We start from the raw sequence: 60,948 nt of genomic DNA, 5'->3' as shown, positions 1-60,948 counted from the left end.
CTATAAACGGTTTTTAAAAAAAATTTTTTAAGTAAGCTCTATGCCCAGCGTGGAACCCAACAGCAGGGCTTAAACTCACAACCCTGAGATCAAGACCTAAGCTGAGATGGAGAGTTAAGGACGCTTAACTGACAGACAGCCACCCCTCACTGTAAACCTTTCAAGATTATATGTGGTAAATTCTATTTTAATGAAATAATCCATTCTGGGTTTAAGAAAAAATTTCAAAACCTTTATTCAATTTCGATATAGTTACACTGAAAAAAAAAAATACTAGAGATTTCCAAAACTGAAAATCAGTATGTACAAAACTCATTGTCAATACCAATAAATTTTAAAATAAGCTGTCAAGATTGATTTGTACAGGAGTAGCAGCATTCATACAGCAAAGACCCTAACCTCCCCCCCATATCAAATGATTAAGAAATTACTACACTTTGAGGAAAAAAAAAAAACAATTGAATGGGTGAAATATAATCACTGATGACTAATCACATTTTAATGCATGATTAATTTTTTTTAAGATTTTATTTATTTATTCATGAGAGACACACACACAGAGAGGCAGAGACATAGGCAGAAAGAGAAGCAGCTTCCCCGCAGGGAGCCTGATGCAGGACTTGATCCCAGGACTCCAGGACTCCGGGATCTGACCTGAGCCAAAGGCAGATGCTCAACCACTGAGCCACCCAGGCGTTCCAAGGCATGATTAATTTTAAGAGATGTGAGATTTAAAGAGAGCATTATAGTTCCTTCACTATTCCTGTTGTGTGCCCATAGACAGGGAAAATATGATCAAAACTCAACAAAAATACAAAGTTGGGAATACAGAGTGAATAGGTCAGAAAAATTTAAGTGAGACTGGGTAATCAATCTTCTTGTTGCTGTAACCTCTGCTACTTTCTCTTAATATTAAGGTAAAACTGTACAAATGATTATGTGACACAAAAAGGCAAGTTTTCTTTGAGTCCGTTTGCACTTTGGATCAATAATATATGCAGCGTGTGCGATGAAAGGGAATTCCCTTCATGTCTTCCCTGTGATCACGGGCGTAGTCCCACAGGTAATAATCCAGAAGAATGGAATTGATCTCTCTGCTGTTTTTTTCACCCTTTTCTTCAATAAGCTCCAGAAGACAATCCCGGATCAGTTCAACACACCAAAGTGAGCATCCTCTGATTTCCACTTCTTGCCTATCCCCATACGAGAACATTTCTCCTGCAAGGGGGAAAAAAACAGAGCAAGAAGTACTGAGCACCAATGATACAAGATCTACTCAGATTTTATTTATTTTTGGTAATTTAAACCACTTCTAAACTGAGGCATTAATTCAAATTGCAAGGTCCACAAGGGCAGGGACTGTGTCTGGCTTGTGTCAATATTCCTGGGACCTGGCACAGCACCTTGCACACACCAGCTCCCTAATAAATATTTGCTGAATGAACACGGGGTAACCATAAATTTAAAAATATGACAAGATTATTAAATTCTTGAAAACAAAGGATTTAAAATTGGGTTTGATGTCAGAAAAAAATATTCCAAACGTTGGAGAACTCCAAGGGGGCCAGGTAAACAGTATCCCCCTCCCTCTCTTGAAAACTGAGCATTGTCTTAGGTACATACTCAGTGCATCAAGGAGAGCCTAGGAAATCAACTTTGTTGACCTGAGCAAAGAGAAGACTACCACTGTTCTTTGGATTCAGGATCCTTCACTCAGGCTCTTCTTGATTACATAGCCGAGCTCCACAGGACTGGCAGTATCTTCAGTGCCCATCTCTGGGGTATATCTGAACCATGCAAGATGGGCACTGGCTGTGCTTTGCCACTCAGACCAGAACTGGGCTCATCAACTCAACTGCCTATGAGGATCAAGGGGACAAAGTGAATGCAGCAGCCACAGGCAAGCTGTCGTGAGCTATAGAACGTGTGCTACCCTGTCTAAAGGTAGATCCAGAGCAACCCAGGTGGCTCAGCAGTTTACCACCACCTTCAGCCCAGGGCCTGATCCTGGAGACCCGGGATCGAGTCCCACGTCGAGCTCCCTGCATGGAGCCTACTTCTCCCTCTGCCTGTGTCTCTCATAAATAAATAAAATCTTTAAAAATAAAAAAATAAAGGTAGATCCAGTGTTCCTGTATTTCTCTCCTTTCACAATAGAAGTCAGAAGGTTTGATTTTTGAGGCACCTGGCTGGCTCTGTTAGTAGGGTATGCAACTCCTGACCTCAAGATCCATAGGGTTGTTGAGTTCAAGCCCCAAGTTGGGCATGGTGCCTACTTTAAAAAAGTCTGATTTCATGTGAAATCTAATTTTTAAAAAATCTCGATTGTCAAGGGTTAGTAACTAAAAGTGCTCAGAACATTGGTTAGACCAAACAACATGGCTTCAGGTTATATTTGGCCTCTGGTCACTTATCTGCACCCTCCCACAGAACTTCAAAGTACCTAAGAGGCCCTGTGACCCACTGAAAATCAGGATAACGCCCCAGCCCCACTAGGTTCTACTCTGTCACCTGGGATCTTAAATAGTGTTACTTATATCCCCTCCATCCAATAAGTGACTGTACTGTTGAAGTGTGTCGCCCAAAAAGTCACATTCAAGTCCTAACTTCTGGTACATGTGAATGTGGCCTAACTTGTAAATAGGATCTTTGCAGATTTAATCAAGTTATAGTACGGTCCTACTGGGTTAGGGTAGGCCTTAAATATCATGACTGGTGCCAGCCCTAGAATCACAGTGAAGAATCTAAATTTAGCCCACCTGCATTGTCAGTACTTATAATTAGGTAAAAAAAATAGGCCTTTGGTAATGAGATGGCTTAAAGATAAAATGGATAGAAAAAACATCTAAATTCACACTAACATAAAGTATTTATTTATTGTATTTACTGTATTTATTAAAAAAAAAAAAAAAGATAAAATGGACAGAAATCTGGGTAGGCCTTCCAAGGGCTGTCCTGGAGATATACAGAAGAGGAGGGAGGAAAAGAAGTTAAGTGTAGCCTATTCTCAAATTTGGAAGAAATATCAATGAAGGGCAGTTAAGGAAGATTCTACCTCATGTAGTTAAGCTACCTGGTTCTAGATTTCACTTAAGATTGTCTTTGAAAATTAGTGTGCTGTATTTGCGTGTGCTCCTTTATGTTTAGAGTTTGCTTCTCCTCTAGTTTGCTAGTAAAGTATTTTCTGAAAAAAAAATCTAACTTTGCTTAAATAAACTTTAAGAGGCAAAGAAATGAGTTCATGTTGTCAGCCTAGCTAAGGATGAAAGAGTATCCTTTAAGAAGCTGGACATAACAGAGGCAGTAACAACAGCTACAGCTAGACATCTGGAAAAGAGCCTCTGGAGTTGGAATAGACAGCAGAAGAAAATTCACACAACTCCGTACAGCTATGCTGATGCTCCCTTACCAGGGGTTTCCTCACAGTAGCAGAGATAGTTGGGTGCTAGCAACATTCAGGAGGAGGAGATGGACAAATCATGAAAAACTGGAAAAAGCTGGGTGGAGGATATAGCATATGAGCTAAGCCCTTGTGGATGTGTAGAATTTGAATTAGAAAAAAGAAAATCTGAGTGAGGGAAACCAGGCAAGACAATGTTTAAGATAGGAACCAGCAATGTATACACTGGCCAGAAAAAGATCAGCTGCATATGGCTACATGGAAAAAAGTCCTGAATGCTTAAATGTTTAAGGTATCCAACAATTAATGATCCAGGACATGAGCATTATGACATAAAACAGCTTGTTAGTTTTCAAATGAAGAAACAGAGGGACAAAATGGACTGCCCAAAGCATAAAACACTGGTAGAAGCAATCACACAATAATGGTATCTTTATATTGTGTTATTCTTTGAGTGACTGAAACCTATTTCACAAGAGAAAATTATTCAGTCATAAAAACTACTGGCTTTTAAAAATAAAGAAAAAAGGGGTTGGGCAGCCCTAGTGGCTCAGCGGTTTAGCACCGCCTTCAGCCCAGGGTGTGGTCCTGGAGACCTGGAATCCAGTCCCACGTCCGGCTTCCTGCATGGAGTCTGCTTCTCCCTCTGCCTGTGTCTCTCTGCCCCTCTCTCTCTCTGTGTGTCTCTCATGAATAAATAAATAAAATCTTAAAAAAAAGAAAAAAGGGGCACTTGCATGGCTCAGATCGTGATCCCAGGGTCCTGGGATCAAGTCCTGTATTGGTCTCCCTGCAAGGAGCTTGCTTTTCCCTTTGCCTGTGTCTCTGCCTCTCTCTGTGTCTCATGAATAAATAAATAAAATCTTTAATAAATAAAAATAAAAAATTAAAAAGTAGCTGGAAATACTATACCCAGAGAAATTAACATAAAAATTATAGAATTTATACATAATTATATATAATTATATTTACTTATATATTCATATATAATATATAATTTATAAGTAAATTTATAATATATAACATAATCAATATATTTAATATAACAAATTTATAATATTTAATATAATTTATAATATTTATGATTATATAATTTTTTCTTATACAAAGACATGTTTAAAAAATAAAGCTAATCAGGGATCCCTGGGTGGCGCAGTGGTTTGGCGCCTGCCTTTGGCCCAGGGCGCGATCCTGGAGACCCAGGATCGAATCCCACGTCAGGCTCCCGGTGCATGGAGCCTGCTTCTCCCTCTGCCTGTGTCTCTGCCTCTCTCTCTCTCTCACTGTGTGCCTATCATAAATTTAAAAAAATAAAAAATAAAAAAATAAAGCTAATCACTAAATTGTACTCCTGAAACCAATATCACACTCTATGTCAACTAACTAGAATTCAAGGAAAAATTTTTTTTAAAAAGCAAATTTTCACACAAACACAATTATCTACACTCTCCTATTATAAAAAAGTTCCCACTCCTGGGAATCAATCAAATCCAACAACGGTAAATAAAGAAGCCTAGAAAAATGAGTGACCCATGCCAGATAACATAGTGGCAGACCTCGGAGCCTCCTGATTTGAAATCCACTCCATGTTCCCTTTTTTATTTTACAACATAGTATGCCCCTCACCTCCTCACTAGCACTCTTTAAATACTACATCTGGGCAGCCCCGGTGGCGCAGTGGTTTAGCGCCGCCTGCAGCCCAAGGCGTGATCCTGGAGACCGGGGATCGAGTCCCAGTTGGGCTCCCTGCATGGAGCCCGCTTCTCCCTCTGCCTATGTCTCTGCCTGTCTCTCTGAATGAATAAATAAATAAATAAATAAATCTTAAAAAAAAAAAAAAAAGTACTACACCTGATGAGCCTTGCATCTGTCGCCTGCTTGTCACTCACCTTTGGGGGAATAGAAATTTTAGTTTCATTTTATTATGAAGCTCAGAAATTAGAATGTCTAAGGAGGGTCATTTCCTACATTCCACAGTGTAAATAAAAACAAAAAGCATTTTGTTTGCCTCCTGCATTTTTCTTCACAAGTGCTTTTAACAACAAACAGTGGTGGTTTTTTGTTTTGTTTTGTTTTTTAAGGAAAGGAGAACTGTGAAAGAAACGAGACAGACTCAAACACAATTCACAGTATGACAAAGAATGTCTTAATTAAACTAGCAAACCTCTAAGAAGCTTTTCTAGTAGTTCCTTGGAGTATTTCAGGGCTCCCAGGTGAGCAAGAACCTGAGGTAATCTATAGTCAGCAAACATGGTGATACTGGAGATGTCTGTAAAGCAGCCGTCTCCTTTCCCCTCTAACACACTCCACGTATCTGCCACGAGGATTTGGGCCCGTTTGTAAAAAGAAATTCTTTTCCCCTGATGAATGAAAAGAATATAAATGTTACCTGAGTATCCAAAAGCTTCATGTATGCTATTAAAAAAAATAAAAGGCACAGGTTGAAAACATTTCTCAAGGGTGCAATAATTTTAACTGTTAGTAAGAATTTATGCACCTTTTATAGGAAAAAAAAAAGAGAGTCTAATAAATATTAAATTATCTCTTTCACTCCAAATTTACTTCCTATATTTTTCAAGGCACATAAAATACAATTGTGGTAACTGTGGTATTATTTACTGTTCTTTTTCAATGACATTATTTCATATACATATATTTCATATACATATTTCTGTATCACTGTAATGCATCCACTTATTCTTTTTAATGGCTAGACAGTATCTCTTTAGGAAGCTTCTTAAATTTTTCTGATTGCAACATAATTCACGTTAATTGTATAAAATATAGAAAAGTATAAAGAAAATAATCATCCTTAAACTCATCTCTGAAGAGAATCACAACATTCATTTTTTTAACTGCAGTCTTTCAGTTAATATGAGAAATGTATTTCAAAGATAAAGACATAGGGCAGCCCAGGTAGCTCAGCATTTAGCGCCGCCTTCAGCCCAGGGTGTGATCCTGGAGACCTGGGATCAAGTCCCACGTCGGACTCCCTGCATGGAGCCTGCTTCTCCCTCTGCCTGTGTCTCTGCCTCTCTCTCTGTGTGTTCTCATGAATAAATAAAATCTTTAAAAAAAATTATAATACCCTTGCAAAAAACAAAACAAAGAATAAGATTCAAAAAAAAAAAAAAAAAAAAAGAATAAGATTCAAGTGAGGAGTCCAAAAATAAATTCAAGTCATCTATAAAACATTTTAACAAAAAAAAAAAAAAAAATTTTTTTAACAAGCTGATACGGTTTTAGTCATCAAATGATTTTAGTAATAAAATTCTTAATTTCTAAAATATTAATTTATATCACTGATATTACCAACAAATCCAAAATAAAAATTCCCTACATTTTCCATAATAGTGCTTGGTGATGGGACGCCTGGGTGGCCCAGCAGTTGAGCGTCTGCCTTCAGCTTAGGGCCTGATCCCAGAATCCAGGATCGAGTCCCTTATCCGGCTCCCTGCATGGAGCCTGCTTCTCCCTCTGCCTGTGTCTCTGCCTCTGTGTGTGTGTATCTCATGAATAAATAAATCTTTAAAAAATATATTGTTTAGTGATAAAATATGTTCAAAATAGTTACCTTTATAAAATAATTATCAATGAAAATAATCCATGACCATGAGTTGATTTTCTTCAACAAATTTATCACGAACAAAATAGAAAGGTCAAGAATTACAAATGCTTAAGAGTAACAAAATGTTTCTTTTTTAAAATACTTTATTTATTTATTCATGAGAGACTCAGAGAGAGAGGCAGAGGGAGAATCAGGCTCCCTGTGGGGAACCCGATGCAGGACTCGTTCCCAGGACCCTGGGATCTTGACCTGAGCCAAAGGCAGACCCTCAACCACTGAGCCACGAGGTGCCCAAAATGTTTTTGTTTTTTTAGAGATTTTATTTTTTGAGAGAGAGAGAGACAGAGACAGAGATAGCGAGAGAAAGCTCAAGTAGGGAGGCAAGGGAGAAGCAAGCTATCTGCTAAGCCATCCAGTGCCCCCATAAAATAAGACTGATTATAGTATCAAAAAAGTTCATGATTTTTATGCACATTTATCAGTATGACAGAATAAAGACAACCTGAGGGAAACCAATTTTTTTTTAAGACTTATTTATTCATGAGAGACACAGGCAGAGGGCTCCTCAGTGGGGAGCCTGATATAGGACTCGATCCTGAATCCCAGGATCACGCCCTGAGCCAAAGGCAGTCGCTCAACCACTGAGCCACCCAAGTATCCCAAAGCCAATTTCTTCATTGGGACTTTTACATTGCTACTATATGCTCTAAATCAGAGTTGCTTTGGAAATATATCTGAATTTTAAAGCTTCCTGATTCTGGAATACCAGGTTGGGAAATCACTGATCTAAAATCTGTCTGAATTAAAATTTTCTAATTTGGGTAGCCCCGGTGGCTCAGCCGTTTAGTGCCGCCTTGGGCCCAGAGTGTGATCCTGGGAGTCCTGCATCATGCTCCTGCATGGAGCCTGCTTCTCCCTTTGCCTGTGTCTCTGCCTCTCTCTCTCTCTGCATCTCTATAAATAAATAAATAAAATCTTTAAAAAAAATAAAATAAATTGACTAATCAAAACATTAAGTGAGCACCCACTATGTGCTCAAGTGCTATGTTAGGAATCACAGAAAATATGCTGCTTTTGTTAACACTAATGATAATCTTTTGAAAAAAATAAAAAATATAATATTCCTTTAAGAAAGTGTCAGAATCCAGGCAGCCCGGGTGGCTCAGCGGTTTAGGCCACCTTCAGTCCAGGGCCTGACCCTGGAGACCTGGGATCCAGTCCCACATCAGGGTCCCGGCATGGAGCCAGCTTCTCCCTCTGCCAGTCTCTGCCTCTCTCTCTCTCTCCCTCTCCCTCTCTGTCTCTGTCTCTCATGAATAAATAAAATCTTTAAAAAAAAAAGTGTCAGAATCCTTAAGCATGATTTTTGTTATGTTTTGGAGATTTTTTTGTTTTTTTAGGGGTGTTTGTGTGGCTTAGTCCGTTAACTGTCTGTCTTCAGCTCAGGTCATAATCCCAGTGTCCTGGAATCGAGTCCTACATCAGGCTCCCTGCTCATTTGGGAGTCTGCTTCTCCCTCTGCCTCTCCCCTGGCTTGTGTTCTCTCTCTCTCAAATAAGTAAATATTTTCTTAAATGTGTTTTAGAAATGAGTACTGATGGGAGATAGTTCAGATACTAACATTCATTTAAGGGGATCCCTGGGTGGCTCAGCAGTTTAGCGCCTGCCTTTGGCCCAGGGCGTGATCCTGGAGTCCCGGGATCAAGTCCCATGTCCGGCTCCTGGCATGGAGCCTGCTTCTCCTTCTGCCTGTGTCTCTGCCTCTTTATCATAAATAAATAAATAAATAAATCTAAAAAAAAAAAACATATATCAGCCTTAGTACTGGGTGTTATGCTATATGTTGGCAAATTGAAGTCCAATAAAAAAATATACAAAAAAAGAAGCTAATTAAATATATATATATATATAAAATGAATCTCTATTCTGGCACGGTTTTTAAAAATTGAACCTTTCAGCACAAAGCAAATCAAAAGCACTGTGCTGTAATAAAATAGAAACTCAGCAAATTGCTTACTAAATTGGTATTATAATCTACAAAAAAGTTTGCTCTTTCTTCCATAAAAACATAGAACCCAGAACAACTTCAAAGCAAACAAACTACATGATCTCATGAATTTATTCCACCTTGACGTCGTCTTAAATTTACTCTCAGCCCTTCTTCTGCTACAACCAATGTTGATTCTGGAATACATGGATTCTTAGCCACATGAATGGCAGTTTGATTTTTTTATACGCTAGTACACTTAGATGGCCTGAATGTAAACCAAGGAATTTGACTCACAATTTCTTTTAAAAAGGCTGAAATGACATACTTCAAAGACAAAGATAAATCTCAAAGTAACCTCTCGCATTAGGAAAATGATTGGTCAGAACAAAATGAAGTTCAGTAGTGGCCTAGGGCCTCTTTTCTAGGAAACGACTCTGCCCCACCCACAGACCCTGTGGTCACACTTAATTGGTCATAATCCCTGCGAATACAATCAGTATTTGCCCAGGAATTTTAGGACAGTAGCTGAGAGGGTGTCTACTCCATCACCTCTCTCTGGTGGTTGAAGCCATAAGATGCAAACAAAATTCACAAACCTTTTCTACTTCATGGAGAAAGCTAGTCTGTGGTCACAAAAAGTATGGAGCAAGAGAAGAAAAGAGGAGAGACTGAATCCTGATGGCATTCAGTCCCTGATGCTACACGTTCCAATCCTCAAATTCTTCATTTTGCTTAAGCTTTCTCTGATTTTGTGTTTGTCGCTTGCAATTAAAAGAATCTTGCTCTATGTTGGGAAATTGAATTTAAGTAAAATTTAAAATAATAATAAATAAATAAAAGAATCATAACATACATAACCAGGTATCTCTCACTTTGCAGAACTGAAAAACTAGCTATTTATTACCTGACTAAATGGCCTAAAATAAACCAGTTAACCTGTTTCGACTTTGGTTTCTGATCTGTGAACAGGACTATACTGATCCTCGTCCTTAGGCCCCACAGAGCTCTTCTGTGGATTGGATGAGAGTGTACATGCAAACACCTTGTAAATCATAAAGAGTGATTTAAACAGTATTATTGGTTATTTTTGTTTGTTGAATTGTTATTTCAAAAGGGTGGCTTTAGGGATGACTGGGTGGCTCAGCGGTTGAGCTTCTGCCTTTGGCTCAGGACATGATTCTGGGATCTGGGATTCATTCAGTCCCGCATCGGGCTCCCAGCGAGGAGCCTGCTTCTCCTTCCCTGTCTTTCATGAATAAATAAATAAATAAATAAATAAATAAATAAATAAATAAATAAACAAACAAACTTAAAACAAAAACAAAAAAGTGGCTTTAAAATTTCAGTATGATTAAGCATTAGTAACCTATTCAATAGATTTATACTATGTGATTCCTCTGAAGTTGCTTTCAATTCTGTCACAGTTAAGATACACAATGATAATGAATTCTAAAAGAAATTTGACAAAAATCAGAACCCAGGTGTACACTGGGAAGGTATACCAAATGCTTACCATTTTAAAAGTATATCTGTTTAAAGAGAAAGAAAATTAACACTGTTCAAGTATTCTGTGTGTGAAAAAGAAGACACACAGTACGTACATACATTAGAGCCTCAAAAAAAAACCTTTACTAGACAGAATTTAGAAATACATTCTGATTTTCATCCAATGAAGTAAACATTCCTGAAATTCTAAAAGGATCTCATTATCCTTGAGTAGCAACATCATACTGAAGGTTCAGTGCTTTGTAGGTCTGAAAGATTTTAAAAGGACAAAGGAAAAAGAACAGAAGAGTAAAGGAAGTACAATAATTAGAAAACGTAAGATAATGTCTTTGAAACACTAACAACTTTGTTATTGTTCCTTGTCCACAAGGAATGAACTTCAACACTTAAGTTTTTATTCTCAAAAGGAGTTCTGGAAGTAAAAGAGTTAACCGTCAGAAGATACTAAGAATTCTAAAATCCTCAACGGAAGCAGCTCACCTCAAACTGAGTCACGTCTCTGTAGGAAGGAAAGCTTTCAACTACCAGGTGCATTAACTTCTGTGCACTTTTTTCACTTTTCCGGACACAGTTAAGAAAAGAGCCTTGGAACTTCTCAAGCAGAATTTTCCCGGTTTCATTAAGAATCCGATGCCTCTCTTCTATCAAAGGCATGGGAACGTCCGTGTCAGAACGGAATATATGCTTCACCTGGTCCAGGGTCGCGGTGGCATAGTAGGAAGCACTAGTTATAGGAATCCCTTGGGGAAAAAAGAAAATGCAAAGGAACACTGTCATAGCTTTATACTCATCAGACCCTTGCTTTTACAACATACAGCAATATGACAGCAAATCAGTGTTACAGGAATGCACTAAAAAGATTTTAAAAAATCAGAAGCATACCCCTCATTTTCTATTTTCTCATCGGTCTTTATTCACCCGTTTCTAACAACTATATTACATCAGATGCATTTTGACTGCATAAAATGTGTTATATTTGTCCATTTGTTCTTCAGATGTCATCAAAGTGGCGTTCTTTAGAAAAAAACTGACTTCAGGAAAGCCTGGGTGGCTTAGTGGTTGAGCATCTGCCTTTGGCTCAGGTCGTGATCCCGGGTCCCAGCACGGGGCTCCCCGCAGGAAGCCTGGTTTTCCCTCTGCCTAGGTCTCTGCCTCTCTGTGTCTCTCATGAATGAATGAATGAATGAATGAATGAATGAATGAATGAATGAATAATAAATAAATAAATAAAATATTTTTTAAAGAGATAAAGAAAACTGAGTTTAGCCCCTAACTGCTATGATGCTAGGATCATCTCTCAGTGACCGAGGCCTTAAGGCCAGCCCCTTCTCTCACTTTCAAGCAGAGAAGCACCTCTTTATGTTAAGCAAGGAAGAACTTCCAGCTCGCCTCACTGACCCGTAGGCCCCCGAGCCGACTGGTTCCCGGGGACCCTCCCGGCGCATGGAAGCCTCACGGGCCGCTGGCCGGTCGGAGCGGGAAGGGGCACCAACCTTCGTCCAGGGCTCTGTTGACCGCGGCGCACAAGGACCAGTACCCGCTGTACGTCCTGCCCTTGTACCCCACCAGACATTTGTGCTCGTCGTGCTCCGACCAGAAGGAGAAGTTGAGCGTGTCCGTCACGAACACCCAGCTGACCGCGGCCTCGTCGGCCGCCCTCGGATTCAGCTCGTGAAGAGCCTTCCAGGCTCCCGGGCTCAGCTCGGGGCCCGAGGCCTTGGCAAGCAGCAGCTCGGCCACACTGCGCACGCCTCCGCCGTCAATGGACACATCCCGACTCTTCCCCGCGACGAATTCCGCGGACTCCCTGGGGCCGAGGGGCCCGTCCATCCCGCCACTCCCCTTGGGACCGGTGGACGGCGCTTCCCCGCGTGGGAGGGCCGCCCTCGCTCCCCTCTCTGAGCGAGGCCAGGGCGCGGGTCCCTCGGCACATCCCCCTCCCCGCCGGGGCCGCACGGAAACCCGACAACGCGACCAGCTTCCGGGCTCCCTCCCTAGGCCGCGGGGCCGCTCGTGGGGCTAAGGCCCGAGGCACTTCCGGGAGCGCGGCCCCGCCCACTCCAGCCCGGGCGCGCGCCGAGGGCCCATTTCCGGTTCCGAAGGTCCGGAAACTGGCTGGAGGGTCCGGCGGGAGCCAGCTGGCAGCGGCGCTCCCTGCGGCCCCGGCGTGCGGCTCCGCCATTTTGTGGACGTTTCCGCCTCCCCCCGGGCGCTGGTAGTGCGGCTGGCCGCCGTGGCCCGAGCCGCGGAGACTCCAGGCGCTTTGTGCGGCGCTGCCCTTCCCGGTCTCCCGCCCCTCCCTCTCCGCAGCGGGCGAAACGCGGGCCAGGCGCTGCCGGCGACGCTCGGCGTCCGGATTCCTGGGCCGGGACGAGCCTCCCGGCGCCGGTTCTAGGGGGGAAGGGGGCAGGGAGCTGAACCGCCCCCGCCGGACCACGACAGTAGTCGGCTGGCGGGTCCCCCCAACACCATCTCCCAGCCTGGACCCTTCTGGTGCCAAATTCCAGGCCCACTGGGAGGCCGTATGGACGTTTCAGATAAGCTGAGACGTTCGGAGAAACGGATGAGAAAACAAATGTATTGAGAAGTTAATGTCGTGTGCCTGGAATCGTGCTCTCCTAGTGAACCTCACAGAATCTGTACTCCTTTTTGCGGGAGAAGCTGTATGGATCCGTGGTTCGCCCCTGGTGACAGCCGTGGGATTCAAGCCCTTCTTGATTAATCCCAAGTCTGGGGCACTTTCTATGGACCATGCTCACCGATGCCGACCATGCTGGTCAAGTGGTGACTTTGTTAGTGGCTCCAATGAGGAGACATTATAAGAGGAAATAAGTATCATCTTTCAGCCCCAAACTTAAAAAAAAAAAAAAAAAAGACTTTTTAAAAGAATGAGTAGAGAGGCACCCTATCCATTAGTGATGATCCAAATTTGCCTAGTGATGAAATTTTAGTGTAGAGGCAATGTATTTTTGCTCTCCTTCAGAAGCTTAAATCTCTATGGGTAATATGAAATGTTCCTACCCTTTTGAAAATCAACTATTAAAATAACAGTAGTCATCTCCAGTTATTGACAGTAACGAATCTTGGAATTGGAGAATTTGGGGAAGATTCAGAATTTTTACGTTTGACAACTGTGTCCCCAGAGAAGAATATCTTCCTATCTCCAGTTTCATTTTGCTAAGAAAAGAAACTTTAAGGACTTCACTGTGATTTGTTTTTCCAGAAGTCACTAGTACATTAATACACTTGTTGAATAAATGTAAATCTGTTGACTTGGGATTTCTCCTGTCTACCCCAGGAGCTCTAAGTCTTGGGAGTTAAATTGATTAGCAAGAGAGGGCCTGGGTGGCTCAGTCAGTTAAGAGTCTGACTTTGGCTCAAGTCATGATCTTGAGGCCTTGGGATAGAGCCTCAACCTTTTCACCGCACCCCCCCACACACATACACACACACCCTGATGTGGTTCCCTACTCACTCGGAGGTCTGCTTGTCCCTCTTCCTCTCCCTCTACCCTTCTGCACCCGCTCCACCCTGCTCATGCCCTCTCTTTTCCCTCAAATAAAATCTTTAAAAAGGTTGATTAGCAAGAAAATCTGGCAATCTACAAAAGAATTCAGGAGGGTATATAATAGAGGCCATTTTCTCTGAGGCTTCTTGACAGAAAACAAAAACCAACAACTTAGATTCCTAATATGTTAAGGATATTGAGTTAGACACTAAGAGTAGTGTAAATAATAAAATATGCTTCCTTCTCTCCACTTATTACTGAGATAAAGCATAAATTGTGTGTGGTAGATGGCTTTATTTCTTTAATATGTGTACAAGATGTTAGGAATACAAAAAGGGAATTATGTACTCGGTGTTCGCTCCCTCCTTCTTCCTTCCCGGTAGAATCCTGATGTCATTCAGGGATCCCTTTTACCCATAGCTGATGTAGCTCAGCATTATGAGCTCCAGGAATGGTCTGGACTGATCTAAGATCACTATCTTGCAAGGGCTGGGTTAGGATCAAATATGTTCCCCCACTTCACCTCAGTGAATTGCAAGATAGGCTTGAAGGATGCTTCCAGAAAAGCATTTCCAGGAGAACCTCCAGAAGTGATTCATACTCCCTGTGGACATGATTGAGCTTGGATATGAGGTGTGAAATTGCTACCATCCTTTTGATGGCAACCTGCGTATGAGGTCAACACATGGATAAGGCCAAAAGAATAGCAAAGAAATGGAGCTGGAATAGATTATGTCAACTCTCGAGTCTGTCCCATTTTTGGATCTCGTTATGTGAGCTAATAAACTTCCTTACAATTTAAAGCAATTTTGAGTTGGGTTTTCTGTAACTTGCTATGAAGTTCTGTCTTACACAGGTAGCAAATACAGATATGGTCTCTTATGATCTAGTGAGGAATGCAAATGTCTGGTTAGTAGTATATTTCAAGCAACAGTAAACTATAGTGACTAATTACAAAGGGGATTGTTTGTCTCATATAATAAATCCAGAACTGATATGGCTGTTTGAGAATGTCAGCAAGGAACTAGGCTCCTTGGCTTTGTCACCAGGGATACCTAGAATATGACTTTTGTCTTTATGGTTGGAGGATGTGCTCTATCCTTATGGGCATTGTGTCCACAAAAAGAAGAATGAAAATAAAAGGGGCAAAGAGCCCAAGGAACATGCCTGCTGAGTTTTTTTCTTTTGAAAATCTTTGCCAGAAGCTCTACTCTGCAGGCATAGGCTTTTGAAGAGAAGATCAAGATGACCTCTAAATAGTCCCTGAACTTGCATTTTCAGGGTTAACAAAGGGAGAAGGCATGATAAATGATGTGTCCCTATCACCTTTCCCCCTCCTACACAATTTCCAAGCTAGATTATTCCAGTCATCAAGAAAGCCATCATTCTGAATAGCTAAATTAAATGTCATGCATTGGCAACAATCACTGCTCCATCTGTTATTTTCTCTCATGATAGACTATGGCAGAAACTTAAAGAAATGGTGGGGTAAGAGGTATTCTTGAGGAAAAGTTGCAAAAGTTGTCATGTGCAATGGATGGACAGTAGACATTGCTAGGAGACTAATTTTTCAGATATGTGGAAGGAAAGCAGAGAAGTAAAATGGATTTTTGAAGACAGGACATCTCAATTATTTTCATTTCCCCTGACTCTCCTGAAGTGATCAACAGACAAAAGATCCAAGAAGGCTTAGGAGAAAAGAGATACAGTTCACTAGTGCAGTAATTTTCCTCTGTTCCTTTCCTCCTTGCTTTATCCATTTATAGCATTTAAATGGACCACTTCCTTGAAATTTACTCTAGGCTCCTGGGGCATTATATTATCCTGGTTTTCTTAGCAGCATTCAAAGCTTTTTCTCTTCCTACTCTCTTACTGTGTGTAAAATGTTCCATCTACAGGCTTTGGGTTAGGGATAGAATGGACTCTTTCTGGTGAAAACTCTGACTCTTAAATAGTTTATGCTTTGAAATATTTAGTTATAATGGAATAAATATATAATCTCCAACATAAATCATTAACATGATTATTTCAGTTCAAATTCAATTAGAATTTTTGAACCATAGTTTGCCTTTAACTAGAGAAATTAGTATTTCCTACTCAGGGGGAAGAACCAAACATCATAAAAAAAAAAAAAAAAAAACAAAAAACAAAAAACAGTGCAAAACTTCCAGTTTGATGAACACTTAGAGGTTTGAGGAGAATGACATGCTCAGAAGAGCATGGAAACTTTTTGCCCCTTTTCATATAATTTGCCCTATATGTCTATCTGGTTGTTCCTGGATTTTATCCTTTAATAATAAATGAGTAATCTATTGTTTTCCTTGCTATCTAGAAAACACAACAGAGGGGTGCATGGGTGGCTCAATTGGTTCAGCATCTGCCTTCGGCTCAGGCTGTCATCTCAGGGTCCTGGTATCCAGCCCTGTGTCTCCCTCCTCCCTGCTCAGCAGAGTCTGCTTCTCCCTTTCCCTCTGCCCCTCCCCCTGCTTGTGTTCTCTCTCTTTCTCTCAAAGAGCATAAACAGGAGGAGCAGCAAAGAGAGGGAGAAGCATGCTCCCCCTGGAGCAGGAAGCCGGACACAAGGCTCCATCCCAGGACCCTGGGATCATGACCTGAGCCAAAGGCGGATGCCTAACTGACTGAGCCATCCAAGCATCCCTCAAATAAATAAAACGTTAAAACAGACACACACACCAGAGTTGTGCAACAAACTACACAGCCCTTGAGAGATTTTCTGAGTTCTACTGATGTTCGCTTACAAGTCATGCACAAGACTAAAAGGTCATCAAAGAGGTGATTTTTTTTTTTATGGTTTTATTTATTTATTCATGAGAGACGCAGAGAGAGAGAGGCAGAGGGAGAAGCAGGCTCCTCACAGGGAGCCTGATGTGTGACTTGATCCTGGATCCTGGGATCAGGCCCTGAGCCAAAGGCAGATGCTCAATCGCTGAGCCACCCAGGTGTCCTCGAAGAGGTGATTTAAATGATGTTGAAAATCATCAGTTCCTGACAGATTCTCTTCACCACAATCCAAACTTGGTGTATGCACTGCTTTACAAATGAGATCTCTTTGAACAATCTTGAACTGTCCACTTCTGGATTTAATGCAAAATATTGATCCAGTAATCACCTTCTTTAGTTCCAGGTTGCTAGAAGCTGAACCTGAGCTGATAGTGGAATGGATCCTAGAAATGATCAGGCAAGGAATCGTTGCACCAACAAGCTGAAGAAATTTCTAGAACTGAAATTCAAATATGTAGAAGAGGGGCAGCAGGTCTTTGAGTTATTTTATTTCCGGGAAACAGAAGTAGATTGCCTGACATATCCTCTATTAAGGAGGATCACACAAATGTGTTTCCCTTGCACACTTTGATTTGGAGAATTGGTGCCAGTTGGCAATAGATCATTCAGCTAGACTATAGTGCAAAAAGTGAGGGAGGGGTCACAACAATAATAAATGTAAAAACCTGCTTTTAAAACAAGTACAGGGGCACCTGGCTGGCTCAGTCAGTAGAGCACATGACTCACTTGATCTCGGGCTTATGAGTTTGAGCCCCACATTAGGTATAGAGATTACTTAAAAATAAAACCTTAGGGTGGAGGATGGGAAGATGGGGTAACTGGGTGATGCGCACTAAGGAGGGCACTTGATGGGATGAGCACTGAGTGTTATACTATATGTTAGCAAATTGAATTTAAATTTAAAAGAAAATAAGAAAAAATTAAAAAAATAAAATATTATAGAAACAATTAAAAAACTAAAACCTTAAAAAAAGTACAAAAAGCAATGAGATACAAAGGACTAACTATCTGGAAGAAGGGCAGAGATTTATCTGAGGCAGGGATTAAGTGCTGATGCTTTCTTTGAGAGGTGCCATCTGAGGACTTGGACAGTGAAGGAAAGGAAGAAAGAAGGTTCAGATGGAAAGTAATACAAGGGGACATGATAGTGTGCTAGCAGCAGCTTTGTGGTGAACGTGGAACAGACACAGCTAGTCACGGTGTAGGAGTGTTGTCATAGCCCACATTACACTGGACAGACTCTAGAAGAAACTTCCTCAGAGCAGTTTGAGAGGAAATTCTCCTTGCTCTGTCTCTGTGTCTCTCCCTCTTTTTAGATATTTTAGGGTTTTAATGTTCTTCACATATTTAACATGAAACACTGACAGTGTGTAAACAATAGAGGAAAAGAATCTTCAGCAAAGATCTTCCAGAATTCATAATATCATTCTGGTCAAACACTATAAAGAGAATCATCAAATAACAGAGGATAAGGAAGTTTGGCAGAGAATTTTAGTTCGATAGCTTTTTTTTTTTTTTTTTTAAGATTTATTTACTTATTCATGAGAGATAGAGAGAGGCAGAGACATAGGAAGAGGGAGAAGCAGGCTCCATGCAGGGAGCCCAATGTGGGACTCGGTCCTGGGTCTCCAGGATCAAGCCCTGCGCCAAAGGCAGGCGCTAAACCACTGAGCCACCCAGGGATCCCAGTTCAATAGCTTAACTAAAAAATAACCAACCATAGGGCCTTCTCTTCTTCTACCTGAAGAGAAAGGAAAGCAAAAGTGAATCGGAGAACTAAATCTTTTTGTGAAGTAGCTTAGAAGGTGGAGGGGAGGATGGGGTGGGGTCGGTAACTCTTGCTAATATAATGTTATAACACACAGAGTCAAGAATTCTGACAACTGTATTACTAGAAATATAAATGCATAAAGATATAAACTATTTGGTATATATTTTTAAAGATTTTATTTATTCATGAGAGAGATAGAGAGGCAGAGGGAGAAGCAGGCTCCCTGCTCCTTGTGGGACTCCATCCCAGGACCCCGGGATCACAACCAGAGCCAATGGCAGATGCTCAACCACTGAGTCACCCAGGTGCTCCTAAACCAGTTGGTATTAAAACCGCATCTTGGGCAGCCCCGGTGGCGCAGCGGTTTAGCGCCGCCTGCAGCCCGGGGTGTGATCCTGGAGACCCAGGATTGAGTCCCACATCGGGCTTCCTGCATGGAGCCTGCTTCTCCCTCTGCCTGTGTCTCTGCCTCTCTCTAGCTCTCTCTGAATGAATAAATAAATAAATCTTAAAAAAAAAAAAAAAAAAAAACGGATCTTGGGGATCCCTGGGTGGCGCAGCGGTTTAGTGCTGGCCTTCAGCCCAGGGTGTGATCCTGAAGACTGGGGATTGAGTCCCACATCTGGCTCCCTGCATGGAGCTTACTTCTCCCTCTGCTCGTGTCTGTGTCTCTCATGAATAAATAAAATTTTAAAAATCTAAAAAACAAAAAACAAAAAACACCAAAACAGATCTTGCTATATAAACATACAGTATGGGGATCCCTGGGTGGCGCAGCGGTTTGGCGCCTGCCTTTGGCCCAGGGCGTGATCCTGGAGACCCGGGATCGAATCCCACATCGGGGTCCTGGTGCATGGAGCCTGCTTCTCCCTCTGCCTATGTCTCTGCCTCTCTCTCTCTGTGTGACTATCATAAATAAAAATTAAAATAAAAAAATAAATAAATAAACATACAGTATGTCACTTTTATCTCTATGAAAATGACAGGATAAAGAAAGATCCCAAGTTTGTCCTTTAGCCTGGAACCCCTAAACACTCACCACATGGGCAGTGTGGACCTGAATTAACAGGTGCAGAACCCAGAAGATTCCACTGCTGTCATTTTGGAAAGGATCAAGATTCAGCACCCAGAGGACCTTATGCACCCTCCATGCTGTGTGTTTGTGTATCTCTAAAAGCAATTAACTGCATTGCATAATTATGTCCACAGACAAGTTTGAATACTGAGATTTAGCTAGAAAAGGTAGCAACAAAGATACATTCAAAAAAAAAAAAAAAAAAAAAAGGAAAGACAATGTAAGGTAGAATTTGTTAGAAAAGCAAAAGGAAGATTTTAAAAAATGTTTCCAGTTCAAGTCAGAATTAAGGTGTCTATTGGAGTGCCTGCTTGGCTCAACTGGAAGAACATGTGACTCTTGATCTTGAGGTTGTAAATTTGAGCCCCATGTTGGGTGTAGAGATTACTTTAAAAATAAAAAATCTTGGGATGCCTGGGTGGCTCAGGTTGTGATCCCAGAATCCCGGGATCAAATCCTGCGTCGGATCCCAAGGAGCCTGCTTTTCCCTCTGCCTATGTCTCTGCCTCTCTCTCTGTGTCTCTCATGAATAAATAAAATCTTTAAATAATAAAATAATTTTTAAAATCTAGGGGCATGTTGGTGGCTCAGTTGGTTAACTGTCCAACTCTTCATTTGAGCTCAGGTCATGATTTCAGGGTCATGAGATCAAGCCCTGCATAGGCTCCCTGCTGGGCATGGAGCCTAATTAAGATTCTTTCTCTGCCTCTCCCTGCCTGCTCTCTCTTAAAATATTAAAAATCTTAAAAAAAAGAAGAAGAATTAAAGTGCCTGTTAAGTTCCACCAGCTTTGCAGAGATATGAATGTTTTGCTGTTCTTCAAAAAAAATGATAATCTATAATAAAATGTTCAAGAAAAATACCATGTTTATTGTTTTTGTAGCCATTCCCAAGTTACTTTAAATTTTGTACATTATTCAAGGGCAGAGTATATATTGGTTGTGTTCACAGCTCATGCATCTCCAAAGAATGTTTCATGAATGCTGCCAGATTCTAAACATCTTCTATTCTGTCAGCATTATACAGAGAGGCCAGATGACTCCCACAGACCCACTCACTTTCAAGGAGATCATATTGAGTTCAAGAGTTTAACAAGCAACCTTTTTTTCTAAAGCATCATCCCCTTTGGCATTGCCAATGCAGAATGAAATATTTAACTTGCTTCTATTCTGGGATCCATATACATGGAATCCTTGAGAATTATCAATACTATCATAAATCATTTGTGCTTCTCCAATGGCTGCACTGTCCTGTTCTTAATCTACTTCAGGACCAAGCCCATGTCACAGATGCTGAAACTCAGAGGTGTGTCATATGAGGAGTGGTTTGGGGCCTGTACTTTGTATTCCAGGACCAAGGAATACTCTGAAGGCAAACCCCAGGAGGTCATCCCCAGTGATCACCAATGTGGTCCCTGCAGAGCCAGCATTCTTCTGAGCACCAGCAAAAATCACACCAAACTAGGAAACATCCATTGGCTTGGATAGGAAGCTTGAGGGCAGGCAGCAAACCACCACTGGTCTCTTACGTCAGAGATAAAGGCAAACTCCACTTTATGCATGGTCTTGTCAGTGCAGAATGCACAGAGGAGGTATCTGGGCTGAGGTTCCAAGGGCTTGGATTGGAATTCTTGCATAACTCCCAAGTTTAGGGTAGACAATATTCACTTCCCAAAGTTCTAGGCTTCTGCTGCCTCAGCTAACTAAGCTCCTGTCATCTTGTATGTAGCATACCTTCTTGCTTTCAGGCCAATCAGGTTTAAGAGGACCAGCAGGGAATTGGCCTTGACATACCTCTCTGCACAAAAATCACCTTGTGGTTGTCTGGAACAGCTGACAATTTCTGCACAAGATTCTCTGTGTTAATAATTTTAGTAAAAGCTGGCAGTCTGGGGATCCCGGGATGGCACAGCAGTTTAGTGCCTGCCTTTGGTCTGGTCATGATCCTGGAGTCTGAGGATCGAGTCCCACATCAGGCTCCCTGCATGGAGCCTGCTTCTGCCTCTGCCTCTCTCTCTCTCTCTGTGTCTCTCATGAATAAATAAACAATTAAAAAAAAAAAAAAAAGCTGGCAGCCTGTGGCTCATTTCTAGAATACTAGTGCCAACTTGTATTGTAGTCAAATACTTCTTATTCTATCTCTAAAAACATGGAATGTTTTATTTTTTTATTTCTTTTTTTTAAAGATTTTATTTATTTATTCATGAGATATATATATATATATAGAGAGAGAGAGAAGTGGAGACACAGGCAGAAGGAGAAGCAGGATCCATGCAGGGAGCCCAACGTGGGACTTGATCCCGGGACTCCAGGATCATGCCCTGGGCCGAAGGCAGGCGCTAAACCGCTGAGCCACCCAGGGATCCCTTATTTTTTTATTTCTTTTAATATTTTGTTTATTTATTCATGAGAGACACAGAGAGAAAGAGAGAGGCAGAGACACAGGCAGAGGGAGAGGCAGGCTCCATGCAGGGAGCCCGATGTGGGACTCGATCCTAGGTCTCCAGGATCATGCCCTTGGCTGAAGGTGGCGCTAAACACTGAGCCACCCGGGCTGCCCATGGAATGTTTTTAGACAGGTTGGCAGCCAGAGCAGAACTGACTGCCTGCCTGGGACAGTCCACCGGGCGTCCGAGGTGGGCAGGCTTGTGGGCTGGAGGGAACTGATCACTCTGAGCATGACTCTCTCCTTGCTCTAACTCCCTTCGGTCAGTTTTCCCCTCCAGAACTGACTCCTCATTCATTCCAAATTGCATCATCCAGCCCCTTTGATAGCTGCTCCAGAAGTCAGTTCTCTCCTCTGTGAGGTGTGGCATTTTATTCAAGTCTGAAAGTGGAGGCAAAAGCCAGAAACTTGAAGCATGTTGCTGGTTCCCTAGGATAATCAGGGGCAGCCTTCAGATAGGGCCTGGCAGTCCCCCAGAAAATGACTGATTTATGCCCCAGATGGCATAATGGTGAAGGCCCAAGTGACATTTGTTGGCAGCAATTGCAGCTGAGGTGGAGCACGTAGTTGCCACCTATACTTTTTGTTGTCCTCCCTGAAATTAGCAATGCTGCCTGTACAAAATAAGCTTCTTTGATGGAAGGGTTGCATGTGACAGCAACTGACTGGCTTATTAATTTAATCAAGAACAACTTTTTGAAAAGGAGAAAGCTCTCTGGATAGAAGAAGGGAAGGCTGGGAACCAAACTTAGAAATTGGGAAGTTCTAGAAACTGCCCAAAGGTTTCTTCTACTAGTGCTGCTAAAACTTGACCATCATCATTGTAACTTGCCTGCAATCATTCTGCTCAGGATTCAAATTCCCAGGACAAATTCCCGGGTTGGGCAAGCCAAGGGCAGATGCCTACTCTCTTGGTGTGATAAGGACTTTTCAAGGACCGGGATTTCTATCTTGTCAAGTCTACATACAGCTGTGAGAGAAAACTCCAAAGCAAAGCCCAGTACTATTACAAAGGGCAAAGTGAAAGCTGCATTAACAAAAAGGTCCATTATAATTCACCCCTATTACTATTTTGTTCATATACATATACTTTAAAAAAATACTGCCTGACAGAATGCAGTTATTCTCCATAAAATGAAAAATTCTCACCCCTTCCTCAGGAGATAACTTTATGTCTCATTACTTACTGCATCAAAATCTAAGTCAGGGATGTCTGGATGATGTAGATTTCTGCTCTAGCTGCAGCTCAATTGTCTTAGGTCTTGTCCCTAAAAGCAGAGCCCTAGCCAGGGATTCTTGTTCAAGTAATCCACTAGAGGAATGCTCTCAGGTGAAAGGAAGCCAGGGAAGCAGGACAGGCAGGCAGTGAATCAAGCCATGATTTTGTCACAACTGGAGATGTGTCAGATGGATCCCAGAATTCTGGAATCCGAACTGTACACAGAATTGGTGACAATTTGAAACACAGGTATGAATAAATAATCTACATAAAGAGCCACCTGATCTACCCAAGTGAAGGCCCCAACCCAACTGGGGCCACCTCCACTTAGAACTTATGATTTGATTATATATATCTCACCTTTCTTGCTTTTATGGGGACTTCCAGAGCTCTCAAATACCCATATGCTCCTTCTCATATGCTCCCATTCTCAGAGATGGCAGAAAAAAACACATAAATATGCCAAGTTAAATGCAAGTTTGTCTTTTCCAGTTTTAAATGGTCTAATATTAGGGAAATAATTATTGTTAAAGGTCAGACCCCCTATAAGGGCTGTTTTTTCTAAATGGTCTTTCACTACCACCTTTCCAAGACCAGGGAGGTTACTGCACTGCAGGGCTATCTACCTTACAGCCTCTGGCATGCAGTAACCTTCCCCTTCCCCATGGTGAGTCCAAGGCAAGCCCATTAGTACTCCTACTCAACTGGTGTCGTTTTTTTTTTTTTTGTTTAAGATTTTATTTATTCGTGACAGACACAGAGAGAGAGAGGTAGAGACACAGGCAGAGGGACAGGCTCCATGCAGGGAGTCCGACGTGGGACTCAATCGCCAGGTCTCCAGGATCATACCCTGGGCTGAAGGCGGCGCCAAACCACTAGGCCATCAGGGCTGCCCAACTGGTGTCGCTCTTATGCCGAATGGAATTCAAAGGAAATCCTGTGGAGTAAGCATGTGTGTGTGCCATGTGTAAAAACCTCAGGTCTCTGTACCAAAACACGATACAATTTCTGCCATGCTTTACTAGACCATGTGGTCATAGGGATACTTTGCACAGGGTTCCAAATAGAAGTGAGGCTTAAGCCTTCTCTGCTTTTAGCTTCCTGTTTAATCTACCCGGAGTCCCTGCTCTCACTAATCCTGTACTTGTCCAGCCTCAAGATCCCTAGGGAGGTCTCTTGAGGGACCTCACTGGTACCTGCTCTTCTCCGCTGTTCCTAATCTCTTTACTATCAAGATAACTTCTCCCCCTTTTGCTCTGATAAGCCAGCTGTCTTTATGTACCAACCCCCCTGCAATGCTGTGTCTGCTGACACACCATTTATTTCTCTCACAAGTGTGGGGGTTACAGGTCTGAGTTTAGGGAAGCAGGGGGAGAGGCACTGAGTGGGAGGACAGGTTCTGGACATATGAAGTCGCTAGGAAGGCTAAGGTTTGAGGTCACAGGATGGCTGGTGTATCCGTTAACCACAACCCTGTTGCTAGTGTCTGCTGCTCAGCTGACAACAGAACACAAGCCTATAAAAATTTACATCTTAGGGGATCCCTGGGTGGCTCAGCAGTTTGGCGCCTGCCTTTGGCCCAGGGCGTGATCCTGGAGACCCGGGATCCAGTCCCATGTCGGGGTCCTGGCATGGAGCCTGCTTCTCCCTCCTCCTGTGTCTCTGCCTCTTTCTCTATGTCTATCACAAATAAAAAATTTGCATCTTAGATTTCCAATATCCTCAACTCAGATCAGCTCCCCATTTTAAATATTGACAAATGTAAAATACTTCATTTTCTACTATTCCTTTTCCCCCTCAGGTCAGATTTCTTCCCTGACCATATGTGTTGAGGCTTGGTTTGGGCAAATGATGGCTACCTGTCTAGACCAGCTGTCTTTTTAAAAAATTTTCTGAGGAGCACCGGACTGAGAATTTTGGGTCAACAGGCAGTAATTCTCCTAGTTTACAATGTTTCAAACAGGCTTGTGGATGCGTATACATATATGTACACACAATTGGTTTCTGCTTTTCTAAACACCTCTCACAACACTGGTTTTATTGTTACTGGATTGTTTCTCCACATGAACTATTCCTAACCACTGTATCTTTAGGGCCTATCACTGTACCTGTATACCTGGGCACCGAAGAATGCCTGAGTTAAAGAAAACGTAGGGTAACATACTTGTATATCTTACTACACATTCCCATATTTTATATTAGTCATTAATTCAAGCTTGGGAGCCTTGGTAGATCCGTTGGTTGAGCACGCACCCCTTGATTTCAGCTCAGGTCAGGACCTTGGGGTTGGGAGATCAAGCCCTGTGTGGGGCTCCTCACTCAGTGCAGCCTGCTTGTCCTACCCCTGCTCCTCTCCCCACCCTGGCTCATGCATGCTCTCAAGTAAATAAAATCTTAAAAAAACGAACATGAGTTTGTTAAATATGCAGATTCCTGGTACCTCCTTCTACAGATTGTGATTTCAGTGAAACTGAGATGTGGTCCGGATATTTTCATGTTTAACCAGCACCACTGATTTTAAAGGTGGTCCTAGAAATAGTTTGAGAAACACTGATAAAGCTTTCCTTAAGTTCGGTGGCTCCACGAAATAACAGTCCATTTCACCTCAAGCCTGCCAGCAATGGGCAAATCTTGGTAGTAAGTGGGAGACACAAAGTATACTTATGATATACATTTAGCCACAATCCAATCCTTTTCCAAAAAATTGATGGTATTAAACACAAAACCTCCAAACTTTATAAACATCTTCATTGGCCAAAAGAGAAAATGTAATGATTCTTTATCCAGTAGCAATCTTAAGCAAATCACCTTTGTTTTTAGAAAAGTAAGTCCATTTTAAGTACTAACACTGTGAAAAAAACAAGATTGAGAAAAATTACTGTATTCATTTTCTTGTCTCTATGTATTCCAGAAGAATCAGTGATCAGATTTAAGAGTAAACTACTAGATTATTCGAAGAAATTACTTTAAGTTTCATTTTTTAAAGATTTGAGAGCAAGCACAAGTGAGCACGGATGGAGAATCTGAAAGCAGCTTATGTGGAGTATGGAGCTTGACATGGTGTTCTTCTCATGACCCTGAGATCATAACCTGAGCCAAAACCCAGAGTTGGAGAATGCTTAATAAGCTAAGCCAAATCAGGTGCCCCTAGTCTCATTTAAAAGGCAAACTTAAAATGTGAATTGGTTTTTAAAATCATTCCTAAAAAAATTGGTGCAACCTGGTTTCCAACATGTCTGTTGACATTTTGGTAGTAACTTTATAAGCTCAAAATATTTTAGAAACTGCATTTAAATTTTTGAAGCTTCTATAGATCAAAATATGTACTAATTTCTTATAAAATTGGTTCAACGTTCCATTTTTTGGGTTCCATTTTAATTTAGTGAATTACTTTTCAGTACCAGATAGTCTCCAATCTTTTTTAATTTTTGGTAGTTTATGCTCAAGGTCTGAATTTGTTAGAGAAGGCAAAAATGAAAACCCTTCCAGTTAATAATCCATGTACTTAGAGGACTAACTTTTGAGTATCAATGACTTGAAAATCAGCCAATGCTCTCTGCCAATTACAATAATGGTTCAACTAAAACATTACTTTTCTCTAGGAGACTCATTTCAACAGAATAGGCTATCCTACCCTAAAACCACCCCAACTCACCCATACAAAATACCCAAGGGGTGTGTGTGTGTGCTTAAGTAACATTCATGGGGCGAGGAGAATGTCATTCTCCTTTTGGGAAATTATACTAGTAGCATTCAGTTTAAAGTGCTGTTGTGACACATTTATTTCACTTATCAAGAAAACACTCAATTCCTCTAAACTTTCACTGAAATTCTGCCTTTAGAGGTTTGCATGCATATGCTACTTATATATATTCCAGGAAAACTACCTACACTTCATCTTCAAGTCCTTTCTCCTAAACTTAAAAGAACCGTACTGTGCAGTTGTTGCATTTATCTGTCATTCTTTTCAAAGATTAAAATAGACTAGAGCTATCTTAAAAATTAAGAAACCCAAAATTTCTCAGATGTGAGAACATTACTTATTAAAAAATTGGATAATGACGCTGTGTTCATCATGCTAAACTCCTTACTTTAACAATTGGGATTTTATATTTACCACCCTTACCAGATTTCACTTATAAATTCTAGAAACACACTTCACACGAAAAAAATACAACTTAAGATTACTGTATTTCCTTACAAGAGGAACGTTTGAACAAATTTTACAGGTAGTCAATCAACCCTTGTTCAAATTGGGCACACATCAAATCTAGCATTATGGGAGTTTTATTTATTTGGAAGTGAACTTTTAACTATCCATACAAATGCCAAAATACTACACAAAACATCCACAGGAACTTTTTTTCATCGTTTTTTTGAATTTTTCACAAACATTTCCTACATAATCCAACATACAACAGAGAAATGGTACATCTTTTTCCTTCAATTTGCATACAATGGAAAAACAAGAATATATATATATTTTACAAAGTTTAACTAAGACGCTAGCAGGCTGACAGTTTGTCTATAAGTGAGAAATTATCTAATAAAAAATAATAAGGATTTATTTAGCATCAGTCACTTCCATAACCAAGTATTATTCTGATTAATAAAACTTACTGCCATTAGACTTGTGGCATATACTTATACTATTACTCAATTTGTAGTATTGCTCCCCACCCTTGGTTCTCCTTCACAATTACTAACATAGAAAACTGTTGCAGAGTAGGGGCAAGCATTTGCAAACAAAAAAAAAATCCCCAGCTTATTATAAGCGTAGATGTGTATGACGGAATTTCTTCCCAAACAATGGACTTTCAAATCATTAATAAATCACCAGAATGGAATTTGCCAAGATATTATGCCTATGTCCAAGAAGAGATGCATTTATTTATATCCAACAGAGGAGCTGAAAATCAAACTTAGTGTTTAGTTTGGGGTGGGTTGGGGAATCCAGCCATTTGAAAAATGACTGCCTTAAAAAAAATGACCACCAAAAATAGGTTCACTAAATTTATTTTAAAAATCATAAAACGTTTCTTACAAAAGAGCATTACATTCTGCACACTGCTCTGAATAGATGCCAGGGACATATGGACTATTGTTACTTTTCCTCCCTGTCCCACCCCCCCCAAAATGTTACAGTGACCACAAAGCAAAGTGTTCACAATAATTACATGGGGGGAATTTTTCTTTTAAACCACCAACAATGAACAAAAATTAAAATTCACTCACTCTGCTGCTGTTTCAAAATTTCAATGTTAGTTTTTGCACGCCCTTCCCCCCCCCACCCTGTTTGTAAGGAACTAAAACATTACATCTGGTGAACAGCAAAGATTTCACTACACCTCAAATGCAGAACACCTATGAAGCAGAGGAATGTTGGCTTTTTAAACAGAAGCAGATAAAAAAAAAAAGATGCAGGACTCCTTCAGTTCTTCACTAGTCTTAGAAAAACTTTCCAGAATACTGCTTCACACTATAAAAAAGAAAAAATATCTTGCATTAGAATCCTTCAACATCTGCATACTGCTTCACACTATAAAAGAAAAGAAAAAAAAGTACGAATTAGAATTTTTGTTCGTAACATCTTAATCAACATTAAGACAATTTCAATGCTAAATTAAAATGATAAATATGTCCATTACAATTAGAAATAAGAATTAAAAACATTAGCAATTATAAAATTAGAGCAATGTAAACTTCAAGAAAAATGAGTAGTAAATCAGACATTAGTAGAGCAGAATTAGGAAAATGAAATTAAAAGTTGTTAATATTTGGTAGAAAAGACGAAGAAATGCCAGTAAGGTGTGAAATGCTGCATTTTACAGCACCAATCATTTGTCCTGTAGAGGCATGGCCTGTGCCATATGGCAGACTGTGATTTGTTGTCGATTTAGTTATCTAAAAACAACAAAATCACTAGTCTTCCACACAGAACTAGACCAACATCCACTGAATCTTCTATATTTTCTACAGGCTCTGTATAATTTATAACAAGTGGTTTTGGCAGCAGTTTTCACCAGAGAAATGAGAAGTTTGCTTGGTTAAGGCTTCTTCCAGCAAGATTAGTATTGAATGTCTTCGTTTTTAGTAAGAAAGCAGAAGAAAATTAAAGCAAAGCTATTAGAATGTTTAGAAGTTAGGTCCCCAAAAGGTTGAGACACCATGGCTTCTAAAAGAAAAACCAATTGAGAAGAAAAGCTTTTTAAAGTTTTAGTATGGGTATGTTAACATAAAGCTAAACTCAAACTGACCTGTTCTGCAGCAAATACTGTGCATTCTGTATCTGGTCCTGTGTTCCTGTAATGGTAATGATCCGATCTTCAGACCCTTCTAGAGGTTCATCAATTTTGATCGAAGCTCCTGACTCATGACGGATTTGCTTAATCCGCTGACCACCTTTGCCAATAATAGATCCAGCCAACTGAAAAGATTTTAAAAACAAGTGTTTATGACATACTTTAAAAATAACTATTACTGGTATTTTCAATGAGTATCAGGAGTATTGACATTTCAATTCATTCTAGGATTACTTATTTAAAAAACCTCTCACCAGTCAAATTTTGAATTATAACGTATTTACAGTGCACATCAGCATTTCCTTTAACAAAAAAGGGGCTTCAGACCCTCTGCTTTTAAAAATAGTACAAGACTCAAACCAGAGAAAGATCTCACTGAAGTCCATAAACAAATTTAATCCTAGGATACAATAGCTTTATTAAAACCTTTTATTAAAAACCAAGAAATGTAAAGAAGAGGATTTATTAAATGTTCCTTGTAACATTACAAGAACATAAAAATTGAACGAATACTTACATCTTTGGGAATAGTTACTTGTGTAGTAATAATAGGTCCACCAAGATCACCATATGAGCCACGACCCCCTGCATAGGAATAATCTGATTTAAATAATGAGCATGAAGTTCATTTAGAAAGCATGAAATAATGTTTTGATTTTATAAAGGAAAAGACTTACCATATCCGGAGCCACCCTAAAAATGGAAAGAAAAAATAAAAAATTACTTTGCCTTCAAAACTATTCTTCAGGTTAATATTCCCAAAATCTTAGTTTAGGAAACTAAAGTCCTCCCATATTCTCCCTAGTATGTTTCAGAAGACAATCCTTGGGGAAGGAAACCCTTCAGGTACATAGCATAGAAACAAAACGTTGTAGGAGGGGAACTAAAACATGGACAAGTAGGCAAGCATTTAAAATTATTACTGATATGAATACAAACACCCATGATACTCAACCTGTGGTTCATAAGCCATCTGCCATTCTGATGGGCTCCATGTATCTATTGCAGAGTCCCAAGTTTCATCAGCACTGAAACCAACCTGTGTCAGAGACAGAACTATTAACATAATCTATACTGTGTTTCAGCTACAGAACTACCACTTTCATATGCCCAACTTCTATTTCACATCACTAAACATGTATTGTTGGCAACAAATCACATATTCTCACAAACAAAAATGGCTCAATAAAGTCTTAATGTTCCAATAAACAACTGAAATGATTTAACTAGTCATTAATCATCTTCAACAAGATGTCAACTACATGATTTAAAAAACAAAACAAAAAAAAAGAGTTCTTACTTACCATGCCATCGTAGCGGTCTCCAGGTCTTCCTCTTCTGTCATAGGCCATGAGATCCCTGGAAACACATAGCAATTGTTGTAATCTCAGCTTATTTACATGTCACACATACCAAACAAACATCTACCATATCTACCCATAAAGTGAAAAGTCTTATAGATTAAGAATGTGTGGATGGAGAAGAAACTTACCCTCCTCTAGGTGGTGGTGGAGGAGGAAGAGGAAGATTCCGAGCTCTACTACCACCCCGGCCACCTCTTCCAGGAGGTGGAGGAGGAGGTCCTCGGCGAGGGCTCATATCGTCATAATCTCTTCTGGATGGAGGCATAGGACGCCCACCCCGACCAGGAGGCATTCTGTCAAAACCACCTCTCCCCCGCATGGGAAATCCCACAGGGCGTCCACGGCGGTCATCAAACATCATTGTAAAGCCACCATAATCGTAGGTTTCATCATAAAAATTGGGATCATAAGGCTGTGCACGTCCTTTGATGGGAGACTAAAACAAAAATATAGCAATGTTACAGATCGAAGGAAAAGAGCCTTGTTTCATATCAACAAGCTGAACATTTCAAATCCTTTATTTTTCCTGAGAGGTATTGGTGGCAGGGAAAGGAATCTAGGCAAAAGTTAATAGTAGGAAGGAAAGGATTTTTAAAAAAGCAGTATTTTTGGTGTGTTTTAGCTGCCTGCTTTTCTCACTCCATCTCAAGAGACTACAACCCCATTCACACATTCCAAAAAGGGGTCTGTAAAGAACAAAGTAACCATCTCAAAGGCTGAGGGGACCAACATGTTATCTAAGCCTGTAATTCACACTAAAGCATATCAGTCTGGAAGCTGTGCAATGTAGTACTATAGAGAATTATAGAAGCTTCATTTGAAGGACCAAAGGTATTAAAAATTCTCACCAATGATCAAAAGACCCTCTCTCAAAGAATTTTTAAATGAGTAAGGACAAATAACTATTTGCCTCAACATTGCATAAACAGCTTAGAATAAAATAAAACATTAGTTACATGAAATTAAATGTAAAAAAAGTATTCCGAAGATACCTCTGATATAAGATCAAGGATGATCTTGATGCACTCTACCACCCTATCAGGTTTTCCTCCAATAAGAACAACTCTGTCAGTGGAATGAGGACAGCATTCCTGGAAAAGCTTGATTGTTGTCTGTGTGTTCTAAGTTTACAAAAAAACAAGAAATATTAGTTAATCAGAAGAAAAAAAAGATTTCCTGGGTTCAGATAAATTTACCTTCACAATCAGGACCCCTCCCCCCCCCCAATATAAAAACCCTGTTAGTAACTCTAGGACTTTGCCATGGTATTGGCAGAAGAACTTGCCCCAGCATGTCCAGGCCTTTGTTATACTTTAAAAGCAAATTAGATAAAAACAGAAGTAATGGGGAATTTTGAGGAAACTCCAAAGGGGGGGGGGGGGGACGAGAAGCCTACTGACCCAGCTCTATACAGAGTACTATTCTTTAGTACGGCAGGAAAAGAAAATAAAACACTGCTTTTACCTCTCGAAGTTCTTTGATTTTAGCACCTTTGACCCCAATAATTCCTCCTGCCAGACTCTGATGAATCAACAGTCTCAACTCGCAGTCAAAGTCACTTCCTTTATAGTGTTGGTACTGCAGAGGGAGAGTTATAAAATTTTAGTCCCGAATTAAGGAATACTCAAAAATACACACTTATCTGCTATAAGCATGACAATATACTGTTGCAGTGAGCAACCTGAATTTATATTTCAATAACTTTACCAGTTATGTGCTTATTATCCTCAATAGCCAGGCCCAAAAAGGACATTCTGCACCACCTTAAAAAACTATTTTATTTTCAGGTCCTGCAACACCATACCCACACTGCAGCCATTTAGCATGTCGCTGTTACCACAAAATTATTATCAACATTCAAATAACACCATAATAAAAATGACTGCAAAGCACTTTGCAAATGTAGTTAATTCCCACTGCAGCATGGAGCAGGGTCAACAGTGAGTTGTAAGACCATTCATTTATCATGTTTTTAAGCCTTTTTCTAGAGATGGGAAAGTACACTATGTTAAAAATAAAATTGATCCTATGGGCCAGGCTCCATACTTCAGTGGGGTTCAATGGCACTATGACATACATTTAAGCATTCCACAGCATCAGATTCGAGCGGGAGCTGGCTGGTTGCAGTGGGTGATGGCAACTGCAGGCCCTGAAAGTAGAAAAATAAGAGTAATAGGTTAAGTGTCTAGTGTGATCAGGCTATTGTCGCATATATTGGTAAAGCTACTACAACACATTTCGTATCTATACCATTACATGAGAAATTGCTTTATCTACTCTTAAAAATCAACATGTAATTTTTCTATACATCCAGCAAATACTGTAATAGAATTAAAATCCGTAACTAGATCAAACACAGTCCTTTCCGACAGTCCACAATCAGTATTTTAATTTAAAAAACATATCTGTAACTACAGCCCATTAAATACATACTACACTCATGTGCAAGACACAAGTAGTTTATATTTACTCTGGAGTGGCCAGACTACATTAAAAAAATTTTTGAGATCACATTTTAAAACAAGCTATAGAATAGTAATCCTGCACATTATATAAAACACTGCTGCTACAAACTGTTACAGCCACTGACTCTCCACCTCCCCCCATTAAGCCCCAATAAAACATTTAAAAAGCCCCCAATTGCCAAATACATTAAAAAAAATATAGCACCTACCTCTTCCAAGGTAGGGATGATTTTCTTCAGAATTTCTCCAATTGTCTCAATATCAGCACTGATACTCAATATGCTGTCAAACATCACAAATACCAGATAGTACAAAAAAGGTGAAAAAGAAAAATGAGTTTTGTGTTCATCACCAGTAGTCATACAAACTTTTACAGAGAAGTAACATACAATTATTTAATCTCCCCATTTAAAGTAGCCTATTTATAGATTTTTCACATGCATTTTGTTTTATGCCCAATACAGACATGATAACAGTATTAGGAGACTTGCAGAGAGACAGAGAGAATGGGCTCTTGGAAGGGCTCAGATTAAGTGGGCAATAAATTGACCAGAACTGAAGCAGAGTCGAATATTTATGTTCCCCGCCACCACTAAGTTAATTAAGGATACCCTCGCTGTTAACATTGGTAAAACTGGCACACCTTCTCTTAGGCAAAAGTGGGGGAATATGCAAGTGGTGAACATTATATTTGGAGTAAGGTTATGGATACCAGTTAGAAATTAGATCACTAATGGGCTCTGCAAGAAAACAAATACAAATGCGAGACAAAACAAAGACAACACAAATGAGAAGTGAAGGAAAGTGAACCAGAGTTAGCATTTCATCAGAAAAAATTATGAACAGGCAATGTTGGGAAGCAAGGTGGGCCACAAAGACAGAGCGAGAGACTACTTTGGTAACAATTTGATTTACAATGCAGCAAATATGCAACACTTGAAGCTGTGCTCCTTCCATCGAAATAAAATTAGTGGATCGTTTGGGTGGGCAACTCACGGTAAAAGTTCAGTGACAAAAAGACTTAATGGGGAAAATAAGACAGAAACTTGAAAAACAATACACCGTCTAAAGGGGATACTATTTAATTATATAAAAGGCAGGTAATAAAATACATTTCTCTCTTTCTAATCAGGCAGTGAGGCATAAACTGTTGGGACATACCGCTCGGGGCCACTGCTGTCTGGGACTGAAACACTGGCATTGTACTGCATTGGTCATTGGCGTTCGTGGATGTTGGCATTGGGCATGGGCATTCAATCAGAAGTTGTCAAGTATGGTACCCGTTTGGCAACGAGCACATTTTTGGGCATAGCCAACCAGGGTTTTCACATGGGCGTTCAGGGGCGGATGGGCCAACGTCATGGTGGGCAACGCAGGGGTAAGTCGATCCAGTACATGGGCAACGGAGATATATGGCCAAAAAAACAAGGAGAGGGAAAAGGGGGAAAAGCAATAAATTTTAATTTAATACAAACTATACTCATACTCTCAATTAATGAAACAAGCTTAAGTTGTTCTGAAGACTAACACAATAATGGACTTCTCTATATCTGACTGTGGCTTAACATTTAAGGACCTTAAATGATGGTACTATTTTTTTTTTTTTTAAACAAACGATGTTTCAGTAGCAGGCTGGCTCATGAGGGTAGACACAAAACCTGTCATGACTCAGTTCACTGAAATTCTTGAGGAAATGGGGAAATTAATAACCCAGATAATTATATAGAACATCTGGATTAAGAGGAGAGAGGTTTATAAAAGACAAAACAAAAATTCCCACACCACCAAAAACCCTAACTCTTAAAAAAGACCAGTTTGGTTTCCTGGAGGTTTAAAACGCATTCCTAGATCCTAGCAGGCAAGTCAAAATTTAAACAAAATTTCAAGTTCAGTTTACAAGAGGAACATACAAAGATCTGCGACCAAGAGAGAAATGAAATACTATCAAATAAGTATTCAACACAAAGTTATTATTTGCCTCAACTTTAGCAAGGAAACATTAAAAGAGTGTGTACACTATGAGAAAAAATTTAGGAATTTTGGTGTAGCCAAGTCCTAGATAAATGCTCACTTCTGGTGATACCAACATTTAATGTGTCTAATCACAAGAGTCAACCCACTATATAATATGAAGACTCAAATCACTGGCATTGACAAATGGTTTCCCAATTATAAGTTGTCTATTCTTTACCCATATTTAAATCATGCAACCTCAACATTAATATCTGTGCTCCATGTGCAAGCTGTTAAACAGATGGACGATTAAAAAAAGGAAATAAAAGTTTCTGAGTTTAATCAGCCACCTGCAATGGTTTTGATATACTATAATTGATTCACACATGGTAAATGGTGCAATTAAGGGTCTTTACACTGTTATTATTTCTAATTAAAATGTTATCTTGAAGTGAGGAATTTGGTGGAAAGTTATTAGAAAGTGAAGAGGTTTAATACAGACCCCCCCCCTTCCCAAACTCAATCTGGGCTTCGTTAAATCAGGAATGGCAAACCTTGAAATCATCTATGTAATCAATTATTACAAATGGCTTGAAACTAGACTATTAAATGATTTCTATGATGCAAATCTTTAAATTTCTACACACATAAACTGAAGCTGCTTGTGTAGTAGTTTAAACTCTTTAATACTTACGTCTGTACGGAGAGCCTTAATATTCTTGCCTCCTTTTCCAATCACTGCCCCAGCATTCTGGAGAAGATAAAAAAACAAAAAAGCTTACTTTTCCCTTTCCTTATGTTAATATGCCTTTCTATGCTCTTAACTGCAGCAAAGAACAAAAACCCTCTAACCTCCCTTTTTGGGCGACAGAACGGAAAATCTATTTGGAGGTAATCAAAATCAAAACCATCAGGTAAAAAAAGAAAAAAAAAAAAATCAAGAGTCTATGTGCTTTGGGGACCAAACAACCAAGACAGCTTTGGATTTTTCAGCATGCCAAAAATTACATGAAGCATAAAAGTTAAGCATTGATTAATTTTACAGTTTCCTTCTGACAAAAAAATAACTTAAACGTATTAGATACCCTCACACTGTTACCAACTATGTTTTCCCTACAATGCAATCAAGGTATAAACTTTAATCCATCAATGCCTTAAGCATCACCCTACTCTGACCTGTACGGACTCACTATATTAAGTGTTTTTAACTATTATCAAAATAACGTGGCCTACAAATCTGTTTGGAAAAGGACACACTAATCTTTATATTCTTCAAACTGTAAGGTTTACACTGATTCCCAGAGAGCCAAACCATAACTAATTTTAATTTCTACTTTAAGTAGAACCAACCTCAAATTTTTGAGAACAAAATTTATACCTTGCTCTGAAGCAAAATGCGTAGTTCAACCATCTCATCAGTGTTTCTAGATCTTTTAAAAGCTTGTTCCTCTTCCATATCTTCTGCAGGGCGTTTACCTACAAATTAGTTCAGATTTCAAAAAAGCACTAGTTACTATAAGAAAAAGCACCTTTATTTCAATTACATTTTAGTTTCAACCCATTGGTCAGAGAAAGCAGCTCGATTCTGTTTGGAGTTTTGCTAACTCAATCAAAGCACATTCCCTCCCAATAACACTTTCTAAACACAAAACAATGGGACAAAATACTTCAAAGGATTGATGGTTGTAAAATGCAAGTAAATAGTATTTTTATCGTCTGTAAAGGTTACAGCCATTAATGCATATGACACTCATGTCTACTTCATAAATAAGAATCAAGAGATAGCTGAGTGGGATGTCAGACCAAACAGTTCTAAATAATGAAACAGAATGGAAAATACAGTAATTGTTAAAATTAAAATCTCTCACCAAATTCACCATTGGTTTCGGTGTTGGGGAAGGTTTCCTCTGGCTGTTCAGTTTCCATTTTCGTGTATCAAATGGACACACCAATCTGTTGAAAAATAAAGAGACTTGTACATTTGGTTTATTGCAAAGTAAGCTTTGTGTCTCACTGAATAATAATAAAAAAGGCAAAGAAATGACTGCTTCTAGAACGTACCAGGTATTATATATCCTTGCAGAGCAGAACTGAAGTGTTCTGGGCGGGACCAACTGACACCCTAGTGCTGCAGTAGCCTATAAAAACCAACATAAATCAGTTTTGCCTTTTGGTTATTACTGAATACTAGTTAACAGCGATTTGAATACAAACTAAACAGCTCTTCCTAAAACTGGGTCTTATACTCTCAAATGATTGCCTTAAGACAAACCAAAAACCACAGGACCCTATCTCATTCTTTGTAAAAAGAAAACCAAATTTTTAGCCACTGGACAGTCTCACCACGGCAACTAATTGTTTACACAATACAGAGAAGACGAAGTCTGGACGACGTAAACCCCAAAGCCTTCAATTTTGTCCCCAAAGGTGTACGTTTATAGATACAAAATCAGCTATGCTGGAATTTTAAATTGCGCGTGGCTTTGTATCTTCCCATTGGTGACCTGAAAGGCCAGTCTCTGAAATCTCTAACTTACAAGTATGAAGGCAAATTCAAGCTAGTATATCCCACAGTCAGGTCAATGTACCGGAGAATTAAATCTTAAAACTTCATACAGGATCAGACCCCCCAACTGCTAGTATTACTCGATTATTCAAACAGCCGATAAAGCCCTAAAACGCTAATATTGTCACCGTAAGAATATCTTAAGTTAGGTTAAAAGTCTATAACCTGACAATCAGACCCTCTAGCGCGAGCGATTGGACCGCCGACAACCTTTCGCCAGCCCTCAAGGGCTAGTCTCTGGTAGGAAGGCGACAGCCTCAAGCTACATTTATGCCTCCCGATCTTCCATACCTTTTGTCGATAAACCTCTCTTCCAACGACTAACTGAAACGCTACCCTCACCGCCATCGTTTAACTAAATGTTCAGGCACGATGAAGATTTACATTAAGGAACTCCAAGGACAGCGGGCTCCATTCGTAAGGAAAACGTTGCCGCGGTTCACCGTTCAACTCTTTTAGTTACCACTCCTCAAACCGCAAAAAAAAACGCTAAATACGGGCGCGACCAGCCGAACGCGAACGTGCCCCGGCCCCGCCGCCGCGCAGTACCGGAGATCCGCCACAGCCCAGGAACAGGAGTTCAAAGAGCCGAAGGCGAGAGCAGAAGCGCCGCGAAGCTCTTCACCCGGACCCGACAGGAAATGGCGGCCCGCGTAATGGCGACTACGTGCTACTAGGCGGAGCCGAGCGCGGACCCCCTCCCCCACCCACCACGCGGTCCCGAGATCTCATCCCCCGCACCCTCCCCCCACAGCGGGAGAGACAAAGCAACGGAGGCAGCCTCCACCATTCCATCTCCCCCACTCCAGCTCCAAGCCCGGGCCGGGAGGGCCTAGTGCGCTGGGACCCACACAAAGAGAGCGGCGGCGTCCTCCACCGCCCTCGGGTCCCGCCCGCCGGCCACTTCGCCTTCCTACACAAGATGTCTAGTTCTGAAAACTACAAAACTACCGATCATCCTACAGACACATGCCTCACAAATCCTCGAAGCCTCTTAACCCCACAGCTCGGACTGCGGATATACGCTCAGGGAAATGGCGGAGGTGGGGGAGGGGAAACCGGGCAACGTTCCCTCTCAGAGAACCCGCCAACCATCAAGCAGCCCCCAAACGCCTCCCGCAAGCGGCAAACTTGGTCTCCGACCCTCGTCCCCGCGCGCCGTTCATCCAGCCCCGCTCCTCACCGCGCGAGGCCGCCGTCCCTGTGCCGCCGCGCCACCTCGCCGCCTCAGCCGGTCACAGCTAGACAGAGAGCGAGCGCAGGCCCCCGCCGCCTGCCCCCGCCTCCCCGCGCTCCCTACCCCGCCGCCGAGCCCAATTGGTTGCCCGGGGTTTAGCGGTGGCGCGAGGGCAAAGTGATTGGCCCAAGGCCGTGTCAATCAAAGCGCCGAAGGAGGCGACGCCACGCCTCGCGCCGGCGCCTCCCTTTAGGTTGTGAGGCCGCTACGGGCCCGAGGAAAGCCGGGCTTGAAAGAAGCCAACGCAGCCTTTAGGGAGGCCAAACCCATGCCTGAATCTATAATACCCTAGCGCCAAAAGCCCCAATTACCTATAGGCCGCAAAGAAGCGGGACGTAGGCGAGACGTCGAGGTTGCAGCAGCTGAGAAACAGAGGATAATGGCGTCCGCAGTGCTTTCGCCTGGAGCGCCCTCCTCCTTTCTCGTTCGCGCACTCACTAGTGGCAGAGGGGAGGGAGGAGGAAAGCCTCTCGCGAGAACTGAGGGCTATCTGGTTCACGCGCACTTGGGAGGGGGCTGAAGGAATTTTAGGTTTGGAGGAGGGGCGTGAGCGCGCGGGAAATCGGGCGGGAAGCGAGAGGGGGGAAAAAAAAGGCTTAGGGCGCGAGCCTGTTGGTTCCTGTTCTCAGTCGCGCGGCCCGGGGACCGCTGTTGCGCGAGAGGAAGGCGGGACGCCCAGGTCAGTGGTAGGCCCAGACGAATGCCCCGGTTTCCACAGTCCACACTTGCGGCTCCCTCCCGCCGCTCGGGCCGCTTTCCGCCTGGTGGTGAATGCGGCCCGCCCGCTGGGTAGCCCCGCTGTTTGTAGCGGGTCGCAGCGCCTGGCAGGCGCGGCCCGGTCGCGGCGCAGCAGGCGGTGTGCGGCTCGCCGTCAGCCGTCCGCTCTGGCGGGATCCCGGAAGACGCGGGCCGGCCTCGCAGTCCCGGAGACTGGCCCCTTCGCCCCAGGCTCTGTGCCGGCGCTCCCCGGAGACCCCAGGCGCTTTCACGCGCGTCCGGGCGAGACCGTTCTTTTTCCCTCTGTTTCTTCTTAATCCCTTGCCCCGCCCCCATTTTTGTGAATGGGGCCTGTGAGGAGAGTATTTTGTGGTGTCGTCGCTGCAGCTTCTCTGTGAGGTGTTGCATTCTGTCTCCCCAAATGAATGCAAACGGCGCAGTAAGTGGTACACGTCCGAATCCTTCGCATCCGGCTGTTCATCCCTCCGTCTGAGGGAGTGTCGGGAGTCGGCTGTGAAGGAAACGGACCCACAATGTCGTAGCCTAGTCAAGAGCGTACTTGTGCGTTGGGTTACTTGTAAGGCCCCGTGCCCAGCTCGGAGAACTTCTTTTGTTAAGGGACTGGGAATTGGTGACGACTCTGGAAAGTGGCCTGGCCGCTGCCAGTGTCCTCAGCCTTCACCCACAACCCCACATACGTGTTGAAGCATAAAATGTTATAATTTACATGTGCAATTAAGCCCACCGTTAGGAGGATGCAGATATATACGTTTTGTAGTGTGAATTTGTGCTGACTCATCCTCTTGTAACCTTCCTTTTTTTTTTTTTTTTTTAAGATTTTATTTATTTATTCATGAGAGACACAGAGAGAGGCAGAGACCTAGCCAGAGGGAGAAGCAGGCCCCCTGCGGGGAGCCCCAGGACCTGGGGGTCATGACCTGAGCCAAAGGCAGCCGCTCAACTGCTGAGCCACTCAGATGTCCCTCCCCATCCTATCATAACTTGATTTCCCTCTTGAATAATTCGCAAAGTGGCTGTGACCAGCATTGTTTTATTGTATAATTGTGTTCATCCATTATCTTTTACTTGCCTAATTAGGGAGAAACTCTTGTTTGGGGGAACTGTGGACTTCACGAAGCATGAACATTTACTGGCTTGGAGGATAGTTAAATAATGTTAGAGCACAGCATCTAGGATTGTGAAGTATATAGGTCCCTTTAAATGTGATGTGTTTTTGAATGCCCCACCTTCCCCCCATAAAGAGCCTGTCTATGAAAAGTCTTGTTGGGAGGTAATACTTAGTTCACAGTTTGGTTCTACCTTACATGGTGCAGGTCTTTTTTTTTTTTTTTTTCTTTTCTTTTCTTAGAGGCAGACACACAGGCAGAGAGAGCTGCAGGTCTTTCTTAAATATTTGACTAAGAATTGATACCGGTTTGTAGGGGTTGTGAATTTTTGGATTATAGAGATTTAATCTGCCAGTCAGGATTTGCAATATTAAATTGCTGTTTGACACCTGGTACACGTCACTATCACTTATAAGGTACTGAACTGATGCTTTCTTTCAAGCTAGTATTTCTGGTGTAGCCATCATTTTCTGCCTTGAGAAAGTGAAGAGAAGTAAGACAAAGTAAACAGCCCTATCAATGAACTTCCTCCTCCCAGTTTCACTGTCTTCTGACTGGGCCCTAACTGGTGAAAGCTGTTACTGACCTTTTTTTAGATGTCATTGCCAGATGGGTTTTTTTTTCCCTTCTTTTTCCACATGTTTCCTCGTTTTAATTCACTTTTTAGGTGTACTTTTTAAATAACAGTAAGGTCTGCCTTTTCACCATTTTTTTCATCCTCTGTTGTTTTCAACTAAACTACTGTATTGTACTTTTGTTCATTCAAGGATTGCCAACTTGATGGATGCATTCAGTGCCTCCTCTCTTGTATAATGAATTTTATGGTTATTTTGAACTCTCAGTGAATTTAGAGCTAGTATTTACTTTACTTTAGTTAAACCAACAATTGAGATTGTACACTAGGCAGCTGGATGATTTTTTTTTTTAAGATTTTATTTATTCATGAGAGACACAGAAAGAGGCAGAGACAAAGGCAGAGGGAGAAGCAGGCTCCATGTAGGAAGCCAGATGTGGGACTCCATCCCTTGGACTTCAGGAACATGCCCGAGCCAAAGTCAGGCGCTCAGCCACCCAGGGGTCCCCAGCTGAATGATTATTTGAAATATTGTAACTACCATTTCCTGAGTTCTTCACTATGTGTCTTAACCTTGTGCTGGCAGTTTAAAGCTTACAACAGTCCTACAAGTAAATTGTAGTTATCTTTGTCTCATGGATAAGAAAATTAAGACTGAGAAGAAACGTGTCTGAAGTCACATGGCAGATGTAGGATTCAAGCTGCTAAACCTAGTCTCTGTCTTTTCCTTAGGGTAGGTTATGGAGGATTCACAAACAGCGCCACCGATAACTTCTAATTTCAGTCACTGGGTACAACACGCCCCCCCCCCCCCCCCCCCCCCAATTTTCAGAGAATACCTTCTCAAAATTTTGAAGTTATTCCTAATGAGTTAAGACACACACTTTTATTTTTTAGATGAAGCTAGTGTAAACATGGAGTGGTGATGATTTCAGTATTTGTTAGTGCTTTTAAGTCTCAGCTATCTGTTTAATGCCATGTACAATGTCCAAAAGGATAGTACTTCTGCCTTTTGTTTAGTTTTTAAACAATTGGAATAGCTGAGGCCAATTGAAAATCTCCCCCCCCCCCCCTTTTTTTAATTTGAGAGAAAGCAGAGAGAGAGAGCAGGAGTTGAGGGAGATGGGCAAAGGGGGAAGCGGGCTTCCGTCTGAGTAAGGAGCCTGCTGCGGGGCTTAATCCCAGGACCCTAGTATCATGACCTGAGCCGAAGGCAGACACTTAACCGATTGAGCCACCCAGGTGAACTGAAAATTAACTTATAGATCCAATAGGTCTAAGTCTTTGTGGTGAATAATAGGTTTTACCTACTCTATTCTTTCCTGGTCAGTTCCTGCAGTGAAGAACTTAAATGTAGAGTATTGTGTTTAGTGTGTATAAAATCAGTTTTTTAGAAAACACTTTTTTTCATGATTCTAAAATTAATGGGGATTAAGATATATGTAATTTTGTATCTGGCTTTTTTTGTAACTAAATTATAAATGTATTTTCATATTCAATAGAGCTTTAGAAATTTTTTTTTAAAGACAATAACCGTTCATCTCACAGATCCAACATAGTGTAATTTTTACCCCCGTTGAACATTTTGATTGTTTCTGTTTTTTTCCATACTATACAGTGGTAAACACTCTGGCATGTAAATATTTGTCCTCCTTTTGATTGTTTTATTAAGATTCATTTGGGAGAGTAAAAGAAGTGATCATATGTTATGAACATTTTTTTTCCTTTTTAAAATATTTTATTTATTTATTCATGAGAAACACAGAGAGAGAGAGAGGCAGAGACACAGGCAGAAGGAGAAGCAGAGGGACAAGCAGGCTCCATGCAGGGAGCCCGATGTGGGACTCCATCCTGGGTCTCCAGTATCACGCCCTGGGCTGAAGGCGGCGCTAAACCGCTGAGCCACCTGGACTGCCCCATTTTTTCCCATTTTTTTTCTTTTTAAATGATTTTTTTAAAAAAAGATTTTATTTATTCATGAGAGAGAGACAGAGACAGAGACACAGGCAGAGGGAGAAGCAGGTTCCATGCAGGGAGTCTGACGTGGGACTCAATCCTGAGTCTCCAGGATCTCGCCCTGGGCTGAAGGTGGTGCTAAACCGCTGACCCACCTGGGATGCCCTGTTAGGAACATTTCTTAATGTACAATTTTTTATTTTTTATATTTTTATTATTTATTCATTTTAATGTACAGTTTAAAAAGCATACTTTTCCATATTTTTTTTCTTTTTTAGACAATGTGTTCTTGAGGACTAGGGGCTGTTCACTGTGTATGAGCAGTTGGGAGATAGTATTCCCTAGCTCACACCTCCCCTCTAGGTTGTTTCTACCTGCAGTGACTATGATTGCTCAATTTCTCCAGAAAGACAGGAAGGAAAACTTTAAGAATTCTCAGGAGGAGTAGATGCAAGTAATATAGTTAATTAAATTATTAAAAGGCTTGGTTATTGAAACCCAGTCTAATCTTTATAATAAATATAGATCCTATGTTACAATACTTTTTCCATTTAATTAAATTTGTAAATAAAATTTACTTTCTAACCTGTAGAAAACATCCTATTATATATAGAATTCTTTTATTTATTACAACTAAAAAAAAAAGATTTTATTTACTTATTTATGAGAGAGAGAGAGAGAGAGGCCGAGGCAGAAGCAGGCTTCCTGTAGAGCAGGGAGCCCCCTGGGGGACTCAATCCTGGGACCCTGGGATCACACCTGAGGGAAAGGCAGATGTTTAGCTCCTTAGCCACCCAGAAGCTCTATTACAATTGTTATAACATGCAGTTGGGGAACTACATCCATATCTGATCATTATACCCTACATATGCTTTTAAATGAAGAATTCTATGTAACATGTTCATTTAGCAGTCAGTTTCCCGCCCCCCCCAAAGTTCTTGACTCTTTTGGTAAAATATTTGAGATTAGTTATATTTGAGTGCTTCTATACTGTTAAGTATATCTTATTACATTTACTAGTGTTTTAAATGTGTCTTGGTTATCTCTTTGGGGTTTTAGTCATTAGAATTTTTTCTTTGCCTGCTTTCGGTAACATTATTATAAAATCGTAGTTGCTTGAGAAGTAGAGATTTAAATCCAAAAGGATAGTACTAGGATAGAATTATTAATTAGGACTGCCACACATTAATAGAACAATTTAGTTGTGGATCACTGAGCAGTGTTTCTCAGAATTTGTCCCAATTGTCATTTGAAAGGAGTTTGTCACTTGTCATCTTCAACAACACTAACAAGGGAGTATGTGTTTGAAGTAAAGGGAAAAAAAATGGATACCGAAATTTTAACATCAGTTTGTAAGTTTTTAAAAATTTGAAATTGTTTTATGTGGTATTTTTGTAGAGTTATAGCAAAGAAAAAGTAGTAATTAACCATGGCACTATTGTTTTGAAGCTGTTACAGATAGATGCAGTGGGTGATGTTAAGTTTTTCTTTCACTTGACACTAAATGAAATAAGTTAGGATATACTAGATGAGCTTATTATTTGAGATCTGAGAAAAGTGTGTTCATTATAATAGCAGGTAGTGCTCTTTTAGAATGACTTTTTATGAGTGCATTTTATAGTGGGTTTTACAAGTAAATAAGGGACTGGTTATACTCCCTCTTTTCACAGAAGTCAACAGGGTCTAGCAAAAGGCTTAGAAATGGATATTAGAAGAACTAGTTCTAGTTCTGGGTCTGCTACCACATGGTCTTTATGATTTGTTTTGTTTTGTTTTTGATCTTTATATTTTAATCTTCGTGCCTCAGTTTTATTTATTTTATGTAGATGACTACTTATTCTATCGTGTTATTTTGAGGTTTAGGTATAATAAAACAGATGTAAACATATTTTTAAAAAAGTTAAAAATCTTACAAATAAGAGGTTTTAATTTTGATTTTCAACAAGTCCTTATCTTTATCTCTGTTTATACAGCTGTACTTGCTGGGATATAGGATTTATATCTCTGAAATTCATCCTTGTTCATTTTCTGTCCAGCCTTGACCTTTTTCAATTCACAGCTAGTCAGTCTTTCTTCGTTTTTCATTTGTTCCTTCCTCCTCCTAAAATTACCCATAGTATTAGCTCCTAGTATTTAATAGGTTCAGCTAGAAAGTAGCATTGCTATTTATGTGGCTGCATGTCATAATGGGGGTATATACTGTCCCCAGAGTGACTTATAGTACAAAACATTCTGCAGACAACTTAATTGTAATTGTGGCATTTATGCTTGATAATTTGCTTAAACAGTTTATAACTCAACTAAAGGTACACTTTGTCCTAATTTCAGTTTACTTACTGTCATTACATTTCCACAACACCTTTGCAAATTATACTAGGTCAACCTGCCAGTGCTGTGGTGTTTACATTTTATTGGAGGAAATAGGGAACTTATTGAATGAGCACACCTAAGAGCCTTGGATTTGGCTTAATTTTTTAGGTAAAAAAAAAAAAATGACAGCAGATACAATAAAATTACAGTTGACCCTTGAACAGAGCTGGGGTTAGGGTGTTGACCACCACACAGTTGAAAATCCATTTAGAACTTTCCACTCCCCTGTAACTACTAATAGCTTACTGTTGACCAGAAGCTTTGCTGGTAACATAAGTAGTCAATTAGCACATATTTTGTGTTACATTGTACTATATATTGTTTTTTTTTTTTTTTTTTTTTTACGATTTTATTTATTTATTTGAGATGGAAAGAGAGCATGAACTAGGTGGGGGTGGGGGGGTGGGTAGGGGCAGAGGGAGAAGGAGAAGCAGGCTCCTTGCTGAGCAGGGAGCCAGACCGCAGTGCTGGATCCCAGAACCCTGATATCATGATCTGAGCCACAGACACTTAACTGATGGAGCCACCGGGGTACCTCTATATACTGTATTCTATGGTAAAGGAAGATGGTGAAAATATTATGAAAATCATAAGAAAAAACACATTACAGTAATATAATGATTGAAAAAAATCTGCATAAAAGTGGGCCTGTGCAGTTCAAACCTGTGTTCAGGGGTCAACTGTACAGATCTTTTAGTCTTGAGGATAAGATGTCACTAAGCTATGGCTTCATGGAATCATGCTTGGAAGTTTTAACATGGGTTTATTTTAATTAATTTCATATTTGATGTTATTTTGTTTTAGTTCTGTCCTTTAAGCATACAACTGGATTTGGTTTATTCATTTTGAGAGTATCTTTTAACAGGTGAGTTAATCTATATTCATTTTTGATTGCTGATATATTTAGACATGTTTAAACCATTTTATTGTTTCTATTTATAGTTGGATATTGCTTAATGCCTTCTGTTGAATTGTTTTCTTTATTTCTTTTCCTCGGCTAGCTTGGAAATTACATTTCTATTCTTTTGGTGTTTACCTTCAGTTTTTATTGAGATATAATTTATATACACTAACATGTTTTTCTTTTGTATAGCTCTATGTGTTTTAACAAACATAGCCATATCACTATCACCACCACCATCATGATTGTCACCCTCCCCCCAGTTTCCTTATGCTCCTGTAGTCAGTCCTTATATCTTTAGTCTTGGGCAACCATTGAACAGTTTTTTGTTGCTAATGTTGCTTTTTCTAGCATGTCATGTAAATGGAATTGTGCAGTCTTTGTCTGGCTTCTTTCACTTCACATCCTACATTTGACATTTGTCTTAGTCTATTCAGGCTGCTCTAACAAAATACCATAAACTGAAGGGCTTAGAAACAACAGAAATTTACTTCTCTGGAGGCTGGGAAGTCCAAGATCAAGGTGTCAGCCGTTTCAATGTTTGGTGAGGAGAAACCACTTCTGTGTTCCTGGATGGCCATCTTTTCACTAACCTTCTGTGGTGAAAGGAGCAAGGTAGCTCTGTGGGGGTCGTGGTAGTGGTGGTGGTGGTAGTGTGGTCTCTTATAAAAGCCATAATCTCTTTCATGAGCTCCACCTTCCTGACCTAATATGCATGTCCCAAAAGCCCTACTTCTAATACCATCACATTGTGCATTAGGATTTCAACATATGAATTTTTGGGGGGATGCAGTCTATAGCAACATTCATGCATGGCTTTGATCTAGTCTTAGTTTATTCTTTTTTATTATTGCATAATATTGCATTGTAATGATGTCCCATAATTTATATATCCATCATCAGTTGAAGGACATCTGGATTGTTTTCGGCTATTATGATAAAGCTACTTATAAACATTCACAGAAAAGGTTTTTAATTAGTATACGTTTTCATTTCTCTTGAGTAATTACCTAGTAATGTGATTGTTGGATTGTTATGGTAAGTGTATGTTTTTCTTTCTGAGAAACTGCTTATCTGTTTTCCCAAAATGGCTGTGCCATTTTGTATTCCCACCAACAATGTATGAAAATTCTAATATTTGGTATTCTCAGTTATTTTTTATTTTAGCCATGCTAATAGATGTGTAGTACCACATTGTTATTTTAATTTTGCATTTCCTTAAGGTCTAATAATGTTGAGCTAATGAGTTTATTTGCCTTCTGCATATCTTTGGTGAAGTGCCTGTTCAGATGTTTTATTCATGTTAACATAAGTTATTTTTCTTACTGAATTTTAAGTATAGATTCTTCATATATAATGGATACAAGTTTTCTGTCCATTATTTCCCCCAGTTTGTGGTTTGTCATGTGTGAGTTTGTATGTGTGTCTTTATATTTTTTAGTGTCTTTCACAGAGCAGAATGTAAATGGTAGTTTTATAGTTTCAGGCCTTACATTTAGATCTCCATTTTGAGTTAATTTTTGATGATGGTGTAAGATAAGGGTCCATTTTCATCCTTTTGCATGTAGATATCCAGTTTTCCTAGCACCATTTATTGAAGAGACTGTCCGTTCTCTGTTGTGTAATCTTTGCACCCTTGTCAAAGATCATTGGAGTATCTATATTTATGAGGGTTTGTTTCTAGCTCTTTATTCTGTTCTATTGGTCTATATATCTTTCTGCATGCTATTTTTTTTTTTTCTGTTTTAATCTATATACCTTTTATTTTTATCTTGCCTTATTGCACTCACAGCGGCCTCCTGTAAATGTTAAACTGTTGGGAGTAGACCTCTCCTTTATTCTTTATTGTGTATTGTTGTTTTTTAGTTTTTATTTCATAAAAATATGGAATGCTTGACAAATTTGTGTGTTATCCTTGCACAGAGGCCATGGTAGTCTTCTTTGTATTCCTCCAATTTTAGTATATGTACTGCCAAAAGTGAGTAGCACATCTGTTTATTTATTTATATTTTTCAAGATTTTCTTATTTAGAGTGTGAGCTTGAGGAGGAGGGGCAGAGGGAGAGAGAGAGAGAGAATCTCAAGCGACTCTGCACTGAGCACATAGCTCCATGGGGGGGTTTGATCCCACCACCCTGAGATCACAGCCTGGGCTGAAATCAAGAGTCAGATGCTTAACCGGCTAAGCCACTCAGACACCCCAACATCTGTTTTATTCTTGATCTTAGGAGGAAAGCATTTTGTCTTTCATACCTTTATTTATTTATTTTTTGTATAGTAGACACAATATTATATTAGCTTTAGGTGTAGAACAGTGATTCAACAAGTTTATTCGCTGCAAATGTAACTACCATCTGTCCCAGTATATCACTATTATAATTCATACCTTTAATTTTAAAAGATATACTTTTGTACTATTTTGTTTATTGCTAATAGCAGAAATGAAAAACTCAGAGCACATGGAAGGTAAAGTTAAAATCTTCTCCCCAAATTAAACATCAGTACAAAGAAATCAATGAAAGGAGAAGATTTAAAAACAAAGTTTTGTATATATTTAAAATATCAAACTTCAAAGAATTGTTTTGAAAAATATCAATTCCCTGTCCTCTTCCTCAGAAGCAACCACTTTCAACTTATCTAGCTGATTCTTTTTTGTATTTACTTTTAGGACTCAGGAAACCATACAGGTATTACTACATCTTAATTTTTCAGTTTTAGGCACTTTCTGTTGACTTACTGCAGAGATGAGAATTTAGCTCTCTCCACCTACCTCTCACCCACTTCTACCTTCACACACATTTTTCCATTTTGGTATTACATCTTTTTTTTTTTTTTTTTAATTTAAGTTCAATTAGCCAACATATAGTAGTACATCATTAGTTTCAGAAATAGAGTTCAGTAATTCATCAGTTGCATATAACCCAGTGCTCATCACATTATGTGCCTTCTTTAATGCCCATCATCCAATTACCCTGTTCCTTCACCCATCTCCCCTCCAGCAACTCTGTTTTCTGTAGTTGAGAGTGTCATGGTTTGTCTACCTCTTTGATTTCTTTCCATTCCTTTTCCATCTTGCTATCAAATCTGTATATTAAAATTTGTGAAATAATTATTTAGAGTGTCTGTTATGACCACATATGTTACTTATAACTAAGTACTTATAACTAAGCTGTGTAGTATACAAATACTGCTTTATCTTTCCTGTAGTACATTTTATTTTCTCTTGAGTGTCATTTTTTTTTCTTTTCTCTACCATTTTTCATCAGGTTAACCCCTAACTCCTACAGTTACTTAAATTTCTCCTCTGCGTTGAGATATGTTGATGCTCTATTTAATAGAAGTATAAACCAAGAAAGAGAAAAACAGGAGATCCTGGAAAGAGTGGTCTCACATGATTTTATCTTGAAAAATAATTTCTCTTCAAGGCCTCTGAGCTGTTTGCCTTTACATCTTGCAAATACTTTTCACTATAATGCTTTTTTTTTTTTTTTTTAAGATTTTATTTATTCATGAGAGACACAGAGAGAGAGGCAAAGACATAGGCAGAGGGAGAAGCTGTCTCCCTGCAAGGAGGCTGATGCAAGACTTGATTCTGGGACTCTAGGACCATGACCTGAGCCAAGGGCAGACGCTCAACCACTGAGTCACCCAAATGCCCCTCACTATAATGTTTTCCTCTCATTTCTTCCTCTTTCTTGTTTATGTCTTTCATATGTTAGAACATATGCTCCATTACAAAATTGTTTTGGACAATGCTGATCTGAAAATGTTTTTCTTTCACTGTCATACTTGATTGATACTTTGCCTAGGTGGAGATTTGTAGGTTGGAAATAATTTTCATTCAGAATTTGAAGGAATTGCTCACTTACCTTCCAGTTTCTATTGAGAAATCTAAAGCCATTTTCATTCGTTATTGTTTGTCATCCTTCTTTGGATGTTTGCAACATCTTTGTCCCTACATTCTAAAATTTCATAAAGATAATGCCTTGTTACATGTTTTATCCATCATATTGGGTTCTTTCCATTCAGAAGCACTTATCTTTAAGTTCTTGAAAGTTTTCTTAATTTATTTCTCTGAGGGATCCCTGGGTGGCGCAGCAGTTTGGCGCCTGCCTTTGGCCCAGGGCGCGATCTTGGAGACCCGGGATTGAATCCCACATCGGGCTCCCGGTGCATGGAGCCTGCTTCTCCCTCTGCCTATGTCTCTGCCTCTCTCTCTCTATCATAAATAAATAAAAAAAAATTAAAAAAAAAATTAAAAAAAAATTTATTTCTCTGATTATCCCTCCCTCCTCCCTCATTTATTTTCTCTTTTCTCTTTCTGGAACTCCTAGTCTGTTAGACTAACTAGACTGTTCTTTTCCATCCCCACTGTGTTTTGTTGATTTCTTTGTACTGATGTTTAAATTTGGAAAAGATTTCTTGACTTTATCTTCCATTCATTCTACTGTTTCTCATTTCCACTATCATATTTTAAATTTCTAAGAGTTGTTTTTTGTCCTATGAATATTTTTTAAGATATTATTTATTTATTAGACACAGAGAGGGAGCACAGCAGGGGGGAGCAGCAGGCAGAGGAAGAGGGAGAAGGAGCCTCCCCACGGAGCAGGGAGCCTGATGTGGGGCTCAGTCCCGGGACCCTCAGATCATGACCTGAGCCGAAGGCAGACCTTAACCAACTGAGCTGAGCCACCCAGGAGCCCATGTCCTATGAATATCTCTTGTTTTAGAATCCTATTCTTACTACATGGATATTAGTATCTTTCTTAGGGTATTAGTAATGGCTTTTTTGAAGTTTTTGTCTCCTTTCATTGTTACTTCATTGCTTTTTTTTTTTTCTTTTTTGATGCATCTTATGGTTAGAATCTTTTCTTAGATGTCTTGTTATGGTTAAGAGAGGGGAACTAGGAAGCTGATTGAAACTCTGAGTCTGTGGATGCAATTTCAACATGGGCTTTTTAATTGGAGAACCTCTTGTGTTAATATCTTTAAGTCTTTTCTGTTAAGGTAGTAAGACTGCCCAGAGGAAGATTTTCTAGTCTCCTTTCTAGGAGAGCATACTCGTCGCTGGTATTTCTGGGTGCTTTGTAAAGGAAGAGAGTAGTATGTGGTCAGTGTTTAGTAGGAGTTAGGAATTAATTTGTTCCCTCTATTTTCAGTATGGTATCTCCACTTCAGCTGTACTCTGGTATCCCCCAGTCCAGAGATTTTCTTTTTTATCCTTTGCAGAAGCAGTATCTCTGACTTGGGATAGGGGTGCCATAGTCTTAAATGTCTTCAAGAGTCTTGATCAATCTCTACATGGTCTGTTTTCAACACAATGGGCCAGGGACCTTTCCTGCCTTGGAAATTTTAAATTGTTTTTCGTATATAATTAAAAACATAATATGTATCTATATTCTCACTTTTTTCACTCTAAATATTCACCAGTTCTATAATTATAATGACCTTCTTAGCCCCTCCTTTAAAATGTTATTCATGTAAAACTCACAACTATAACTCCTTTAAATTGTAACCATTTGTTAAATTAATGTGATCTCTTGTTTAGGTTCACCAAATTTATAAGTGTGAGACAATTTGGCAGTTGTACTCTTAACCACTAGATTATATACTGGCTCTTCTAGCTATTTTATTTTATTTTATTTTATTTTGATTGGTTGATTGATTGATTTCATGATAGTCTTTACTTTTAAATGATTATCAATATACCAAATAATAACATGTAATAAAATGTAACCAAATCCTAATTCTATCATCTAATAATTTTGATTAAGAGGAACTCAAAGCAGCCCAAACAATTATACTAGTACTTATTTATTTATTTATTTATTGAGAGAACGAGCATGCATGTATGCAAGGGGCAGAGGGAGAGAGAGAATCTCAAGCAGGCCCTGTGCTCCGCACACAGCCCAAGGTGGGCCTCTATCCCATGATCCTGAGATCACCACCAGAGCCAAAATCAAGAGTCAGGCGTTCATTTGCCTGAGTCACCCAGATGTCCCTATTGTTATGACTGTTAGCCAGAAAAGACTATTTTAAGGATCTCTGCTACTTAACACGGGTTACAAATAACTGTTTACTGCTTTCTCATAGATAAAGCTGCTTACCCTCAAGAAAGCTCTAGGGAAAAATGACAACATTTAATCCCTTTTCTTTCTTCAAAACTTTTTTTTACATCTAATAAAGAAAATGTCAGTATTTTTTTTTTTTTTTAAGATTTTATCTATTTATTCATGAGAGGCACACAGAGAGGCAAAGACACAGGCAGAGGGAGAAGCAGGCACCCCACGAGGAGCCCAATGTGGGACTTGATCCCAGGACCCCAGCATCATAACGGGAGCCAACGGCAGATGCTTAACCACCGAGCCACCCAGGTGCCCCAAAGTCACTACTGATGTATATATGTTGCTTGAGCTAAAAGACATAGGGAACCAGACAATGTATATTCATTACATTTCTAAAAAATACAAGGTAAAAAAGAAATCTTTGGGTAAACTCCTTTTTCTGGGTGTTTTTTTAAAAATTGAGGTATAATTGATATAAAAACAGCATTATATTAGTTTCAGTGGTTCAATATAATGATTTGATACTTGTATACATTGTGAAATGATCACCACAATAAGTCTAGTTAACATCACCATATAATTATAGTGTTTTTTTCTTGTGATAAGAATTTTTAAGATTTGCTCTTTTAGCAGCCTTTTTTTTTTTTTAACTTTTAATTTATTCATTAGAGACACACAGAGAGAGAGAAGAGAGATATAGGCAGAGGGAGAAGCAGGCTCCCTGCAGGAGCCTGATATGGGACTCAATCCCAGAACTCCAGGATCATGCCCTGAGCTGAAGGCGATGCTCAACCACTGAGCCACCCAGGCATCCCTTTTAGCAGCTTTCAAACATGAAATACAGTATTATTAATTATAGTCAACATGTTGTACAGTAGGATAAGCTTTTAAGTTCATACAAAGAAGCTAGATTTGTTATTCTCCAAAAAGTGAAAGGACTTGCTGTAGAATATACAGAAATAATTTACTGCCTTTTCATGAATATAATTCAAGTTTTGCTGAAATTTCATATTCCATGAAGGCATCCAAAATTCCATTCCCTGGAACGGGCACTTCTTTCTTCTTCCTTTGTCCATTTATGTGGTAATTTTCATGAATTTCTGGTTGCTGTCTCAAAGGCTAAGACGTTATCTAGGACTTCATTCCTGTTTTGCTGGAATTATGCCTGAAAGATGGTCATCATCTCCTGAGCCTCCTCCACTTCAGTGCTGCCACTGCGATGGGATCTCATAGCTGCAGTTTCCTCACCCTTGGACGTTTTTCTCTCTTTGCAGGCTGTACTGTTCTGTTTCAGCTTGAGCTGCTTTGACCTGCTTCAGCTTCAGTTTCTTTTGCATGTGGACCTTGAACACTTTCTGGGCACCCCCTTCTCAGCCTACAGAAGCTTCTGTAAATCCTCTGACTGTCCATGGTGGTGGGGATACCAGAGGCTTGCTGGATCACCCCCTTGGATCACCTGGCCCAGCTGCCCAAGATACGTGCCTGTGCCAGTGCCTTGTGGTCCATCCTCTTTCTATCTTCTTTAATTTTTACAGTAATCTTATGAGGTTAAACATACAGACTAGGAAACACACAGGCAATGTATAAATTTCTCAAGGTCACTTGTTTCTGTTTGGCTCATACCAAACCTTATGTTTTTATTGTTTTACCCCACTCTGCCCTGATTGATAATAGGGAACCCCAATACTGTAGCACCAAACTCTTACACTCATGCGAATAGACCAGTGATTCTTTCTGTAGCTTTGCCTTATAACCATTACTGCTTCTTGTCCCAGGGCCATTTCTGAACAGTAGAGATAATAATTACTCCACTGAACAAGCTGTTCCAAATCCTGTCATCAAATCCTATGTTCCTGTTCCAGATGGTAAGTTTTCTTGTGGTCACATTAAAACTTTTATAAGTTTTTTTTTTTTAACTTTTATAAGTTTTATTAAGTCTTAGATATTATCATCTTTGGGAGGAAAAAATATACTTTTGTGACCACAGGGTTAATTAATGTTTAGTGTTCTGCAACTACTGTTATACTGAGAAAATCAGAAGTATAAGACTGTTGAGATTTATTTAGCCAAACAAGCAAGATACCTTATATCAGCTCAGACTCCATTGTTATTGGTTATATTTTTATCCACAGGCCATGTATTTAAATGCTAGATGGACAAACAATAGTAAAAGTTTTAATAGAATATGAATTAAACATATGAAGAAAACCTTAGTGACTATTGTTTTTTGACTAAATTTTAAGTGATTAGAATCCAATTATTAATATAATAATAACTACCATTTACCCAGTATCTTTCATAGATCTGACATTATGCTTTACAAATGTTAGTCATGTAATCTTCACAACAACCCTGGAAGATAGATGGTGTATTGGCATTTTACAGATGAAAAAACTGGGTTAGAGAAGTTAAGAAATTTATAAAGGTCACAGAATTTGTAATTTGAATATATCTGTCTCAAACCTTTTGCTTTTCTCATTATATGATCTAATTACTTGTGGTATTTGAATTTTGGCCATATAGAAAGTCAAAGAATTTTAAGATGTTGAAGAGAGAAAAATCTAAAGAGTGTGGTTATACCTGTGAGTTGTAGATAATTGTAGAAACTCTATTTAAATGTACTGAATTACCATATTTTTTTTGTTTTCTTTGTTTTCAGGTAATACATACACAATAATTTATTTTAAAAGAATGAATGTAACTAATATTGCATTAAGAGTTGAAACCTGGCTTTTAGCTACGTGGCATGTTAAAGTACCTCTAACGTGGTTGGAAGCTTGTGTTAACTGGGTTCAAGAGGAAAATGATAATGTTAATTTGAGTCAAGCACAAATGAATAAACAAGTATTCGAGCAATGGCTTCTTACTGATCTGAGAGATTTGGAACACCCTCTTTTACCTGATGGCATTTTGGAAGTTCCAAAAGGAGAACTGACTGGATTTTTTGCTCTGCAGATTAATTCATTGGTTGATGTCAGTCAGCCTGCATATTCCCAGATACAGAAGCTGAGAGGAAAGAACACAACGAATGACCTAATTACAGCTGAAACACAGGTCACCCCAAAACCTTGGGAAGCAAAGCCTTCACGCATGTTGATGCTACAGCTAACTGATGGAATTGTACAAATACAGGGAATGGAATATCAGTCTATTCCAGTTCTTCATAGTGATCTTCCCCCAGGTACAAAAATTTTGATTTATGGAAACATTTCTTTCCGCCTTGGCGTGCTCTTATTGAAACCAGAAAATGTGAAGCTGTTGGGAGGAGAAGTAGATGCTCTTTTAGAAGAATATGCCCAAGAAAAAGTACTTGCAAGATTAATTGGGGAACCTGATCCTATAGTTTCAGTTATACCAAATAATCCTAACCAAAGCATCCCAGGAATTACAGATGTTCTAGATCCTGCATTAGGACCTTCTGATGAAGAACTCTTGGCAAGTCTTGATGAAAATGAGTTTGCAGCAATTAATGATACCTCCTTAGACAGAAGATTTTTCAGTACAGATAGTTCTTCAAATACTATTACCACAAGGCAGTCAAGCTTTGAAGAACAACGTATTATTTCTCCAAAACCAAAAGAGAAACCACCAGATCCATCCATGTGTTTCACTGATGGGGAATTAGATGACTTTTCACTGGAGGAGGCCTTGCTTTTAGAAGAAACTGTCCAGAAAGAACAAATGGAAACTGAAGAATTGCAGCCATTGACTTTGAACAGAACCCCAGATGAAAGTATAGAGATAGTTTCACAAATGGAAACTGAAGAATTGCAGCCATTGACTTTGAACAGAACCCCAGATGAGAGTACAATAGAAAGAGTCTCACATAAACCTAATACTCTGGGTAATTTTTCTTTGACTTGCAAAAGCAGAAATAATAATTGGAACAAAAAAAATTTATCTGAACAAATGATTAATGAAGGCAAATCTTTTTGTAGTCCATCTGCTGGAGACCAAAACAGTAGTGTTTTTTCAGTTCATAATAATGTACCCCTTCCCCATGATTTTACAAATAAAGACTCAGAGACAGACAATAAAATAAAACAAACCTTCAGCAGTATAGATGGACATTCCTTAAATAATAAAATATCAATATCAAATGGAGAGCTGGTAAATTATGTACCAAAAAGCAGTTCACACATTTCTAATGAAAATGATCACCATTTACAGACTTGTTCAAGATCATCAGAGTACAGCACTCCTCTTTCTAGTGCCATGGATTTATATTCTCCACCCTTTATCTATTTGTCTATTCTAATGGCCAGCAGACCAAAGAAAATTACAACAGTGAAGGTCAAAGCATTTATTGTAACCTTAACTGGAAATCTTTCAAGTTCTGGTGGCATTTGGAGTATAACAGCAAAGATTTCTGATGGTACTGCATATCTAGATGTAGACTTTGCAGATGAAATACTTACTAGTTTGATAGGGTTTTCAGTACCAGAAATGAAACAGTCAAAAAAGGACCCTCTTCAATACCAAAAGTTCCTGGATGGTTTGCAGAAGTGTCAGAGAGATTTAATAGATTTGTGCTGTCTAATGACTATTTCATTTAATCCTTCCTTGTCTAAAGCAATGGTACTGGCATTGCAAGATGTTAAAACAGAACACCTTGAGAACCTAAAGAAACGACTGAATAAATGATTTAGTAAAATTGTATTAGAAAACAATTAAAAACAAAAATACTTAGAATTAAACTTGACCTTTTATGTTTGAATTTTTTTTGTGAAAGAGGAAAAGGAAATCATAACTTATTTCAGTTTAATTTTGTTTTTCATTTTTTAATTTTAAATGTTTGATCATGTTTGTGTATTTAGGCTTTTTAAATAAATTTTTTTATAATAACTTATAAGAAAGAATTTGGTGACCCATTGTTAGTGAGAATTTTGTTTTCCATTTGTCAATTCACATAAGATGATTGCTAAAATATTGTGTTGGTGTTTATTGATGGCTTATATGTTAGAAGTTGGCAATTATAAATAGGTAGTTGTACTTCTAATATGTTGAGTACCCAAAGAGATTTTTAAAAATTACTATACTTAGGAAAAAATGTAAATCCACTGGATCAGAATGTCAGGCATTCAGATACAAAAATGCTTTGCTGGTTTTTATTTTGCTGATAGTAAATATTTGTCTGATATACTTAAGGCAAATATTATGTTAACTAGATAATATTTCAGAGATTATATTGAATGGTTTATTTTCAAGGATAATTTATTTCAAATGGCATATCGAAAACTTGAATATACGATCCAGTAAATACTTTTTTTAGATTAAAATAAGGTATTTGTCCATGTCTTAGGTATTATCCCATTTCTGAAGTAGCTCTATATGTAAGCCTACCTTTAATTTTGTTAAGAGTCCTGGATTTTTTTCTTTTTTGTTAATGGAGACTGTTTACCACTTTCACTTTGCTGTTTAAAAGATTTGAAAGATAGTTACTTTTATTAATCTTTTGTCTTTAGAAATGTAAAGCATCTTCAGTTGTTTTTTTTTTTTTTTTTTTTTTAAAGTAACGTCTATAGCCAGGATGGGGCTTGAGCTTTGGACCCTGAGATCAGGTTCATTAGGGAGTTAGGAATTTAAGAAACAAAAACAAAGTTAAAATTAAGAATTTAGTGAATGATTTTAACATCAGGTGAAATAATAGCTGAAGGAATAGTGAATTAGGTTTGGTCAGAAGGAAAAAATTCAAAATGATCTATATATAGAGTCCAAAGGATGGAAAAGAATCAGGGAAGAGCACAGAGATGGGCTAACTTTAATGTAACTGTAGTCCCGAAAGGAGAAGAAAGAGAATATTTGGAGTTAATGCCTAAGAAATATCTAAAATTTATGAAAATTGTCAAGCTACAGGTTTTGGAAGTCCCACAAACCTCAAACAAAATATTCAGAAAATCATACTTATGCAAATATTACCATTACTGGAAACTAGAAAAGGAAAAAGGTGTAGAGTAGTGAAAGAAATAAGGCATGTTCTTTTTTGTTTTTAAAGATTTTATTCACTTATTCACGAAAGACACACAGAGAGGCAGAAACACAGGCAGAGGGAGAAGCAGGGGTCCATGCAGGTAGCGGATGCGGGACTCGTTCTGGGGACTTCAGGATCATGCCCTGGGCCAAAGGCAGGTGCTAAACCGCTGAGCCACCCAGGAATCCCCCAAGGCATGTTTCAAAGGGCTAAATATATGGCAATTGATTATTCAGTAAAAACAATGGCAATCAAGACAATGGAATGGCATCTTCAAAGTAATGGAAAAAAATAACTGCTAATCTAGAGTTCTGTACAAAGCAAAAGTGTCCTTAACAGTAAAAGTACAAAAGGTAAAATTAGGAAAATTTCACACAAAAGGTGAGAAGTTTTTGTGAACAAACTATGCAAAAATGATGTCATTAAGCAGAAGGGATATGATACCAAATAGAAGTTTGGAGTTGCAAGAAGGAATGATGAACAACAGGGTAAATATGGAGGTTTAAATTAATAGTGATTTTAAAACGAAAATAATGTCTCGAGTGTTTAAAAAAACAGAACTAAAGTACATGAAAACAATTGCATGTAAATTGAGGGGTGGGGATAAATGGAAAAGTGTTTTAAGGTCCTTCTGTCTAAGGAAAGGTTAAGCTGTCATTTTATATTAAACTCGCCTGTTTTAGTATTTAGGGTAACTACACTAAAAGATTTATGAAAGTATATTACATATACTAATGGTATAAAATGGAACAACAGGAAAAAAGTACTCAACCCAAGAGAAAGCAAGATAGGAAAAAAAAAAAAAACCCAGGGAAAACATTTGGGGAGATGGCACAGTTAATTCTAAATGAATCAGAAATTGCAGTAAGTGTAAATGGGGTAAAATCTTCCAATAAACCTTTTCAGATAATGATACAACTGAGTTACATAGAAGAGACGCACATAAAATGTAAGAATACAGAAAGGTGAAAGTGAAAGGATGTAGAAAGATATATAAACAGTAAATGAACGATAATATGGCTATATTAATATCAAACAATTTCAGGCAAAATACTAATTAGTAGTAAAGAGACAGTTGATAATGAGAAAAGGACTAATTCACCAGAAAAGTTTAGCAATTATAAATTTATAGAATTCAATAGCTACTAAGTTTATCAGAAAACAAGGAGAAATAGAGAAATGCACAATCATAAAAGATTACGTGGTCAAAAAATGGTAGGGTTATAAAAAATACAATAGACCCAACCACCATGTATATAGGCTATTATACTCTCGACAAATACATAATACATGTTTTTTTATGTACATGTTGGACATTTAGAAAAGTTGACCACATGCTTAAAAAAGCAAGTCTGTCAAATTATTAATCATACAGAGTATATTCTCTGACCATAAATAAACTAGGGAGGTGCCTGCTTGGCTCAGGAGAGCATGCAACTCATGACCTCTGGGTCCCAAGTTTAGCCCTATCTTGGGCATAAAGCTTACTTTAAAAAAGCTAGGGGGAGAAAAAAGATAAAAAAAAAAAAAAACCTTTATGTTTAGAAACTACAAAGGATACTCCAAAGTAATTTTTTTTTAAGGATTTTATTTATTTATGAGAGACGGAGAGAGAGGCAGAGACAGGCAGAGGGAGAAGCAGGCTCCATGCAGGGAGCCTGAAGCGGGACTCAATCCTGGGTCTCCAGGATCACACCCTGGGCTGAAGGCGGTGCTAAACCGCTGAGCCACCCAGCTACGGAGGGTAATCTTGAGTTAAGGAAGGTATCACAATGGAAGTTAGAAAAAAAAGTAATCTTGAGTTAAGGAGGGTATCACAATGGAAGTTAGAAAAAATTTTATTATGAAAATAAAACATCAAAGTTCATCAGGGTTAGATGAAGCTGTGCTTAGAGGTGATTTAATAATTTATTAGAAAAGAATAAAGCTAAAAGTCCATGAGTGAAGCATTTATCTCAAGTTATTAAAAACTAAAGCACAAAGAAGAAAGCTTAATTTATTGGAATAGAAAGCAAACATAATAGGATTAGCAAAGTTAAGAGTTGCTTCTTTGAGAAGACAAATCTCCAGCAAGACCAATGAAAAAAGTATGAAGGC

General features: G+C 39.4%; 3 protein-coding genes, 2 non-coding genes and 2 pseudogenes across 13 annotated transcripts; 1 reads left to right on the top strand and 6 right to left on the bottom strand.

The window, feature by feature from the left end:
- Positions 1–210: 210 nt before the first annotated feature.
- Positions 211–12,470, bottom strand: C1H9orf64 (chromosome 1 C9orf64 homolog). Its single transcript, XM_038526968.1, has 4 exons — positions 11,958–12,470; positions 10,945–11,204; positions 5,565–5,760; positions 211–1,218 (listed from the first exon to the last, which is right to left on the bottom strand). Exons 1-4 carry the CDS (start codon positions 12,292–12,294, stop codon positions 986–988), a joined length of 1,026 nt encoding a protein of 341 aa, XP_038382896.1. The 5' UTR covers positions 12,295–12,470; the 3' UTR covers positions 211–985.
- Positions 12,471–20,565: 8,095 nt separating this feature from the next.
- On the bottom strand, positions 20,566–23,950 carry LOC100684152 (annotated as a pseudogene).
- A 3,603-nt stretch (positions 23,951–27,553) lies between these two features.
- Positions 27,554–39,179, bottom strand: HNRNPK (heterogeneous nuclear ribonucleoprotein K). The gene is given in 17 exon segments (NM_001256548.1): positions 27,554–28,823; positions 29,542–29,711; positions 30,104–30,186; positions 30,264–30,279; positions 30,542–30,625; positions 30,891–30,945; positions 31,079–31,386; positions 31,943–32,071; positions 32,415–32,528; positions 33,028–33,099; positions 33,625–33,697; positions 34,577–34,620; positions 36,063–36,119; positions 36,747–36,844; positions 37,237–37,321; positions 37,430–37,506; positions 39,118–39,179. Coding segments are annotated over 15 exon segments (1,395 nt in total). The 5' UTR covers positions 37,295–37,321; positions 37,430–37,506; positions 39,118–39,179; the 3' UTR covers positions 27,554–28,789.
- MIR7-1 (microRNA mir-7-1) lies at positions 29,154–29,217 on the bottom strand. The gene has a single exon (NR_049263.1). It is a non-coding gene; the product is annotated as a microRNA mir-7-1 (primary transcript).
- On the top strand, positions 38,958–57,645 carry RMI1 (RecQ mediated genome instability 1). Of its 9 annotated transcripts, XM_038526965.1 has the most exons (5): positions 39,646–39,850; positions 46,720–46,780; positions 54,155–54,269; positions 54,656–54,745; positions 55,836–57,645. In XM_038526965.1, the coding sequence occupies exons 4-5, from the start codon at positions 54,728–54,730 to the stop codon at positions 57,522–57,524; spliced, it is 1,707 nt and encodes a 568-aa protein (XP_038382893.1). In that variant the 5' UTR covers positions 39,646–39,850; positions 46,720–46,780; positions 54,155–54,269; positions 54,656–54,727; the 3' UTR covers positions 57,525–57,645. The 9 variants fall into 9 exon arrangements, with proteins under 9 accessions (XP_038382887.1, XP_038382893.1, XP_038382895.1 ...); XM_038526964.1 differs by lacking the exon at positions 54,155–54,269 and having other exon boundaries at positions 39,647–39,850; XM_038526960.1 differs by lacking the exon at positions 54,155–54,269 and having other exon boundaries at positions 39,650–39,850; positions 55,540–57,645.
- Positions 48,695–48,805, bottom strand: LOC119869868. The gene has a single exon (XR_005354867.1). It is a non-coding gene; the product is annotated as a U6 spliceosomal RNA (small nuclear RNA).
- On the bottom strand, positions 53,692–54,661 carry LOC106559207 (annotated as a pseudogene).
- Positions 57,646–60,948: the final 3,303 nt, after the last annotated feature.

This window comes from Canis lupus, chromosome 1, assembly GCF_011100685.1.
Source record: "Canis lupus familiaris isolate Mischka breed German Shepherd chromosome 1, alternate assembly UU_Cfam_GSD_1.0, whole genome shotgun sequence".
Taxonomy (NCBI): domain Eukaryota; kingdom Metazoa; phylum Chordata; class Mammalia; order Carnivora; family Canidae; genus Canis; species Canis lupus.
This window is presented reverse-complemented; position numbering and strand designations above follow the sequence as displayed.

Bases quoted from the DNA above. Each gene is read 5' to 3' on its own strand.
- C1H9orf64 (XM_038526968.1), bottom strand. From the start codon at position 12,294: ATGGACGGGCCCCTCGGCCCCAGGGAGTCCGCGGAATTCGTCGCGGGG. The intron at 11,205-11,957 runs GTTGGTGCCCCT...TTTTTCCCCAAG, and splicing joins CAACAGAGCCCTGGACGAAG to GGATTCCTATAACTAGTGCT. The intron at 1,219-5,564 runs GTTTGCTAGTTT...TCCCCCTTGCAG, and splicing joins ACTAGAAAAGCTTCTTAGAG to GAGAAATGTTCTCGTATGGG.
- RMI1 (XM_038526959.1), top strand. From the start codon at position 55,572: ATGAATGTAACTAATATTGCATTAAGAGTTGAAACCTGGCTTTTAGCT.